Raw genomic sequence first — 70,961 nt, 5'->3', positions numbered from 1 at the left:
TATCCTTCCCCTAATCGTTGGCTATGAATCATACTATTATCGGCTTGTATAAATTACCAGTATTGGAACTAGTTGTTCAGACAGTCTTCTATTCTAGTGGTGAAATACAGTTAACATTTGTTTATCTCCTCGTACACGCATTACGCATATCACCCCTGCCACATCAAATACCAAGTAAATGCTAATTTATTGGTAACCTCTCGCAGTCAAGACGGGAACAAGAATGTGTACAGTTTAGCCGTAACGGGTCACCGGGTCGCGAAGTCTTATGCGTAAACGCATCAGACCGTAGCGTCAGAGAAGTTCGCTCAATAATTGCGTATCTTGTATTGCTAAGTAAGAGAAATACGGAGGACGGTTTCAGAGGTGCAGTCGCGAGGTTCAGATTGCAGAGGGCACAATGCCCTTTGTAATTAGTCAAGTAATCTCAAGCACACGGCGGTTGTTGCAGTGCTTAGGCCTCGCCATATTGCATTTGGGGTACCTCGGTTACCCCCAAACTCACCAAGAACCCAACCCAAACCTTAAGATATTACTGTAATACACATGAAATATTGAGACGCTATATCGCGCACTTTGCTATTGAAACTTCACACAGTGGTGTATCATAAGTATTTGACCTCCGGTACTTGACCTAAGACCCACCTTTTTATACTGCCGTGGAGAAACCTCAGAAACTTCAGTTTCAGTCTAATAGTTAGTAGAGTATCCTTCATAATTAATAACATCAGCCACTGCCCCTTTTCCCGTGTATCAAAGACATGTTTAAACAGAAGAATGCCAGAGTTGTATTAGAACGTGTTGGTATATAGGATGGATGTTCATGACCTAATACAAGTAGGCGGTATGAAAGGCGGTCAAGGCCCGAAGTACCAGAGGTCAAATACTTATGATACACCACTGTAATTTGATCGTGCGTGTAACCATTAAAAGTCACTTATAATCATTCACGCTAGTTATAACTAGCTAGCTTGCTGTGACAAATCCGAAACTGCTAACTTAAGCGGCACGGAACACCCGGAACCGACTTCTGCGTAGCGAAATTTGTAAATACATATATATATGCTCTATGCTGGAAGGTGCTCACCTTACGACCACACTTCTAAGTCAGTCCATTCATGAAAAGGCAACAAAAGAACTGTCGCTAGTTCCTTACTTATTCTCTTCCGACACCTTCTATGACGGCTAAGCGTGACGATGAAAACATTCCTTGTGGCTACATTTACTTTCCTCGCTGCTATAGGGGAGGTCTCAGCTCGTAGAGTTAGAGGTGGCAATGGTAGCCATAGAGGTAGTGCTGGCGCCCGTGGCGTGGTGGTGGTGGTTGCTGGCCATCCGGGGGGCAGTAGCACACCTAATCATGCGACGGAAACTGCTAAAGTGACGCGCTTCTTAACGTCGTGCAATGGGCCTAACATCCAATATTGCAAGGCACTTGGTCAAGGCTGGGACTGTGCTCTGGTGTAAGTGGATCTCCATACAGTGCTATACTTACTCGTATTCAAAGTTTTTCCCGTCTGTACTATACCAGCACTCTTTCCGATCCGCTACCTAAAATAAATGAATGCTAAGTTGCTAATATTTTACGTTTTCCCTCATTAGCCAAAAAGGCCCTGGCCAAGATGCTATACCTATCTGCCATACATATGATACTCAGTTCACTAATGACGCTGAAGATGTGATCAACTGCGGCCAAGCTTGCAGTCTCAACAATCTGCCAAATACTGGCTACTATGTCCCTGAGTAAGTTATATACTCTATCCTGGCCTGCTTTTTCTTGGTTATGTGGTAGGAACTAATACGAGACTTGTAGCCTTAATTGGGTTGACTGCCTATGCCAGTGAGGATGATTACATTATGATCCTTGGCCATCAAAGAAGGACTGTGGGGACCAATCCTTGGGGTTAGGGTGGATAAAAGCAGGCTGCCGAAGCAAATATTTGTCGAGGAAAGTGGAGTAGTTAGTTACAGCTGCCTCCTATTGGCTTTCTTCGTTCCCCACCTTTCTTTCTGTTTTGTGCCCTGAAACGAACGAAGTGAGAGAAAGGGTTGTTGATCACGCTGACAATGTGGTGCGTGAGACGTGGAAAGAAGAACTTAATAGATTGTTCTGCCACGCACTTCTTTGATTTGTTCCCGTCCGCTCCTGCCCTGAAACGAGGAACGAGTGAAGGGGTTACTACCCTGCGCGAGCTGCCCGCAAAGTTTGGCTGCGTTGTCACTGTAAAATCGTCCCAAATTCTCGCCGCTGATTCGTCAACTTCCGCCGCCAAGACCCGCTCTATCCGTCGTAGCTGTTACTGGAAGACGCGCGCTGCGCACGCTGTGGCCCTGAAACGAAAAGGGTTGACGAAGTGAACTGGATTTGAAGAGATAGTATGACAATGAACGCTTGCTTTTGATAGGGCGCGGATAATAATTATGCACGGATAAAAGTATGAGTCAAATATATGTATGCCAAGCCACGCAGTACGATGTGGCAAAAGGGGTGATTGGTTGAGCATGTGAGTAGAAATATATCCGTAAAGTTAAATTGAATTATTTATCACGGGATGGGGCCCCTAAGTATATATTGCTACTAGTGTTCGTCTACCAAAAGTTTGAGGTCTAAAACGAGTACCTTTACGTTGATTCATCGCAAGGACTATTCTGTTATGGTGGAGCACGGTCTCATTTATTTGAAGCTTCACGCCAAGCAGCAATCGTCTCCTTCTCGAGGTCCTGAAGTCTTTGCATTTCAGTTAGTAGTCGGGGATCAGGTCTGAATCGAAGATCTTGCATGTCGAGTTTCTGCAGGAGATGAAGACCTTTAGAGGAACGCAGTCGAGATAGCTGCACATACATCGAGCAATACTTCCGGTGACGATCCTGTCCTCGGATCGTGGGGTCATCTTTAAGGTCGAGGATCGCAGCCACAAGGGTCGAGCCTTGCACTTTATAGTCGGTAAGGCTGAAAGCGGGGCACATGGGAACTTGCGTTCTACGGACCGAATAGCCTTTCAGGGTGATAGATCGCTCTAAAGGAAAGACTGGCAGGACTGAAGGTTCAAGGTCTTGAAACGCAGTGGGTTTGGGTCTGTCCGGTTTAAACAATATGCAGGCGGGTGGTTTGGTGCACATGATATAGAGGTCGTTGATTTGGAAGAATTCGGCTAACAGAGAGGTGTCAGGCAACGTTCATGACTATTTATGGATGACAAACGGACCAGTCTGATCTATCACGATGCCTACAGCAGTCCCCGCAGCACCATTGACCAGGCCGAGCAGGGTACAGATGTTAGTCAGTACGACTGCAGGCATATTTGGGGTGTACAGAAAGAGTCCCGGGAAGGGGATCTTAGTGCCTTGGTCCGGCTGCTGGAGCAAGTCGTCTGCATGGAGCCGCAAATTGATTGGGCCAGTAGACTTGGTTCGCGTATGAAGCGCAGGAAATATATAGACATTTTGGCATCGCGTGTGTGCGAATTGCTCTATCCGAACGCGATTTACCTGGTGTCGCAGAGAGTTCAACTTGACTATGGTGGTGGCATCTTGCAGTTGAGGGCTAGCCAGGGATGTGATGGTTTTGCTGTTGAGGACCGTTCGATCGGCTTCAGTTAAAGTCCCTGCCCTCGCTCGCGATAGGAGGTCACGAAACGGAGCATCTTCTGACTGTCTCATTTGCTCGTCTAAGATGATCACCTGTTTGAATTGATGCCAGAGAAGCCGACCGTTCTCATCCTCACCCACTCCCCTTCGTGGTTCCTTCCATAGTGCCGGGCCGCGAACAGGTGGAAACTGAAAAAAGTCGCCGATAAAGATTACGATGGGAAGACCACCGAAAAGATCAGTAGAGGATCTATCGAGAGATTTGGCGATCTTGCAGTGATTATCAACCACGCTAATCATGGTCAAATCCATCATGCTTACTTCGTCCACGAACATGACGGTTTTACGAGACCAGAGTCGCCTCACTCGGGAACTCATTGCAGTTCCTCGTGAGCGGTCGATGGAAATCCCGAGAGATGTGTGGTACGTATTGCCGCCGATATTATCGGCCGCGGCACCCGTTGGGGCCATGAGGATCACCTCGTGTTTCCGCCCGATCAGGCTCATACCGGCTTCAATTGCCTTGACGATCTGGCTCTTCCCCGTGCCGCCTTCACCTCCAACGTAGAGGAGAGTCTGCTCGCGCTGCGCTGAGTCATAAGGGTGGTCCGCCCAGACCAACGCCTCAGATAGCACCCTCTCCACGATCATCCGTTGTTTCTGATTTAGGGGGATCACTTCGATGACTAGGGATGTAAGAGAGGCACCAGTGGGATGCTGGCCAACCCGGAACTGGCGATCATCTATATCAGTGAACATATCGGAACTAGCCAGCACGAGCTGCAAGATGTTATCTTCAACCTGGACGTCGAAATCGTCAAGTGGAAGGCTGGATGTGGCAACCTCACGCTCTGTGGTTTCCTCATGATCAAGGTTGGCGAAACGTTTCAGTCGAGATTCCCATTCCTGCAAAGTAGACGATGGGACAAATTTTAGGCCGGATGTTTCGTACGCAAGAGTGCGTGAGATATCAAGTGGCTGAAGGTTTTGTAGATCTACGTTTCGAGTTTGGGTTGTCGCGCGGAGCAAAGGAGGGATCCGCCGCCCGGCTACTAGAGACTCTCGATGCCATGCTTTGCTGATGGAGTGGTAGGCTGCGATCAATGTCTCTGCATTAGTGTGTGCTGAACAGGGTCAACAATGCAGCAGATAAGAAGGACGGACCACTCCCAGTACCTGGTACGATGCTACCGTCCTCCGTGTAGCTGCCTGGCGGCAGCGATTACACGTCCTATGATACAACGACCGGCAGGGGCGTGCACATGTAGAGCACGAAAAATGTAGCGTCGAAAAGGCAGGAACAGTAGGGGAAGTTAGAGGCGGAGGTGGCCCAGTTAAAATATTACTCGTGCCTACAGTAGCTGAAAGCTGTCGGGCTCTGACCGCCCGTTGAGAAACCCTCCTGCGGCAATTGTCGCAGGACCGAAACTGTGTAGAGCGCCATGGTCTGGCGCAACCAGAGCAGAAAGAACGTTGCGCAGGAAGAGATGTCATTAGAGAAGAGATGACTTGAAACCAGCAAACGGCATCCGTTCCGAGGCGCACTGGGAGAGGAGCGACAGGAAAAAGTTGGGACCAGCGAGAAAGATCCGTGTTGATCATTCATATAGTAGAAGTCGAACACGTCACCGTGCGCATGAGTGCATAATAGTACTATCTGCAGGATGCTCAGGACAAATAAGGGTGGAATCATAATAGAAAGGCGAGAAGGCCGGAACCCCACCGACTCCAAGACTAGCGGGAACACCGGGATCCCTAGACACGGAGAAAAAGCAACAGAGGCCGAATACGAATTCGGGAAGCACAAAGCCTAAAGAGGAAGGAAAGGAAAGTAGGTGAGCAGCAATCAGAAGCGAGCGCGGAGAGACAGAGCAGCAATCGGAGGAGAGCCTGGAGAGTCGCAGCAGCAAACGAGAAGAGCGTATTGGCAGTCAATAGGAGCATTCCTTGGCACGAGAAAGCACCAATTAGCAACGAAAAAAACGAAGAGTTTGGCAGTGAGAGGCCAGCAAAGGTTGGCGGGCAGCTCGCGCAGGGTTGTAAACCCTTTCACTACGTTCCTTCGTTTCAGGGCATGGTTCTAGGGTTCTAGGGCTTCATTCTACGCTTCTCTTTACGTTTCCCTTCTATGACTGGCTCGTCTTGGTTGTAAAACCCTCTTCTTAGCTTAAGTTTAGCATTGCTGTTCACTTTCACGCTTACCGTCGCCGATTCGCTGACTTGTGGAATCCTCACTGGGCTTGGCTATCGCTGGTCCACGAGGCTCTGAAGCCAACCACCTCCGCCACGATATGCAGATTCTTGAGTCGAAAAACGAGATGCTGCGTGATAAGCTGATAGAGACGAGAAGGGGCATCGCAGGAGCAATGCAGACACTGAGTTCGTTGCAATCAGAGGGAATGGAAACCACACTTGATGACACGAACGACAGCCAATCATCAGCCATTGACAGCCATGCAGTATTAAGCAAGATCTAAAATTAGCAGAAAGCACAAGGTTGAAGCAGCTGAAGTACGCTGAGAGCCCACCGAATATTCAAGTTCTCATGTTGCGGATCGCAAAGGGTGTATACGGCCCGTGATATGCGCCAATAATTGATAGCCAGATTTCCAGATTGAAGCTGGCGCAAAACTTCTAGCAATGCACATGTATGAAAAGGTTCGGAGCTAGAGATACTAGCAAAGTGGGTACAAAGAGCTTGAGCAGGGTGGTTGAGAAACATAGTGTATCAAAATACTACTAAGAATTCCTGCAAATAATATTTCTGGAGGGTGAATTTGCTGCGTTGCAACTTCAAAGTGACTCTTTCTTCTGCACTAGATGGGCTGGGTCCCATACATGGATACACGCACTAAAAGCGAAGCATAACAGTCCAAAGAAGGCGCGACCCACGTAAACTAGGAATTATGGTTATGATAGCATTTAAAATACACAGGCGTATTAGGAATCGGCCTATACCAGTTGAAAACCTGAGTTGTTTCGTCCTGAATCTAAGTCTTGTTCCAAAAATCACTGGAATGTATCAATCGTAGTGATTACTCCAGGCGTAAAACATCGACTTCACAGCCTATCGTCCGAACCCTCATTAAACCATATAAACTGGTCTGGTGATCACACAATTTGGACGACACATTGCTTATTCATTGTTGAGGTTCCGTGTACTCTTGGTTCTTGTTGAGCCTGTCGCTTGAACTGAGAACTTTTACTAGAGTACGACGTAACTCATGCGTGATATTACTTGTAATAATATGAGGCTGGCCAGTTCATGCTGTGGAAAGGTAGTGTGCATCCACATGTATCTTTGTGTGCGCTAATTGCTCGCATCCCCGACAGTACAATCGAAGGGCAGATATTTAGTGCGTCGTGCTAACGCTCCACGAACTACAGCATTTAAAGTAGTCCTCAATCTTTTGAGTTCGTGATTCTCGTCCCGACGCACTTGCTTGGCAGGAGCCCTGCTCTGTTTCCGATCTTACGCTTAGGCCTCTCCCTATTCCTATATAATGCTCGATTCTCGGCAGGTCACTGCTGATACTGTTCTCATCCCTTCTGTGCCTGGTTGATTCACTGTTGATTGAGAAAAACAAAAGTTCGAACATGGCAAAGAATCCCAAGCATCCTCAGGATGACGCAGACCTCAGGTCTGACGGCGTACGGCGGCGTGCTGCACCGTCTTATTCCCTTCGTTCTACTGGTCCTGAGACCAAGGATAGACGAAAGTCACGCAAACCAGAGACGAAATCACACAGAGATTCGGTACGCCAATGCTCACCTGTTTGGATCGCACTACGCTATGGCCAGAACAGCCCCGGCGGCATCCCTTTTATTTCAATGTACTATTTACTGACCATGCTAGACATCCTCCATTACGAAGAAGCCCAAAAGGGAAAACGACAAAGCGATGCATAGAAAGTGTCTCAGGGTGATGAGCAATATTGAGGAGGAATTTCAAGAGGTGCTTGAGGAGAGAGATGGAGAGAACCACGATCTTTCTCAGTTGCTGGACCAGCTCAAGGCTGAGAAAGCGCAAAACAGTTCGGAATTGCAAATCGCAGTTACGGCGAGGGATACCGCATTAGCCGAGCAGCAGAAGCTCCAGCGTGAGATTTGCCAATTGCAGCAGCAGGTGGAATCCACGAACACCGCTTTGCAAGATCAGGTCCCGTGGAATGATATACAGCTGGTGTTGGATCAGGCACACGCAGAGCTGGTTTCCGCGACTACTCGATTCTGGAGCACGATCGACGCCTTTCAGAACAGACGATTGGCATCCTATTTGCCAAGCTCCGGAATGATCCAGGCAGAATGGCCTGATCAGGGCGGCGCGGGTACGCTTGGCCACGATATGCTCCCCAGCATCTCCCAATCGAACAATGACAATGTCCCGCTTGGTACTCAACATGAACTGCCTACCACCAACTGAGATGAGCCCTTCGTCTCACAATTGGGGTGTGTTGATTGGGCAAGGTCCTACTGATGGAGTGAGCTAGCTTCTATGTATGGAAAGGACCGAAACTCTTACGAGTCATGTCTTTCCTGTAGACGACTGGCTTTTTAATGTAGCCGACGCGCAGATAGTTCATGAAGAAGCATTTCGCCACATTCTTACTATACATGTACCATGCCAAACTGCGTGTATTCTCAATTCTGTTAATTGCCTGAAAGGGAGGGTTATGTGCTTTCGTCTAATAGATCCGAACACGGGCAGCTCGAGGCAGTATTCGGTGCAGGTTAGCGGCAGAGTCCACCGCAATCTCCATGGTCGATTTACTATGCCATAGATAAATGTAAGGGTAGATTGGACTCATACTTATGGCGAGAGAGCGGTAGAGTATTCGACATCACACCGCTCCAGGCCGAGACACCCGGATACGCTCTGGATCAGAGAAAAGGCCCTGCCACGCTGGCCTGTGGATTCGTTACACACGTGGGCTCCCATGCCGTAAAGGAAACGCATTTTCAATGGTCCGATCCGAATGTTGCTAATATCTGTGCTATGGGTTTCGTGGAGAAGCCCGCGCTTCTCTTGCGCATTATGATCATTATTTCTTCTCAGCATTCAGACAAACCTTGCCGTAGTATTCTGGTCCAATACAATCACAAATAGCAGTTTCTCGTTGGGTGAGATATCGCAAGTCAATAAATGTGGCACTACTGTGCGTATCAACCGCTAAGGATCGTACTTCAATAGCCGCAAGCAATCTTTGACCATTTGTTACATGGTGTGCGATTCTTGAGCACTACTGTAGTTTAGCTTTCTTGGGAGTTTCCTCACTTATACAGACCGAGTATGAGCTTAGTGGGGCAGGCAATACAAATCAGCTGCAATGATGGAAATAATCAAATCTTTAATCTACTCGGTAAAATGTGGTGGCTCGCGACAATAGCCCGAGGGTTCAAAAAAGCCATCTCGGTACAGTCCATATACCAGTCAAACTTTTCTGTCTGCACAGCTTAGAAGATCACTGGTAAAATACAAACACCCCATGCAACGACAAACGGTCCATCGCTCGCCATGGCATTAGCTTGGCACTGAGTCAATTGAGGCTTATCCAGTGACCGTCCAATCCGGCGTCAATGATGAGCGTGTTCATATTCTGTTGGTTGAACTGGTGGTCATACCTCAAGACCAGTACAGACTGATCTTGCTCTGATATACATGATGTGATACCCAAGTAAACCTCCAGTCGCATCACTGCTGCCGACGCAGGGATCGTCCGATCTTCTGGCCCTCTGTAGCTTTGTTTGAACCCTGCCGTGTCCCCTTTTGGATCTCACTTTCGACGATTGCCAATCGACCAAAAATGTCGGCCAGGTCATTGCGTATCGTTTCATTCCAGGTGGCTTGGTCCTGCGATGAGCGCTCAATAGACCTGCGGAGACAGTTAGCGCTTTACATTGTCACTCAAGATGGACCACAACTGACCGCATCCGGTTATCTAGCCTGGATGTTGTTAGCAGGCCAATCATGATTATGTGCTTGATAGGATTGTACTTACTCCGTCAGGCATTCCAGAGCGACCGAATTGCCATCTCCGGAAAGCTGAGTCTGCCCACGTGGTTCCAAGTCCCTTTGGTGTCCAAACACGGTCATCCGCTGTTGTACAGCTTCTTGTTCACTCTCATCGGCCGAGGTGCTATTGTCCTGGTCGACAGAGTCGTGTTCCTCCTGAAAGGATGAATCGTCCTCTGTGGTATCGCCTGTAGCGGATCTGGATGGACTACCAGTATGCTCAGACTCAGAAGACGATAAGGACAATGCACGTTGCAATCGGCTTCGAAAGTTGTGTCGTCGAGGAGTGTGCGAGACTTTCCGAATTCCGCCCATACTTGGGTCTGAGTTACGCTGGGGTGAGGAGTTTTCCTAGTTCTGGTTTTCTGTGATAGGAGGCGCTCGGGTTTTATAGCATGTTGTATCGCGGGATCAGGATTGACTGTTTGCTTGCTCGCAATTGAGGAGAGGACCGCAAGTGCACGCATTTTTCATTCCTACATTCTGCCCGTAGATATCTATTTCTGAATCTGCACATTTTTAACAATGACTCACTAAGAGGCGGATCAGACAATAGAATTCAACAATGGGTGAAACAACGGGAAATTGTCAACAAGAACGGACTCTTGTGGCCGCGTTCAACGTTGTTGATTCTCAACGATGTACGTTGCATCAAAAATGAGGGCTCGTTTGGGTCTCATAAACACATAGAAGTCGGTTCTATCTGCCACACTTCAATCATTTAAACTCAACAATCTACATCTTCAAGTTCACTTTCTGCAGTTTTCTTCACCTGTTCTGACCACTTCTGCCAACTACCCAAGCATAACCATGTCCCCACGTAACGCATGCGGCTGGCCAGAATGGGAGGAGAAAAACCTTCTTCCATGGTTGGATGCTCATCCGGAGCTGTCGTGGAAAGCTCTCTCCGACGCATATTATGAAGAATACCAGGTGCATCGCAGCGTTGAGTCTTTACGAGGAAAAAGTACCATATCCTGCGGAAGCAGAGTGGCACTGGTGCCAAATCTCCCCCAAATCCAAGCAAACAAAAGCAAGCAGGCGCCGTACGGCGCTCCGTGGTCGGTAGCGCTTCACGGTCGAGTCTTTCGGCCAAGACCCCTACGCAAAGGAACATTGACAAATGGTTCCAAACAATTCTAGCGGCCGACCCTAACCAGCCTGATGACAGCAAAAGGCCAACTCAAACGAACTTAATTTCAGGTACGAAACCCTTAGTCGTCTCATACTACATGCTGACCCTTTGTCACAGACCGCTTGACGCCAGCACCGCTTCCGTGCCGGCCTAAAAGAACACGGTCGTCATCCTGGAGGTTGGACTATGTGCATCGTGTCTGTGCTGCTAGGAAGCTGAGATACCGGCGAACAGAGCGTGCACTTTAGCAGCATTCATCGGCTGGATCGCTACATAGCGATGTCCAAGGAACAGTGGCCAACTACCACGATACACTAGTCCAAGTAAATGTTACTATAATAAAGGCGGTAATCAGCAATGAAGCCTCAGCATGAGGAATATAAGCGTAGTTGTATATCGTTCCATGTATTCCGTAGAGGTAGTAGCAATCGCCCTTCGTTGGAATGACAATAATATAGACGATGTCCCAAAGTCAAAGGACTCGAGCACGATGGTGGTGCCCTTGGAACAGGCCCGCCTACACATTTTCATCCTTGTCATGCAAAACCAGGAGGATTTCATCGGAGTGTTATGTGGCCCGGTAAATACTGCGGACAGCATATAAGGATTTACGATACTATGAGTGTTCCCATGGGGAGACAGGACATGGTAGCAAGGGGGCTCTAGGAAAATGGAAATATGGCATTCTTGTTGGCTCAAGATAATACGACTGCTTGGATTTGATAGGGTCGATGGTCGAAAGCAGGGTAATCTTTGGGGTGAAGCGTACGATTTGTTTTGAACTACACCCAAGTCAGGAGGAAATTAGTTAGACAGAGACCGTGGAATCACGAGGGCAGCTGACGATCATCAGCGGAACCGCAAATCATTCGACTGCTTAGTTTGGATGACCCATGGAATCGCCTGCTCGGTGAGAGAATGCGGTCGTCATGAAGGATTCAGGCCCGGGCTACTGCCCCACTTGCTTTCTAGGTTGCTCGTGATTAAGCCCTACAGCCCAAAAGAGAAGCCCAGAGAATTGGGGCAGATTCACCACAGTCTCGACCTGCTCATGTACCGGGAATTGAACAGACCAGCAGTGTACTAGAAAGATTCTCTCTCGCTACAGTCGTAATCAAGATGTGGAGGGTAATTGAGATAAAGTTTAGGGGCCGCCGGCCCACAACCTCAACCCATTTCCGGCAGCCAATCGGTTCCTCGGTTTTAGTGCAAAAACCGGAGATATTTTTACATAAGCTCATGAGATCTGTCCATGATCGGATAGGTTTCCACAAGCTATCCGCTAGGGATATGGGACTGACGATTGAGGGGATTGTGTCGGATTCAGAGAGTACAATCTCTACGGGAAAGCTTTATGCAGCACAGAAGACAGAGCTTCTAGAACATTCGACAGACCTGATAGACAAGGAGCAACTTGCCACTTGACAGGAGAATTATTCTCCTGTGACAGGAACAAGGAAAGCATAACCACGGATCGGGATTTAGGCTACCATTCTGTTGCCAGAATTCCGCGTGATATTCCAAATACCTCACCTGCCTGGACCGTACCTCGGCCGTACCTCCTAAGCAACAGTCCTTTTCCATCAGACACTGACGGCCGTCAAGTTTGGGCTTGTGGATCGGTCTGGACCTTTGCAAATCCTTCACTTCTTCTCCGGGCCATAAATAGAACCTCCTTGATCTAGTGTCCCATGGGTCGTCGCTGGGATCTGCATCGCAGAACCGTACCTGCGTCTGTCTAAATTCGCGCATTGTGTTTGATTGGTCCGTCGGGCGCTATTCGTTTCCAGGGCCACATCAGTGTGATAGTAGCGTTGCAATCTTGCGAGGGGGTGGCAATCACGCGAACCTAGCTCGTGGGCCTGGTTGCACATTTCACATGGTTGTCCTAGGCTCGGTTTCCTATGGAAACTTTCCAATAAGCTCTGGGCTTTTGTTTATGCCCTCCCGAAGAAGCACAATCCTCATCCTGAGCTTGACAGTATGTCAATATCTGTGCGGTAAGGGAGTAGATATTCTGGTAAAAGCAACATTAGCTGGCTGCGAGTAGACAGGGAAGAAACAACGTTCAGCGGCGCGGGGCCAAGGATGAACAGGATTGATTCGAGCGAGACCAAAGGATCCTCCGGCCAACCGCAGGTACAGTCCAGCGTTTCTGTCAACCAGAAATTTTCCAACCTATTATTTTGGCATCTGTTGAAGCACATCAACCCTCATGAAAGAGACGGTGACCGTGGCTAAACGGGCAGATGTAGGGTGCCACCGCTTGAGCGATTTAATTGCAAACTCAACAATATGTAGGAATCACATTTTTGCGGCGTTGCTTTCTTTCAACAGTCAATGAAAGCGGTTCACCATACTCAACGCAAGATTTGAGAGAAATGGTCCCAGGTCGAAACATGAATCTGCGGGCCACACGGTGTCCAGACACCGTTTCAACGTCGTTCGACTTGCTTCAACGCCAACCAAAGGACAGTGATCTCTCTACCCTCGGCGCAATGGTTCCATGGTAGAGACTTGACCGAAAAGTTATAAAAGGGGCCGGATTCCCAGCCCAAAAACTCAGGACTTCGGTCCTCACACTTTGATCCTCACACTTTGATGCATCGTAGTGTTCCTCTCTTGCCTGCGGGCTCGAGAGTTTCCGTGACCACGGCTGTCGCTGCCACGAGCCCAGCGATGTAAGACTGTGCTCCCTCGCTGCCCTGAGCCCCGCGAGCGTAAAAAGGTGCTTCGCAGGATAGGTCTGCGTGAACAACAATTCTCGCAGGGGGGTGCTGCGTCAACAAGACTACCTCGCAGGGGGCGCTGTGATGACAAGTGAGACCCGCAGGAGACCGCTGCGTTAACAAGTTCTCTGCAGGAGACCGCTGCATTACCAAGTTCTCCGCAGCCTAGGTCCTGCGTCAACAAAGCGCCTCGCAGGGACATCTGCGACACCAAGAGTCTCCGCAGGATGGGCTCTGCGTCAACAAGTGTGCCTCGCAGGATGGGCTCTGCGTCAACAAGTGTGCCTCGCAGGATGGGCTCTGCGAAACCAAGTACTCCAGAACTTCCGTGACCACGGCTGTCGCTGCCACGAGCCCAGCGATGTAAGATTTGCGCTCCCTCACAGCCAATGAGCCCTGTGACTGTAAAAATGTGCTCCCTCACAGCCAATGAGCCCTGTGACTGTAAAAATGTGCTCCCTCACAGCCAATGAGCCCTGTGTATGTAAAAATGTGCTCCCTCACAGCCAATGAGCCCTGTGACTGTAAAAATGTGCTCCCTCGCTGCCCTGAGCCCCGCGAGTGTAAGAGTGTGCTCCCTCGTTGCCCTGAGCCCCGCGAGTGTAAGAGTGTGCTCCCTCGCTGCCCTGAGCCCCGCGAGTGTAAAAATGTGCTCCCTCGCTGCCCTGAGCCCCGCGAGTGTAAAAATGTGCTCCCTCGCTGCCCTGAGCCCCGCGAGTGTAAGAGTGTGCTCCCTCGCTGCCCTGAGCCCCGCGAGTGCAAGAGTGTGCTCCCTCGTTGCCCTGAGCCCCGCGAGTGTAAGAGTGTGCTCCCTCGCTGCCCTGAGCCCCGCGAGTGTAAGAGTGTCTCCCTCGCTGCCCTGAGCCCCGCGAGTGTAAGAGTGTGCTCCCTCGCTGCCCTGAGCCCCGCGAGTGTAAGAGTGTGCTCCCTCGCTGCCCTGAGCCCCGCGAGCGTAAAAAGGTGCTTCGCAGGATAGGTCTGCGTGAACAACAATTCTCGCAGGGGGGTGCTGCGTCAACAAGACTACCTCGCAGGGGGGCGCTGTGATGACAAGTGAGACCCGCAGGAGACCGCTGCGTTAACAAGTTCTCTGCAGGAGACCGCTGCATTACCAAGTTCTCCGCAGCCTAGGTCCTGCGACACCAAGAGTCTCCGCAGGGACATCTGCGACACCAAGAGTCTCCGCAGGGGCATCTGCGACAACAAGTTCCTCTAGCCCGTGCAGGGTCCAATGCCTTATTGGTGGCAAGTCGGCCACTTGCTGACCCGGCACCCCGTATACGGCCTAGCAGGGTCTGGTAACTGACGCCGAATTCCCTTGCCAATGGCTTGATCTTCGGCTCATTACGGTCATGGTAAGCGGTCAATGCATTAGCGATTTTGAGCTCATTTTCATCGGACATGGTAGCGAGAAATGGTCGAAAAATGAGCTATTTCATGGAGATATTAGCGGGAAAACGTCATGCTAAGGCCAATATTAGATGCATTGCGTTCTGATTTGCTTACATTAAATAGCTCAGGCAATGCTCTTTTGAATGCAGTATTTATGGCAGTAATTTGCTATACAAAAATGCTACGAAGATTGGCATTTTACTAGGTGGGTGAAAAGTATGGTTAGGCACCAAAATCGGGCCCGAAAGTATGCTCTAAAACCGGAGCCCCAACACCAGAGGTGTTTGGGGCGACTAGCTTAGCTAAGCATTAAAAGGGCCCGAGTAGTCTATTATAACTCATAAAGATTTCAGATTGATCGGAGTTCATTTGACCTCTGAATCCTGGCGAGGAAATTAACCTGAACTCAGGCGGGGCCCACTTTTTATGTCCCATAGTTAAGACAAAGCCCTAACCTGAACTCTGGCAGAGTTCACCCACCCCCGTGGGATAGCCCTACCCCCTCTATCATTGAAAATCCTCACCCCTCTCACTCTTAAAACCCTACCCCCTCTCACTAATACTAACCCTCACCCTCTCACTCTTAAAACGCTACTCCCTCTCACTCTTAAACCCTACCCCCTCTCACTCTTAAAACTAGGCCTCGCCCGTACCCGTGGGTAGACGGGTTTTACCCGACCCATACCCATTTCTTGGCGGGTTTTGGGTCCAAAGTTCACACCCGGGTCGGGTATGGGTTTTGACAATAGACCCGTGGGTAACCCGCAGGTTACCCACGGGTTAATAAACAGTGCAAACATAGGAATTCTTGCGATTTGCATAAATTATGTATTGTTAAGCTGTATTTATATGTATTTAGCTTACAGGCGGTTTACGTTTAGAGATACTAAATAGTAAAATAAGCGTGAATAGCTTCAATTTTATAAACACTCAATACAATATAAACTGATCATCATGATGCCGTGGACGCTTTCTAGATCTTCCAGAGACACGCTGTTGGGTCTTAGGTAGAGGTATATCTTCCTCGTCATCCATACGGCCATCAGTATCCGATTCAGATGCAACACTCTTTCTCCGTTTTCCAAGAGAACGTTCAGAAGGACCTTGCCTTACAAGTTCGGCTGGAGTAAGAGCAACAACCGCTTGTGTATCATCCTCATTACCGCCCTCATTATCACTAATTGGCTCGATTATATCTTCTAGCTGTTGGCCATCTTTCTCCTCATAATCCGTTTCTATTTCCCCTTCAGGGAAATATTCATTCCGAACAGCGATTGCGTCTTTTTGGACCTCAAATTCTGTTGTACAACGATACAACATGATTTCCTGGATTGTTGTAGCATTTAGTGAGCCGCGACGATAGTGACAGATATCCCGGGCCGTATTAAAAAGCCGCTCAACGCCCGCACCAGTTGCAGGAATTGAGAGAATATCGCGTGCGAGCTTTGCAAGTATAGGAAATGTGGCCTGGTTCTCCTTCCAGAACGCGCGAATTGGCATAGTAGAGGTAGTTGCTAACAAATATTGATTAGCCAAGTTTAGTAATCTATAGACTGGGTCTACTTACCACTATCAAGATATGTTGTAAGCTCATCCTGTTGATAAGCTTGGGAAACCTGACTAAGGCTAACCATTTGGTCAAGATCTAGGCTTAAGCTTAACGTAAAAGGCTCTTGATCACTGCTAGTCTGTTCTTTCGATCGACGTTGCTTATAAGGCTCAAAGTAGTCTTTAAAGCTTTGCCGATATCGAGTAACCAACTCAGGCCCGCCACCCCATTCTCTACTCCGGAAAAACCGAAGCTTGTGCTGTGGAGCGAGCATTGTACCGATAGCAAAGATATCGCCATGGACGTCCTCTGTCTTACTATAGTACTGCCTAAGCTTTTCCTCAGCTGCGCGGAGAGCGGTAAGCATGAGCTTCTTCCAGGCTACCTTCTTCCTTCTAAGCTGCCTGATCAACTTCTCAAGATGATCAAAGAGCTTATTATAGATAGCAAAGATAAGGTGGACGGTAACATCCTTCGTCTTTGATAGTGCAGTCGTGAACCGGAAAAATGGCTCTGTGGTCAAGAGTAGATAATCAATCTGACGCCATTGCTCTTGATCAAGCTGAAGGTGAGGATGGCCATATTTTGAACAAAACTCATCTAACCAAGATTGTAGTCGTTTAGCTCGGCGAAGCATTAGAAATGTTGAGTTCCATCTCGTACGGACGTCCTGTATTGGAACAAGAGCTTTCGAAGCCGTCTGAAGATTTAGAAAAGCTTCACGGCGCTGTGGGCTCGCGTTAATGAAAATAGCTAGGCTTCGAAGCTAAAGCGAGGTTAAAACCAGACTTTTTCTAGATTAACTAGAGGCGAACCTTATTAAGAGTGTCAACAATCTCCCTGTTTTGATGCCTTGCACGAACTGATTGTTCCTGGGATTCAGTCCATTCGGCCTGAGCAGTATTGTTTTTCGGGTCTGCCTTCATCTGACCGAGAAGTTGCTTCAAACTTAATTGAATAACATGGGCCATACATGGAACTCGAATAATTGCTGTATTATCACCGAGATCGAGGGACTGAACCGATTCTTGGATGCTCGCTACCAATGTGTTGTTATTTGATGCATTGTCGGTAGTGATTGTAAGCACCCGATCAGCCAAAGCATACTTCTGTAGAAGCTGTAGTAGAACAGCACTAAGGCTAACACCAGAATGTGCTCCACTAAGCGGCTCAAACCCAAGAAGTAACTCCCGATAGTTCCAGTCTTCATCGATGAAATATCCAGTGACTGCCATAAATGCCTGGGCGAAAGGAGATGTCCAACAGTCTAGGGCAACTGAAATTTTCCCATCTTCAGGTAAGCTCTCTAGTATTTTCCGATGGCGTTCGATAACTGTGCTATGTAGTCGACTCCGTGCTACCTTTGCAGACGGAATATCAAGCTTCTTAGGGGCTTTTTGGGCCATAGCTATGATATCCTGGAACCCTACGTGCTCTAGGAGCTGGAATGGTATTCTTGACTCGGTAATAAACCGAAGAAGACATGATTCCCATCTTTCTTGGCTAAATGGGGTATCAGTAGAAGGAGTTGGTGCCTATAGAAATAGTTAGAACTAATGTATATCTTTATATATAAGAAAAGATTGGGTATTATACCGCTTGCATGAATTGCCTGATATTTTGGCCCCTTGTCTTTGCTCCGCAGCTTGTAATATGTTTCTTCATAGTTGAAGTTCCATCTCCAAGCCCCGGGTGGTTAAGAAGAGCTTTGCAATGCTTACACATTACCTTCGGTTCCCCATTAGTAGCCTTAGCCACTTGGTCAAAATGATCCCAAACATTAGAGAAGTGTCGTGAGTCCCAACGTAAGCGCTTCTTTCTTCCAAAGTCTGATTGGAGCCACCATTGTACGAACTCGATAGTCATTTCTTTAGCGTATACCACATACGGAGTGACACGGTCGGGTCGAACAATGACGAGGCAAGGCGGAATCGGAGACAAAGAGAACCCCTGTTGCGTAAAATCGGAATTGATGACTGAGCTTGCAACGGGGGAAATGCTCGTTGGCTAGTCGATAGATCAGGGGTAAGGTCGTCTGATAGGAGGATTGGAAGGTTATCTGGTCGTGGGAGGTCTATATCATACGAAGATGATACGTAGTCGTTAGTGAATTGAGACATTAGGTAATATACCGATTTAAGAGCTCTTCGCTGAGGGTTGTTAGAAGACTTACAAAAATCCTGGCTTGTAGATGTGGACTCTGGGGGTCTCGCGATACCCTGTTCTTCTAAGATGAAAAAAATGATGTATCAATAAAGGCCCACATAGATTAAAAGAGCCATGCTTATTGGCTTATACCCTACATGTCTCATGGGTAACCCGCGGATTACCCGCCAAGAACCCGTAAACCCGTGGTACGGAGGTTAATAGGGATCACGAGTGCAATAACCCAGAATCCAATATAATTGGGCAATCTGTATACCGCCTCCTTTTCCGCCCGTATTTTATATCCTGTTCGCCCTACCTTAATTAGGTTAGCCACTATGGCGAGGAACAGACTTACAGTGACTGGACATAAGTTTCTACACTGTCTGGCCCCATCCCCTGATTATATAATATACTGCCAGTCAAAAACCTCCATGAATTCATACTATGGAATCTAATACGGTGTATACCGCCTCTGGCTCCCAATAATAGCTTCCATCCGCTGCGGAATCGTCTCAAGGAAATGCTCCCATCCTAGGTTTGCGTCGCTTACTATTTTTAGCATGGTTCTATACTACGCGCTTTAGGTAGGCGGTATAAATCAATAGAGACGGTGAGCTGGCCGGGGTGTAGAAACTTATGTCCAGTCACTGTAGTTCTAGGTCGGAATAACGTAATCCACGGGCGAGTGAAACACACGGGCGTGTGAAATACCCCAAAACTCCATACTAAATGCGATAAATAACAACTTCATATCTCCAAAAATATAGCTCTTTCGGATAGCATATAAAGCTCGTATAACCTAAATAGCATTTGTGACCTAGTGGTGCAGCATAGAAAGTTTAAGAAATAGGAGATATATATATATTGATGTCTCAATATCAAAACTACGCTGTATTTTATGGTAAAGTGTCGAAATAATGGTCTGACTAGCTCAAAATCTAGATATATTATTGCTCTTGCTTGGAAAACTGTTGTTTCAAATTTTAACAAGAATAAAAACCGCTAGTGGTTGAGATATAGAGGAATCAAAATATGGCATTCAATATGGTATTTTGCGGTGTTTCACTCGCCCGTAGATTACGTTACTAAATCTCCGACTCAGTAGTTACGCTAGTGTAGTGTGTATATAAGACCGTATGACCAGGTAGCCGGCAATCCTTTCTATTGATTTTAACACAGTATAATTCCTACTATTTTGGGCTCGTATGAATAACCTCTATTTTTACCATGCCACGCCCTCCAATTAACCTAGAGTCTTATAGGGAGGAGATTACTCTCTTATATTCTCAGAATACACCTATTGCCAATATCCAGACCATCATACAAAGCTACGGCGTCAATATCTCACTTCGCACGCTCAAAACTCGCCTTTCTTCCTGGGGCCTGCGACGCGAACTACCCAGCCAAAATGAAGCTTTGCACGCTCGCCTTCTCACGCTAGTTACCGAAGCCGGTTTATCTCCTAAAGAGACACTCGAAGTGCTACAAAAGGAGGGATTCCAGGTCTCTGAACCTACACTTAAAAGGTTACGAAAACAGCTTGGAATTCAGCTTCGTACAGACTGCCCGCTTCAGAGGCAGCAGCAGCGGCTCGAAATCGAGGTTATCTTGACCGAGGAGCTTGGGATTGGCGATGCCGAAGGTTATGGGCGTCGCGTTCTCTATCACCACCTTCGCCGTCATGGTTTTCTTTTCCCACAGCACCGAGTATTCGAAGTCTACCGCTCCCTTCGCCCTGACTCACTCCTCCGCCGATCATACGATCTCCAGCGCTCCCGCGGCGAGTATTGGTGCCCTGGGCCGAATTTCGTGTGGCATGTGATGGTTATATGAAGCTAGCGCAGTTCGGAGTTGAGGTTTATGCCGCTATTGATGGGTACTCTCGGTATATTCTCTGGATATACGTGGGAATTAGTTCTCGTACAGCAGTGAGCGTTCTCTCTCAGTTTCTTGACACCATCGCCGACCTCTGCTACCAACCGGAGATTATTCGGTCTGACCTCGGCTCGGAGACATCCCTAATTGGGGATGCACAATGGGCGCTGCGGCAGGTTTTCGATCCAGAGGCTGCCCATGGAGACTGTTTCTGGCTAGGACGAAGTACAGATAACCAGAGGCGCAGTTATCTAAGTCATGTACTTTCCTCTATTACCAGTATTTCCGGGAGCTCCAGGAACAAGGTAAGTTATCCTGCCCACTATCCGCTGCTGCCGCTAATCCTCTATAGGTCTCTTCTCCGGCTCTATCCCTGAGCAAGTCGCCCTTCTTGCGGTCTATATGCCTACACTCCGCCGGGTTATTAGCGAGTACGCTAAGACCTGGAATATTCATAATATCCGAAAGCAAAAGTCACGGCCGAACGCTGTTACCGGGAAGCCCTTTATGAATTATTTTAATGCATCTAAGCCCGATTACCAGCGTGCAGTTGATCCTATGCTGCTTCGCGAGCTACAGGAGGACGTCCGGGACTGGGATAAAGATGAATATTTACCCCTTGACGTCCTGGCTTGGTGCCACCAGCAGCTTCAGGAGATTGGAGCCGAGCTTTATGGGCCTGGGAATGACTTCAATCCTGAGGACCCCCGTCTCGTGCGCCAGTGGAAGTTAGTCATCCTTAACCGTGCAGAATATCTCGAACTCCGCCGCCGTGCCCTTCTCCATGACCAATTGGATGAGTATCCAGTGCTCCGCCTCACTACAAAACCCCTCGGCGCGTGGGATTGGGAGCCTGGAGAGGCACAGGAAAGCTAATTTTCAGCGCCGCTATACAGCATCTCGGCCCAATATCCAAACACAGGCCGATCAGCGAGTGCCATAGCGCTCTTAGGATTTTAGGATAGCCAATTAGTATCTAGGAAGAAGGGGATCGACGGAGGTAATTCGATATATAAACTTTCTTACGTATATATGTCTCAACGCCAAAACACGAGGTTATCACGGCGCTATACTTCCGGCTCTATCCGGATTACCATACGAAACTAATAGGGGAAGGCGCCGACGCTAAATAAGCCTATCCGTGGATTCGTTGTGGTAAGATATCCATGCCTCAGTTCGTCATAAAGTCTTAACTGAGTACTAATTTTACTAGGGGATTTCGTTCTGTTCCAAGCTGACTCGGCTCCCTCCTATGTTCACATTATTTTTGTACCTGATATTCTTCCTCGAAAAACATCCTATTTGTGTTTTTATGGCGCACTACCGCGATACTCAGTCCCACGATACTGGGGAAGATGTTTTTACTTATCCTCCTGTCTCCACTGCCCAGATTACTTCCCCTACGTATAGCACGAGAACTCCTATACAGAATTTATCCTCTTCGGCTAGGGCGACCCTTTACGAGAGAAGCCTAATTACCCCTGAACCACGCTTCCAGGCCTTATCGGGGACGACAAATGAGATCCGGCAGCGCCAGATCCAACAGCGATCGATTCAGCGCCAATTTATTGGTGGGAGAAGCTCCGGAGGTGGCCGCCTCGGCCGAGGGCGACTTCAAGTCCCTACAGCGCCAGCGACAGTCTCATTAATCGTCCACTGCTATCTCTATTGGTGCTTAGCATCGGGAAAGCCAGATAGGCTTGAAAAGCTAAGTATGGAGAGATCCCGCAGCTAAGAGAGATATACTAACTTGTCTCGTTATGAGTAGCTACAGTTACTCCAATCCTTACGCCGGGTACTATTAGTAGCTTCGTCGATTTCATCGAAAACGAGCTTCTAGTAGAGCTCGACCCTGAGGATTACACACGTGAGGAGGGAGATACATTTCGATTTGCAACTGCAGTTAAAAATAAAAAGGAGCCTTGGTTCCTAGGCATGCGGGAAGATCATGAACAGCTTCCTCACAGACTTCTGTACGAAATTTACCAAGATCAAGGATAGTTATGAGGTCTTCCTGATTATCAAGAGGAAAAGACCGGAACCGGTGACGATAAAGCTTGAAGCTGAAGCTCCTGTGGCAGCAGGAGCTCCAGCGCCATCTCCTCCGCCGTCAGAGGCATCTATCCCATCATCTCTCCCATCACTAGGAGCAATTATCAGGTCATTATCACCGCAGAGAGCTGTGGAGGCCACTCCGCCACCAGCACCACCGGCACCGCTGCCGCAGCGGCGAAAGCGAGCTCGTGTGCCGCCAGGGATCTCTCCGCCACGTACCCGGCGGAGATACCAGCTGCGAGAGTCGGATATGGAGAGAATGACTGAGTCAGGGCCTGTTTCGGAGATCTGGAGGGCAAGCAGGGGGTAATTAGCATAAGACAGAGATGGCGGAGTGGAAGGACTTGGAGAGTATATGTCATTTCGCGTTATTTTTCGATTTTGAGACTCAATCAACTTCAATTTGCGTGTCTTGACTAGTCAGAAAGAGGAGACAGGTGCTTGTTTAGCGAAAACATGTTATTTGGAAGAATTCAGCTTGTTTTAGTGCCTTATAGGCAGGGAAGGGTAGGAAGACGAGTTGGCCGACGTTAGGTCTATTTGTGAGCGCTGGATAGACTAAAGCCTAATTGGGCATAGACGACGTTACTTCGTATTACGCTAGGTTTAATAAGGCTAGACTGGTACCAGCATAACTATTCTCACTACCTCTAAGTCGGCCAAGCGGGAATTCTGCCCGACAAAAGCCACCATTTGTCATTCTTGCACTCGTGATCCCTATTAACCTCCGTACCCCGTCTATTTAAATGTCCATCGCTAGTCCTGCCATAAGCTTTGACCACCGCGATACTCAACAACATCAACACATCAACACATCAACACATCAACATCAAACATCAACATCAAACACCAACATCAAACACCAACATCAAACATCAACATCAACATCAACATCAACATCAACATCAACATCAAACATCAACACATCAACACATCAACACATCAACACATCAACACATCAACACATCAACACATCAACACATCAACACATCAACACATCAACACATCAACGCGCATCAACACATCAACTCTCAACTCTCAACACATCAAAACACCAACACTCTCACCAATTCTCACCAACATGTTTGCCCTACGCCTGAATGAAGGGTGTCAATTTCACTACGCGAAAGGGCTATCGGACCGCAAACCATCAGTGCAGAACATTTGGGAACCTCCCCTTTGATAAAAATGACACTTTCGTTGTTATATAATGTTGGCCATTGAATTTGGGACTATCTATCTAGGGCTCATTCTATCTGTCCAATGATGATCCTTCGGAAAAAGAAACAGACTATGAGGAGGTTGGGCAGGTCTTTGCTTCTTCGAATACTGTTGAATATCGAATACTGGTCTCTAACACCACGAAGAGGTGCCTGCACATTGCTAGAGGGCTTGTTAACGCAGCAATCCCCTGCAAAGCACGTTTGTTGACGCAGAGCTCGTCCTGCGAAGCACATTTTTACACTCGCGGGGCTCAGGGCAGCGAGGGAGCACATTTTTACATACACAGGGCTCATTGGCTGTGAGGGAGCACATTTTTACAGTCACAGGGCTCATTGGCTGTGAGGGAGCGCAAATCTTACATCGCTGGGCTCGTGGCAGCGACAGCCGTGGTCACGGAAGTTCTGGAGTACTTGGTTTCGCAGAGCCCATCCTGCGAGGCACACTTGTTGACGCAGAGCCCATCCTGCGAGGCACACTTGTTGACGCAGAGCCCATCCTGCGGAGACTCTTGGTGTCGCAGATGTCCCTGCGAGGCGCTTTGTTGACGCAGGACCTAGGCTGCGGAGAACTTGGTAATGCAGCGGTCTCCTGCAGAGAACTTGTTAACGCAGCGGTCTCCTGCGGGTCTCACTTGTCATCACAGCGCCCCCCTGCGAGGTAGTCTTGTTGACGCAGCACCCCCCTGCGAGAATTGTTGTTCACGCAGACCTATCCTGCGAAGCACCTTTTTACGCTCGCGGGGCTCAGGGCAGCGAGGGAGCACAGTCTTACATCGCTGGGCTCGTGGCAGCGACAGCCGTGGTCACGGAAACTCTCGAGCCCGCAGGCAAGAGAGGAACACTACGATGCATCAAAGTGTGAGGATCAAAGTGTGAGGACCGAAGTCCTGAGTTTTTGGGCTGGGAATCCGGCCCCTTTTATAACTTTTCGGTCAAGTCTCTACCATGGAACCATTGCGCCGAGGGTAGAGAGATCACTGTCCTTTGGTTGGCGTTGAAGCAAGTCGAACGACGTTGAAACGGTGTCTGGACACCGTGTGGCCCGCAGATTCATGTTTCGACCTGGGACCATTTCTCTCAAATCTTGCGTTGAGTATGGTGAACCGCTTTCATTGACTGTTGAAAGAAAGCAACGCCGCAAAAATGTGATTCCTACATATTGTTGAGTTTGCAATTAAATCGCTCAAGCGGTGGCACCCTACATCTGCCCGTTTAGCCACGGTCACCGTCTCTTTCATGAGGGTTGATGTGCTTCAACAGATGCCAAAATAATAGGTTGGAAAATTTCTGGTTGACAGAAACGCTGGACTGTACCTGCGGTTGGCCGGAGGATCCTTTGGTCTCGCTCGAATCAATCCTGTTCATCCTTGGCCCCGCGCCGCTGAACGTTGTTTCTTCCCTGTCTACTCGCAGCCAGCTAATGTTGCTTTTACCAGAATATCTACTCCCTTACCGCACAGATATTGACATACTGTCAAGCTCAGGATGAGGATTGTGCTTCTTCGGGAGGGCATAAACAAAAGCCCAGAGCTTATTGGAAAGTTTCCATAGGAAACCGAGCCTAGGACAACCATGTGAAATGTGCAACCAGGCCCACGAGCTAGGTTCGCGTGATTGCCACCCCCTCGCAAGATTGCAACGCTACTATCACACTGATGTGGCCCTGGAAACGAATAGCGCCCGACGGACCAATCAAACACAATGCGCGAATTTAGACAGACGCAGGTACGGTTCTGCGATGCAGATCCCAGCGACGACCCATGGGACACTAGATCAAGGAGGTTCTATTTATGGCCCGGAGAAGAAGTGAAGGATTTGCAAAGGTCCAGACCGATCCACAAGCCCAAACTTGACGGCCGTCAGTGTCTGATGGAAAAGGACTGTTGCTTAGGAGGTACGGCCGAGGTACGGTCCAGGCAGGTGAGGTATTTGGAATATCACGCGGAATTCTGGCAACAGAATGGTAGCCTAAATCCCGATCCGTGGTTATGCTTTCCTTGTTCCTGTCACAGGAGAATAATTCTCCTGTCAAGTGGCAAGTTGCTCCTTGTCTATCAGGTCTGTCGAATGTTCTAGAAGCTCTGTCTTCTGTGCTGCATAAAGCTTTCCCGTAGAGATTGTACTCTCTGAATCCGACACAACCCCCTCAATCGTCAGTCCCATATCCCTAGCGGATAGCTTGTGGAAACTTATCCGATCATGGACAGATCTCATGAGCTTATGTAAAAATATCTCCGGTTTTTGCACTAAAACCGAGGAACCGATTGGCTGCCGGAAATGGGTTGAGGTTGTGGGCCGGCGGCCCCTAAACTTTATCTCAATTACCCTCCACATCTTGATTACGACTGTAGCGAGAGAGAATCTTTCTAGTACACTGCTGGTCTGTTCCAATACCCCATACATGAACAGGTCGAAACTCTCGTGATTCTGCCCCAATTCTCTGGGCTTCTCTTTTGGGCTGTAGGGCTTAATCACGAGCAACCTAGAAAGCAAGTGAGGCAGTAGCCCGGGCCTGAATCCTTCATGACCACCGCATTCTCTCACCGAGCAGGCGATTCCATGGGTCGTCCAGACTAAGTGGTGGAAATGATTTGCGGTTCCGCTGATGATCGTCAGCTGCGCTCGTGATTCCACGGTCTCTAACTAATTTCCTCCTGACTTGGGTGTAGTTCAAAACAAATCGTACGCTTCACCCCAAAGATTACCCTGCTTTCGATCATCGACCCTATCAAATCCAAGCAGTCGTATTACCTTGAGCCAACAAGAATGCCGTATTTCCATTTTGCTAGAGCACCCTTGCTACCATGTCCTGTCTCCCCATGGGAACACTCATAGTATCGTAAATCCTTATATGCTGTCCGCAGTATTTACCGGGCCACATAACACTCCGATGAAATCCTCCTGGTTTTGCATGACAAGGATGAAAACGTGTAGGCGGGCCTGATCCAAGGGCACCACCATCGTGCTCGAGTCCTTTGACTTTGGGACATCCTCTATATTGTTGTCATTCCTAAGAAGGGCGATTGCTACTTCCTCTACGGAATACATGGAAAGATATATAACTACGCTTATATTCCTCATGCTGAGGCTTCATTGCTGATCACCGCCTTTGACGTAGGAACATGCACCAGGACTAGTTTATCAAGATAGTTGGCCGCTGTTCCTTCGACATCGCAATGTAGCACCCGAACCGATGAAATGCTGCCAAAGTGGATGTTCTGCTCGCCTGTATCTCAGATTTCTGGCGGTACAGACACGATGCACATAGTCCCACCTCCAGGATGACGATCGTGTACTTTTAGACCGGTACGGAAGCGGTGCTGGCGTCAAGCGGTCTATGCGGGACACTAACAGATGATTGTGATTTCTCCTCTGGGCCAATAATTTAACCTCCTTGATATACTGTCCCTTGGACCGACGATGAGATTCCAATCGTCGGTCCGCATTCAAGCGCAGTATTTTCGACCACTTAACGAATCATTTCACCGTCTATCCCTAGATACACGTCAACAGAGCGTCGTATTCTAACATCAGGAATTTGAACCAGTGAGTAGATGTCATCTGAATTCACATTGCAGGAACCGTTCCACTTCCAAATTGTACATAGCCTCAATCCTGTGAAGAACTCTCTGTGTGTGTTTCGGCAGCGACAGAAATCGGTCTTTGAGACCTTCGAGGCGCATTCTTGACGAAGAAGCTTGGTTTTTGAAATTTCGTCTTGGCTGCGCTCGACGGCGCTCTGACTTTGGGAGTCTATCTTCCAGGAACTTCAAGAGACGGCGAAGCTTCTCCGCACTTGGAAGTCCGCCGATACAGAGAGAGAATTCAATGGCGACGCGGTTCATTTGGAGGAGAGATTCGCGATCCTGTGAAAGACGGTGGACAGCAGCGTGGCGGATGCCAGAAACCAATCTTTGCCATTTTTGTATGGTGTTAGCGGCTTGACGGCAAGAGCTACACTGTATCTTGTCTCGATGTTTGACCAAGAATTTGAAAAGACCGTGTAGCTCCAGTTCCTCTGGGCATGTCCACCCAACCATGAGAGACTCCTCTAAAAGCCATTTGTGAACGAATTGAAATGCATCGAATTCAAGATGTCGCTGTATGGCTTGGAGAATAAGATTTTGTGCACGGAAAGGGATGCTTGTTATTGGAACTCCAAGAAGTGAGTATAGACCTTGTAGGACTGTTGTTCGAGCCCATAGATTAGTTGGCGCGCTCCTAAATTTGTAACTTGAACTTACTGAAGATGGTATCGATCTTCCCTCGGCACCATTCAATCAATCGTTTTACCAATCTGAGAGCAGTGCGTTAGTAACAACTTCCAAATTGGGAAGACTTGTCGTGAGTTCTTACCGCTTACTCACAGGATGAGATAGCCAAGAAGATCTGGTCGAAGTGCCTCCGGCCACATACCGACTTACTGTGAAAGAAACAGTGCTAGTCTCGGACTGGCCTTGTTTGTTGGTCGCTGTATCATTCTGATTCCACTGCATAGAGGCACTTGGATGCGATCGCACTTCATACGATTGGCCGCCGCGCGGAACATCCTTGGCTGTCAAAGCCTGGTTTTCCGGCAGATTTGGCACCTGTACATGGAACGTTCCTTGTCGCTGGTGCTGACTTTGACGCCTTGGGCGTGCCATCCTGGAAAAATTGAGAAGACGATTGGTCTCCTTGGTGGGAGAGCAACTGGAATATTAATCGGACTGAGTTTTACAAACAAATTGCCCTGTGCCTGAGTGAATTTAAGGGTTATTAATTACGGGATCCACGGAATCATTGTCTGCGTTCGACCAGGGTGCCAGCAGAATGTGGTGGTAGCGTTGCAGTCTCGCGAGGTGGGTGGCGATCGACGAGGAACCAGATCCTAGCCCTTGGTAGCTCAACTGGTTCACATGGTTGTCCTGAGAACTGGGCTGGGGTTCCTATCGTTGGCTTTGCAACAAGGTGCAAACTTTAGTCCACTTTCTGTCTAAGGAAGACAATCATAATCTGGGATTTGGGGCTATTTTCGTCGTATCTGTGCCGCCAGGTAACATAAATCCCGTGGATGGCAAAATGAGTTGGCTGCAAGCAGGCATAGGAGATAAATTTCCCTCATAAAGTGCGGTGCTGTAGCATGGAAATAGCTGATTCAAGTGGTGCTCTGAAAAAGAAGCCAACCACGGGTATAATTGAGAGTGACTGCCGGCCTCAAAATCTCCCAAACTGTAACTTGAGCTTCTGTTGAAGCACTTCAACCTCCATTATCGAGAAGGTGGGACTTTCTGTGGCCGCAGTTAAATACAATCTCTGGCCAGCCCAGCAGAAAGAAGAAGCTTGAATTAAAGCAGCCTAGGCAGATCTTGACTTCTTCACTCGTCGATATATTAGAAGTTTGAACACAGCCGAAATCTGCCTCTGATCAACGTTGACCTTATTAACAGTTCAACGCCGCCACCTAAGAAGCACAGCAGTTACTCACATCAAAGGTCATCATATCGATTTAAAAAATCGTTATTCTTTGTCTTCGGGCAGCCTCGCTATTCGGAAAAGCTGTCACTTTTGCCTGTAAATACTCCCAGAAAAATTCGAATGTATCTCGGCATTGTATAAGAAAGCAAGATGCTAACGGGCTTCATAACACTAAGGTGTCATAGAACATCGAATCTTGACTTTGATGGAAAGGGTTATTAGAAGCGTTCAATTTGGATAATGATTATTATGGCCACCTTTTCAACACCTCAACACCTCAACACTTCAACACCACCTAGTTCGACCAGATGCTGCGACCTAGTTGCTCTTGCTCCATATATATCATGCATAGACTAAATTCTTGTCTGATTTTTGTTCTGCTTCAGGTTGTCTATCGCCTGATACATAACGACCAACAGCTTTTGGTCCGTTTAGCCCAAGCAAATTGGAGAAATCCCTTCATTCATTCTATTGAGTGACAGGTCAGCCATCTATCCAAGCATCTCGCGATGTCTCTTCTCTCTCTCCCACCGGAAATTATTTTGCTCATTTCAAGCAATTTGGATTCGCCAAAAGACCTTCTCGGCTTCCTCCGAACGAGTCAAAAGCTCTACCATCTCTTGATCAATGAGCTCTACCAACATAATATACGCTTGGACGGTGGATCGGCCCTTTTATGGTACGCAAGTCGTGGGGACGAACTTGGAGTCCGGAATATGCTTCGTGCGGGTGCGGATGTTAACATCCGATCACCAACTCGCGCACAGTCGACAGCTCTTCTGGAAGCGGTTTCTACCAAGCATACCAATGTTGTACAAGCCCTTCTAGAGAATGGGGCTTTGCCAGATGTGGCCGATGCCCGATCTAGACGACCCTTGGTTTTGGCGACAAATGGTCGTAGCGACGTGGCGATCACCAAGTTGCTCCTAGATCACGGCGCCATAGCCAGTTCCGTTGCGTTTGACAAACATGCTCCATTAAGGGAGGCTGTCCGTTCAAACCAGGAGTCCAAAGTGGCATTGCTTTTGAAGCATGGGGCTGATACACATATCTTGGACCGCCGAACTGGGATGAGCCTCGTGCACCTCGCGGCTTCCAAGAACGCTACCCCCGGAATTATCAACATCCTCATCGGCTCCGGTGTTCAATTGGAGTCTCAAGACAACATGGGCAGAACGCCACTTCAAGTAGCAGTTGACCATTCATGCACCCGCGCTGTGCGCCTGCTATTAAAGCTTGGCGCCAATCCAAACTTCAAAAACAATAATCAGTACTGGAAAGGGTGGAGCGCACTTTTCTACGCTGCAAGAAATCCAAGCATTCCAGGGAATGGCAGAAAAAGCATCATTCGAGCGTTATTTCTACATGGGGCTGAGCTCGATGCTAGAAATCACGCTCAGAAGACGCCTCTACTCCATGCAATCTCTAAGAGCGCCATAAAACAGGCGCAAGCTCTTGTCGAATGTGGTGCCAGTATTATGGCTACAGACGCCAATGGAGAAACGGTCCTCCATGTGGCTGCTTCCTCATCGAGCTGGTGTCCCAGTATGGTGGGCTGGCTTGTTGAAAACGGCGCTGATGTAAATTGGGTCGGGGGTACACATATTGAAACCCCAATTTTCTACGCTATCCGGAACGCTTTTAACCGACAAGGCATGGAATGTGTTCGGACGCTTCTGTTGCTTGGAGCTGATGTTCAATTTCAAAACAACAATGGGCTGACGCCTCTTTCCCTTGCTGTGCGCATGGGATCTATTGAGTCAACAAAGATTCTGCTCCAACATGGAAGCTGTGCTAATTCGAGAGACAAATATGGCAAATTCCCCCTGCATTATGCTGCCGAAGCACGGAATGTTCACAAGATTGTTAAACTTCTCATTCAATACGGGGCTCATGTGAACTCTCGGGATATGCTTGGATTCACGCCATTGCATCGAATTGTCGCCAAAGAAGAGACGTGGGAAGCAGCGGGGGAGTTGTTGAAGGCCGGGGCTGATCGATACGCCATAGCTGATGATGGAAAGTTTCCTCATGACATGGTTCCTGATGGCCCCTGGGCAGAAACGAAACGTTCTTTGATTCGTTTTTACATGTCGTGATTGGCGTCACCGCGCTCAGTCACCTCCGATATAATTCTTAAGTACTATTCATGTACCCCTTGCAGGAGGGCTGTTGAAATTGAGAATACTTAAAAAATTAAAACTGTAATAGAAATACGCTATCGCTAGTCATGGCAAAGATGCGCTTGTTGCCTGAAAAATAAATTTCGGGGACCGCACATGCTCGGGAATTACATGATTTGTTGGAGCCCAGATGCTGAAAGATGAATCCAATAAGGTAATCACAGCCTACCTTTAGTTCAAGGCCAGGTGCGAAAGTTGCCCTCCTCATCCAAATGACCTTCAAGGTAGAGCGCAATTCTACAGTTGGAAGCTGCTCCAATGGCCCTTTTCACATCACTAGCGCATTTTGCACGAGTATCCCTGTAGAGACGCTTGACAACCTGTTCGTGTCCATTCCGAGCTGCTTTGCATAACGCCGTGTCCCCGAATTTGTCAGTAGCGGTAACATCCAGCCCATTTCTTTCCAGCAAAAGATTTATAATAGCCAAATTACCATCGTAAGCGGCCAACGAAAGTGCAGTGTCTCCCATATAAGTTTTGAGATTGATGTCGGGGGGTGTTGTGTGTTCAAGGAGTAACCTTATAACTTCCGGGTGGCCCATCTCGGAGGCAACACAGAGAGGCGAGCTGTTCCAAAATTGCTGATTGACGTCGATGGTATCAAATTGAAGTAATCGGCGTACAACTTCCACATGACCCTTTTTGGCGGCATGGAACAGTGGAGGGGCCTGTTGCACGTTCACTTGTATGTCTTCCCTTGCAAGGAAGAGTTCCACCATGCGTAAGTTACCATTGAAAGCGGCGTAGGTCAGGGGGGCCATCCCTGGTCGTCGCGAACGTTGGGATCTAGATCCCCCTTGGCGAGAAGGACACATGTGATCGGTATGTTTCCCGTGCTCGCCGCATGGTGAAGAGCTGTCCTGCCAGTTTGACCGGCCACGTTGACGTCTACATGGTCTTCTGCGAGAATCTGTAGGGCTATAGCTGTGTGTTTTGCATCTGCAGCTAAGCAGAGTGCTGTTGCCCCATTAACATCTCGGGCATTGATATCCACAGCACCATATGCTAAAAGAAGCCTTGTGATCGACTTATTGCCATACTCTGCTGCGATGTGGAATGCGGTGCGACCGTAACTGTCTCTTGCGTTGGAATCTATACCGCATTTGGCTAGCAGACACTTGGCTACCGACGTGCATCCATACTCTGCTGCGACGTGGAGAGCAGTGCAGGACTGTCTGTCCGTTGCATTGATGGAAACCTCTTCGTAGGCGAGCAATTGTTGGACTACCTCCCTGTCACCCTTTTTCGTGGCTTGATGCAACAATCTCTGACCATCTCTATTTCTAGAATTGGGATCTGCGCCATGGGCAAGGAGTAGGGCGATGACATCATAAAGGCTTGCCTGTACAGCCTGACGGAGCAGACGGTTTCTGATAGTGACATCCCCCAATAGGGTCTTTCTTGAATTGGAATCTGAATGAAGGAGTAACAGCCGGGCAATTCTCGGGTTCTTCCGGGCAATGGCAAGGCTGAATGGTGAAAATTGTTTGTAATCTGGCGTTCGTATATCGCTGCCCCGTTCCAGAAGGACTTGCACCAGATTCTCATCGCAGGACGCGACAGCGTACCAAATAGAAGACCGGTTCTTGACGTCCGTTATATTCAGACATGGATTAAAATCCAGTAAAAGTGATGCAGTAGACAGAAGATTCCTTTCAATGGCATATACCAGTGGGCTCTGCCTGCGCTGATCTTGCCAATTGATATCCACTCTCTTGTCGACAAGAAGCGTGCGAATAATTGTCTCGTTCTTAGTGCGCATTGCATGAAAAATTGGTGTGCGAGATTTATCGTCCGTAGTGTTGGCGTCCGCTCCGTAGTCGTCCAACATCATTTTTACAAATTTCGATTTGCCTCGGCGAACTCCCCAAAATAAGGCAGAGCTGCGTTGGTGTCGGACGTTGAACGTGTACAGATAGTCGAGGAAAAGGTCATCGCTGCATGATTGAGACAAGCCAGCGCAAACAAATCTCTGGCTTGATCCAGGCTCTCCGCTATGCAAAGAAGCATTTCAACGGGAAGATCGAGGAGAAACATCTATCCGTTACGTTAGTGTTAACTCATACACCAAGTCGTGTAGTAAATAGTGGAGGCGGGCATACTCACATTGAAATGTTGGGTTGAGAGGAGCTTATTACGGCTTGGTTCGTGTGGAATTGGCCTGGTGGGTGACTTGAATAGAAAGCTGAGAGATGGAAGGGAATGCTTGACTGTCTTATATGTGTGTCATAAGATATATTCTGTGGCAATCTGTCTGAGCTCAGGGTTCAGGATGACTCCTTGTACGATAGGAAATTAATAAGAAAAATTCAAGAACGAATTAGGCTCCCGGGAAGCAGTATTAGCTATCATGACCCCTACAATGTGAGTACACACGGTTCGAGCGGTGGGTCCCGGGTTGAAAAAAAGATTCTGAGTCGCCAATAGATGGCAAGGCCCTAGATTTCCCGGCGTACGTCAGGCCCTCCCTGATATATACCTCGTCATTAATGCGAGGAGTTGCTACTTCCTGGAGCAGCCAATCGGGCTCCCGGGAGCAATGGTTTGTATGTGATGATCATGCGGATGCAGAGGTTGATAAGGTCTCGGATCAGCAATCGACATCAAGGAAAACTATAGCTGACACTGGACAAGTTGTAGTGCGAGGAAGCAATAGAGAGAAGCTTCCTCGCGTTTAGGGAGACCCATATGTGGAACAAAAATGGGGGTGCCCCGAGCCATAGACACGGTTAAACAGCGATATGATTATTCAGGTGCTCACACACCGCATGCACATTGCGGGTCCCGTGCAGATCATATCTCCATCCGTATGCTTCATGTATAGGCGCTGGTTGCTCAGCATCCATCGACCATCTCTCAGCGTCCGGTGAACCAAAGACGATTTCGCAATTTTATCCTTGACTGGGGCAAAAAATGGAACTTCTGCTTTATCCACTCCATATCCGGCAATCAAATCTTGGCCACGCTCAGACTTTAGATAGTTGATAAACATGGAAACATGTTCGTTGCCACAGGCTGAGGACTGGGGTGTATAGAGCACGTAGCATGAATTCATGAGCGGATGGAAAGGGTCTGTTGGTTCAAAAAACACAGTCGAACCTCGAACCCTACCACGGCTCGCTTGATCCAATAACGTTGATCGATCATTGAGGGTGTAGGCCCCAGCAGCAGAAGCGAAGCTTATAGCATCGGCCGGGTTATGCTTAGCCTTGATGTACCACGATGATGAGCCCGGTGCGTCATTCCATGGTGTCCGATGACACCGGCGCCAGATATCGTGCTCTTTGCACATAGTGGCGGATCCATCGTCTCTGCTGTGAAATATAGAACGGGTCTTCGCAATTCGGTCGAAGGCCTCCTCAATGGACATCGCATCTTTGACATTGGCCGGGTCATGCTCAGGGCCGACCAGACAGAATTGATCGTGGAATATGCAACCCCCGTTTTTAGCCCAGCCCTCTGACACAGCGATTTCCTCTTGTTCACGTTCGTATGTGAGGGCAATATCAACGTATCCGCTCAGAAGTGCCAACTGGGTGTTTCGTGAATGGTTGCAAATCCATTCAATCCTCCCCTGATTCTTCTGAAGCAATAGATAATCCTTTGCAAGGGCTTCGACCAACCCTACTCCACCTGCGCCACCATTCCTACACGTATCCAAATGTGACGTTAGTCGAGGGCATAATCCACAGGACTTTGCTCTTACCCAATTCTCAGAATTAAGTTGCCTTTGCCGAATACTTGCGATGGGGTCGAGTCAATATCTCCATGCTGTTGAATTATGGTATTGGCGAAATGTGTCATAGTGAAAAGCACTGCGAGAAGATACGTGCAATGCCCCAGTGTCAGCCCGTTACAAGATATTTATTTAACGGGCACACTGCTAGCTGAAAAAATCATGACAAAGCCATGGCTAGACGTCATTTGCCGATTGTCGGTTGTGCCAGCAATGAACGGCAATAGCAGGGAAATTGGGCGTAGGCCGCCGAAGGGCACGAGTAGTGCCAAAGTTATTATCTCGGTTGCCGAAGTGGACCGAGTATCATTATGTCAGCGATTGACGGATCTGGGTCGTAGGGACATAGACTAGCCTTATTTTAATGTGTGGGCTCCGTGAGTTCGAAATAGAGGTTGATACATTGCGGGGTGCGAAGGTACTGAATTTTACCTAGTCAAGGGTTACCCCACTCGACCCCAGGACGCGAATTATCAGGTAATAAATCATCATTTGCCTGCTATACCCGTGCCTTGCCAGGAGTAGGTGGTACCACGCCGCTGTTCTATCAGATTTTGGCTTGTGAAGCTTGGAACATCTTCCCCATGGGGAAGAGAAACTATCGGTTATTGTTCAGCAGCATGTGACTCTGAAATGGTCGGTTTCGGATTCTTCAACTAGTTGATAAATAACTTTTCGACCCCCAGAGAAGCAGCATTTCCGAACCAACCGTGTTACCAGCTTGGTTGCCACCTCACCAGGAAGCCACAATGTCTTCACCTACATTTGTCGGCCTCAAAGGCCAACCCCTCGTGTATGCTGTTACCCTTTGCTGCGGTCTTGGCTTTCTCCTCTTTGGTTACGACCTTGGCTTCATGGGAGGCCTCACCACATCAAGTGAATTCCTTAACCAATTCGGCAATCCTGGTGCATCTCTACTGGGATTCCTCATCTCCTCTTATGAGCTTGGAGCCATGATTGGTGCACTTTACATCTTTCTTTTTGGCGACAAATTTGGTCGAAAGCCAAATGTCATGAGCGGCGCTGGAATCATCTCGATTGGGGCTATCATTCAAACCACCTCCTTTGGTGCGGTGCAATTCCTGATCGGGAGAGTTGTATCTGGATTCGGCTTGGGAATGATGACTAGCGTTATTCCCGTCTGGCTCGCAGAATGTGCCAACCCTAAGTCCCGAGGTCGGATGGCGGCTATGCAGCTGTCTAATCTTATCCTTGGATTGATTATCGCCAACTGGTTGGATTACGGCATGGCTTCCTATTCTGGTTCTGTGCAATGGAGATTTCCCTGCGCCTTCCAGATTGTTTTTTGCATCATCATTGGATGCTACATACCATTCCTCCCCGAATCACCGCGATTCCTAGTCAGAGAAGGCAGGTTCCATGATGCCTCAAGAAGCCTTGCTGCTCTCAGAGGGGTTGAAGATGTTGCTGAAGAGATCGGACAAATTAAATTCGCGATTGAGATCGAAGCTAAACATGGCAACTGGTCAGATATCTTCAAAAACGGTGGTGTCTCTGGACGAACAAGAGTCATAATCGCCTTTTGGGTCAATGCTATGCAACAGTTGACTGGTTCCAACGTCATTTCCAGCCTTGGACCATATGTGTTTCAACATTCTATCGGATTAAGTCGCCATGATGCACTCCTGGTCTCTGGTGGAAATCAAATCTATTTCTTCCTCTCAAGTCTGATTGCTTGGTGGGCTGTTGATAGATTTGGTCGTCGCCAACTTTTCATGTTTGGATCTGCTGGTATGTCATTGTGCATGGCCCTTTCTGCGGTGTTTGTTGGAATAGGCACCAAGAGTCTAGGTTACGGTGCAGTTGCTGTGCTTTATGTCTTCTATACCTTCTTCACCGTTGGGTGGCAAGCAAATATGTGGATTTACCCATCTGAGATCCTTCCACTGAAGCTTCGTGTGAGAGGTGGTGCTATTGGTGTTGTCTCTCAGTGGGCGTTCACATTTTTGGTTGTGGAGATCACGCCTGTGCTGATTACGAACATCGGGTACAAGTCATACATTGTTTTTGCTGTGCTCAACTTTGCTGCAATTCCGGTCGTATACTTCTTTTTCCCAGAGACAAACCAATTGCCTCTGGAGGCAGTGGATTTGCTGTTCAGCAGAGATGGGCAGACACCGAATCTCCTCAAGGTTGTGAGGGAAAGTACTGACAAGAACGTTCAAGAAGCTGTTCAGGCAAGTCTGTATAGCGGCGTGGAAGAGTTGGTGGCGACGGAAACGAAGGCGAACGTGGTTCACAGGGAGAATGTGGTGGATGCAGCATGATCGATTGTTGAGCTGGAAGTATTGGTGGGCATGGATATCGGTCGACATGTAGTGTCAGGGGGGAGGCCTCGATCGAGATGGTGACGGTGCGTGTATGGTGGTCGAGAAGGAACGTGGTTTTACACCAAATTTGATCACCAAAGTCCTCGATTTTGATCAAGTCCGATCCCATAGTTAACTGCCGATGATTGTCTGTCTTTTCTGTCTTGCCGTACCGTTGCCTGTCAGACCTTATACGGGCTAAGTCCAATTGAGGGTATAGAGTAACGATGCCAGGTAGAGTGCCGAATAGATCTATACCGGAGTATCGGTCTTGTTGATTATAAGTGATGCTTCAGTGTTCATGTTATTGAGGGGAGTTGATTGTGTGTTGTGTTGCATGTTGTCTAAGATACAACTAGGCTGGTGAACAGGTATATATGTATGCACGTGATCCCAGCCTCATTATTATCTCAGCAACTGGGATATTTCAACAGGTCTGTTCGTTGAGTGTCATCTATTATAATCAAGTAAAGAGTCGCCAAAGTTCTGAGTTGTAAACACAAGTAATTACCAAATGTACGGTTGAACACGAAGAACCAAACTAAATACATAAATGAGTGTCCTTATATATCCTGAGTTCATCAATGGAAGAACAGTAGAAAGTAGAACAATAGGACTGTCCTACTTGTCGACTGTCAACCCATCTTATAACCTGCACAATTACGTGGTTTTCGTTTCATTCGTATGCGTGGGATAACTCCAATGGCAATGCTCTTTTTGCGTCAAAGAGTTTCGTTCGCAACCGCGGTGCATACACTCCCTAAGAACGCACCGACCGGGGGGCACACATTTAGATTCCTTTCGCGGCCCCGCTCGAAGACGTACCTTTCGGTCTGTAGATTATTTTCAGGACGTCCTTTCCAAGCTTAATTCTTTGTTGCGAGACGGCCGGTTAATCGGCATTTTACCTTCTGACATATCATGATAAGCGACGTTCAGGTACTCGATACTTATCTCCGTTAGATTCTGGAAGGTTTTTGATTAAAAGCAAGCATCACTCTCGATTTGAGCTTTTGCCGACTCCGTCCTGCGTTTGAGCGTGTCATAGGATCGAGGCCAACGATTCAATTGTCTGTCAAAAACACTTTATATCCCTTCGCGCACGAAGCTGGCGTGTTTATCCCAGGCAACGACCAAATTTTCATCACGAGCAACCGCATTCATATCGACAAGAATTCCCAGAGAATTCGAATTTCGAAAATTAGTCACGTACCACAGCCCACGCAAATCGTCAGGTTGGAAGCATTTTCAGCAATTCATACCTTTAATCTATTATATTGTGTCAACAAAAGAGGGTCGAAATGTTACTAGTGCGCCCGAGGAATATTCAGCAACCCCTCTGCCTGATGATCGTTAAGGCTCTCAACGACCTTACTAAGCTCATCCCCTATTTATTCTGCACTTTCTATAGTATATAAAAAACACTCTCAAGTACTCAATTGGCTATGCCCGTACTAGTCCGTACTGTAACGACCACGTTCCGACATATTGGTGCGCCCGTATGACCCCACTTTCCTGATTTCACCAAGAGTTCAAATTCACGTGATGAATAGCCGATTCAGTTTCAAATGCCGCTCGCCACTTTTGAACTTCAATACTTTCAGCACACCTCAAAAATGATACAATCGCACTGGTATATTTATATTTGAGAATTCACTACATTTATAGAAGTCATGAAGCGGATTTCACGTGCTTGCATTCGCTGCAGGAGACACAAAGCCAAATGTGTATTGTAAGACAGTCAGCCCGAACAGCCGAAGCTCTGTTATTTTGAGTGTCTGTACGTATTATTCCGATCTAACATGAAAGCACTACAGAGCGAGTTCGGGTCATGTGCTTGAGCCGCCATGCCATAGATGTGTCCACGCCGGTGTTGAATGCGTCCTCGCAACTTCAAACCGCGGCGGATATCGGCGACGCAAAACTGATAATTCTCTGGTTGACAGTGCGTCGACGGAATGGCAATACTCAATCCCAGAAAATCGGCAGGAGGCGCAGGAAGCGACGCCCACTTCAATTTGTGCCACTCATCAGAACACTCGTGAACAGTTCGAAATTCGTGACTCAGCTCAGTCTGCTGGTATTATTGATGATACCTTCGCCTCGACAGACTTACACAATACCTCAGATGCTCTAAAAATATTGAGTAAAATTGCTGGCAGTGCCTCAACAAACATCGTGGCCTATACTGAATCTTCGCGTCTTGCTCAATGTAGCGGAAGCCAGGCCACGGTCCCCGAGACTGGCCTGCTTGAGTACCATCTTGTCAAAGCTGGTGCCTTGACACCATCCCAGGTACTCAATCTTGTTGAACGGTAATCAGAAACCACTACTTTCTGCAGTTCATATCGCTAACAGGCGTTTATCCACCAGCTTTGCCACCATATATCATCCATTCTACCCCATTGTGCCGGAGAAATCCTTGAATCGCGCATTTATTTCCGGAACAGCGCGAAGCGAGCCATATCTCCTAACTGCAATATGCGTGATTGGTTCCAAGGATATGGCCAACGGAGAGCATATTCTGGGGGCTTGTGCTCAATACATGAGTTGTTTAATAACAGAGATTATAGCTGGCAAGAAATGTGGGGTGGACGCAATTGAAGCTTTGTTGTTGCTGGCAGAGTGGGAACCTCAATGCTCATTGCCCGAATCTGCCAACTTGGGTTATGGACAAGAAGACATGGCAGCGTGGATGCACATCGGTCTTGCTGTCCGGCTAGCGTATTCCAGGAGGCTAGATCGAACTCAGTTCTATGACGTTTCGAGGAATGGAGGAGCGAATGCCTCTCGGGAGCGCCTAGCGTGGGCAGGTAAGCAGGCCTTTAGTACCTTGGCACGTTGCAGTTATGGCTGTTAACTGAATAGCCTGTTACTTATCGGATCGCCAAATTTCTGTCAGAATAGGCCGGCCGTTTGCGTGTCGTGGCTTGGAGCCTAGTATTGTTTATGGCCGTTATGGCTTTCCAACTGTGGGGTCCCAACAGTTGGTAGAGGAGACTTTCTCCAGTGTCTTCCGTGCGAGGTTGGAATTAACACAGATCTTTACTAATGTACACGAAGTACTTTACTGTAACATGGGCGCCGGAGCACAGATGATGCTGGTGGGGAGCTATGCCGCCTACTTGGATGACTTCCGAGGAGCAATTGCAGCATGGAACTGTGTCTGGGGTTCTTTGACATGTGAGCCGAGTCTATAAATCCTGGCTTTCTGTGTACTAACTGGAACACCCCAGGTCCCCAACACATAAAGATATTGCTCCAATTGTCATATGAGTATTTGAGATTATACGCCAACGCATTCGCCTTCCAAGCAGCTGCCCTTCGCACAATATCACACCGTCTTCCCGGGGTCGAAAATGGGTCCGCCCACACCGAAGGCCGCGGATCTCTCCCCGAAGCCCGCTTCATGTTTGAGTCTATAGATGCTGCGAAGTCACTATTGACTATTGTCAACAACTATATTCCGTCGGCTGAAAACTTGAACCAGTTTCCCATCCGTTTTCCTTTGTATGTTTGGCTAGATTTCAAGGCCTCATTACATTGCTGACCATGAGGCAGGTATTGCGTCAATGCTGCTGTCTTCTTATATAAGGTAGAGTGCTAAATCAAGATAATTATTTAGCTAAGTATAACACTGTACAGATATGGACTCTGAATGCTATCTCTCATCCCGAGCGTGCCAGTGTTCGACGGCTTATTGGTGATGCAATAAGTTCTTTGCGCAAGGGGACAACAGGATCATCAGAACTCGGGGCAAGATATGCTAATCTGCTCGAAATCTTATGGAAGCGAGTGGATCGACTGTCTGTCATGGATGACGGAAATCCAACATTTGATGACCGAGCACGACCGTTTCCTCAGTCTCAAGTCCGTCCTTCGTATCTCCAGGACGGCTTTTCCTGGCTCGATTTGGAAGCCATCGGTGAATTTGTCTTGGGCGGTGCCGTTTCCAATGATATTGACTTGACTAATACGCAACGCTCGATGGACACCTCGTTTTGTGAAGGAACTGATTGGGGTGAAGCTCAATATCTTGCCAGCAATGAGTTTTTTCGGATCTTCTAATATGAAATTTCTATATACGTCTATTCTCTTGATACTTTTCGATAAATTCATATCTGACGTTGATTCTCCTTCGATACAGTCACCAAAACCCAGGTGCTAGTGAATTGAAGGTTCATAATTCTGCCCAGTGAACATCCGCGCGAGCTGGGCCGTCGTATATCTCACAGCGCAGTGCGCATAAAATGATAAGATCTGAATTTGCCTGGGTTGTACGGATCGTAGTAAGTGGTTGGGTTCAAGGTGAGAGACCTACAACCGGGTAAAATCAGCAAGCAGGCCATAATTAATTCCATTTTGGAGCATAATGAGATCTGTGGACATTGTGACCCGCACCTCATGGGAATAGCACTCAAGATGCTCCTTCCCCATTTGTTCGCCCACTTTCGGTACGTTCTACCATTTTTTGGCCCTTTTGAATCTCCTTCTTTCAGATAGGAATCACCAACTCTTTTCGCCCCCTCGTCCGTTGCCTTTTCCATCTAGTGTTCGCTTGTTTCCCGTAGGTCACCCGACCTCTCTGGAATTGGACCCTGCAGACCTCCCCGATAGATCTTAGCTTTTTCCACAATTGAAATGATTGTTTTCCGTTCCTTTCTTTTCCTCGTTCCCCTCCAACATCTATATATCGCTTTTCTGGGGCCAGTCAGTATGTCATTGGAGCTTATGCTGTTGTGCGTGCAGTTACTGACAGGGACAACCGGTGAATTACTCTGCAGTGGAACAGGCAAATAGCCAATAATCATCTTTAATCCGTCATGATGTGCTGGGTTGTATTTGTCAGTATCATGGATCCTTCGATCCCGCATCGGTGGTTCCATCCTATGTAATATGCCATCTTTCACTCTTTTCTACCCGTTTTCTTGGGTGTGATCAACTCCGACTAATTGAGTTGGTGAAACATTTGGTCTGATCCGATTTGCGCCGTTCGGCGTTGAAGGCATACCCGGAGAAGCTCTAGGAGGCCGCATGCGCTTGGCATCGCCTTCTTCAATGTCGGAGCGGGAGGGCAAATCTCCCGTTATGATAAGACTTGGATGATAGGTCCTTGGCCTTTGTCTAGTTTCCCCGGGCCATCCCCGTGGATCTAAATTGTCAGGCCGCCGTTGCTGCATGGGAGTGAGCGGGATTGCATTATAGATTTCCTCACTCCCTATGCAATCGGTAAAGCTCATACCGCATGGTAGAGCTCCGTATTCAACATTCACCACGAAAGACGAACCGACTACCATGACATGCTTCCGTCAAATTCACGCACATAAAAACATATACCTACAGATGTCAACGCTGACCATGCGATACCTGTGGTACCAAAACCCAACCACCATATCGGATAATGCTGTTTTAAACTGCATAGAAGGCAAACTAGCTGCAACACTATCATTCCGGCACGATCTCTGCTGGGATTCCGCAACAAAATGCGGACAATCGACTAGCTCCGTTCTGATACGCAACTACATGGCACCGACATCTTGCGCTGTGAGCGACTGGTCGAAATTCGTGTTAATATTTTGGCAGGGGCACTTGCCCCTGCGAAGATAATATAGCATAGGTAGGTTAGCCACGAGGGCTGCGACAAATTGCTCGACAGAACCCGAGGTATACCGGCGAACTTGTAAGGTGCCATTACTGTATATGGGGAGACGCAAGATAGCGACAACAAGCAGGAGAATTCCAAGGGAGAAGAGAGCGAATAACTGAAGTCGGCTGTTGGCGTTAGGATTGACGACTCCTACTTCTCAAGTCAAGGTGAGGGGAAATATACCGCCCCAAGGAACAGGTCTTAAGGAAGAAGATTGCAGGCATCGGGAAGATCAAAAGCATTATTTCTGTGGTCATGCTGGGAGCTACAAAGGTGGATAGTTGGATAGTAGCGCTTGAACAATGTCCTATACTTACATCCGTTAGATGCTGATATGTGCTGTTTATTGGAGATATAACACTGGATCTACTTACCTCGGTCCGGTACACGACTTGCCAGTAGAGCCGGATAGGACGGCAATGGACAAATCTAGCTCCCTACACGGCGAAGTAGGTAGCTAGAATGGTAGCCCAGGAGGTCTTGATAACGAGAGCTGCGAAAGGCAGACAGGAAAATATCTGGTTGTACAAAAGCAGGACAACCGACTTCTGCATCCATAGACTGTACAATCGGTCAACATGGCCCCGGTGAATAGCAAATGAGTGTGTTCTTACTACGTGTTGTATACCATTCTATCCACAAGGGTTAGCTTGGTCCCCACTTCACGTTGATAAATTTCTGTCGCTGTGAAATGATGGGCGAGTTTCAGATTGGTGTTATTGCCCCATACGTTCACAACGGTAGCAAATACTGATCGAGCCACCACGCATAGGATAGCCGTCACTGTAAAATAGTAGCTTAGACCCAGCCGTTGCTTCCTCAGTTTGTGCGATCATTCCGCTGGCGGGAAGTTCACCCATTCTGAAAAGTCTATACCGCCGGGGCTATGCATCTGCATCTGCTGTTCGACGGGGAACAAACTCCCATCAAAACCAGGGTCGCTAAACAACTGTTCGGAGAACGGCATGAAATTCTGCTGTTGTTGCTGGGGCATCATTTGGTAAGGGGGCTTCTGGTCCTCGAGCTGCTGTGCTCCCTCTGGGAATATACCCTGAGCAGAGAGTGCCGACCGGCCGATCAGTCGGTTGAGTACTTCGTAGCAGCGGGTTGCGAAGCGGTTTGTGCCGAGGGAGGGGTGGGTTAGGAGGGCCTTTGTTGTTTCGATATCTTGGACCCAGGCTGCGGCTTCTGGATTTGAGGGGTCTGCCATTAGGAGGACGACCGGGATTAGGCCGGCTTGGAAGAGGAAGTAGCTGGTTTGGATGTTAGATGAGTCTGGGGTAGTTATCAGCGTGGGTGGGGTGCATACAGCATGTACCATGCTCCTAGTCTGGTGCAGATGTAAGTTTCCATGTATTCTGAGATGGAGGAGATGGTTAACCGGGCATTCTGGAGACAGTACATTCGGCATTCTGTCTCGCAGGGATCTTCGCCTCCTATTTCTGGGGTGCCTGGGCTACTGCTGGTGTATGGGGCCCAACGTCTGGCGGCCCAGCGGAGGAGAATTGGTCTGTATATCAGAATGGTGAGGTTCCAGTTTCTCCATAACAGGCGGTTCCGGACGAGTGCGAGGGAGTCGGGGTCTGGGTTGGCGGGCTGCACGAAGAGAGGTAGCCGTGGGTGTTGGAGGTAAGATGGAAGACCATTATACCACTCTTCGATTGGCTCTGGCAGATTGAGAGTATCTTCGGGCGTAAGACTAGGGCTCGAGATGAGACGCTGGTAGACGCTATTAGTGAGGAGATGGAAGCGGGATTGAGCGATCAACCCGGAGTAGATAGTTGGACCGGAGGATTCGGCAGGGAGAGTGGTGGTTGTAGGGGTCAAGGCCTCGTCGTGAATATTGAGAACCTGCTTTGCATCCATCACACTGCCCTCTGGTAGAAGAATAGGTCGCCCAAAGGTTTTGGCGGCACCACTGTCAAAGATGAACACTCCCCACCACAGTCTTCTTCGAATCTCTCTTTGCAGCAAACTGATCCTCCAGCCAGGAAACTCCTTGTGGAGGCCCAGACTCATGGCCATTCGAACAGCCAGACCAAGATAGTTCCATCCGGTGTTGGGCTTGTTCCGTTTCTGGGCATAGTTGCTCAGTAACAATAGTCCCTGTACCAATGTTAGGTTACCAGTCTCGAAGACGGATGCCTGCTGAAGGTATCCTCTGGCTTCTTGGTAGAATGTGATATCGAGGTCTGAGCTGTCATCGCCAATACTCCAAGCTCCCAGAGCCAAGATGGTGTTGAGGAGGATGTGCCAAGCCGTCCCAGGTGGACGCAACGATGGCTCATTGAATTGCGCCCGGAATGTAGGCTCGTGAACGAATGGATAGCTAGTGTGATATTCGAAGAAATACGCGTCGATGAACGCTTGTTCGATAAGCCCAGACTGCGCACTTCCGAGCAGCTGTGCTTTGAGGGGCACACCGCCTGATCTTGTCGAGTGAACAGGCATATTGAGATCGAATCCATGGTCAAAGAGCGCTCGCAATGGTACAACACTTGAAGAAGCACCGAAGTAGCCAGCTCCTTCAGGCTTGATAGACAATGCAGCCATGCCGTCAGTCAAATCACCAAGGGTGATTTCCTTCTCGGCCCAGTCAAAGCCATCGGCTTGCTGGGGGAGGGATTCCGGTGCAGGTTCAGCCCGTTCTGGTTCATGCTTAGCCGGGGTTGAGTGTCTTGAAGAGGACTTGGATGAGGAAGCCCTCGGGGGCTCCAGGTTCTGAAGAAGAGATCGAAGGGTAGCATCCAAATCTCCATCTGGAAACAGCCTTCCTAATGCTGTTTCAAATAAGTGAAGGCGATCTTCAGCATAGGTCAAACGTCTGACGTTGTTAGTATACTTTCTTATGTACAATTTCGCAATACTTACTGCCGAGTCAGAGGGCTTCTTCTGACTTTAGGGCTGTAAATGCATTCCTTATTCAACTGTCTGCACTGCAGACAGACTGGACGCTGTTTGGAGCACTATAAAAGCCAGGTTAGAAGGCCGTGGCCTAGAAGGGCTTGCTGAAAGAGCCACTTACTCTTGACTTGTGCAAGCGGCATTCATCGCACTATTTCAACGGTCAGACAAAGTCTTTCTCTGTTTGCATGACGACTAGGTCAATACATACCGCAAATGAATGGGAATCACGGGTGCTTGCCATCTTTATCGGAAAGATTGGTTTTCTCGTATTATGTACCCAATGCGCTTTGGTCATGACATAAAACGGCACACATCTGCATAGGTGGCTAGCGAAATCATGTATTTGATATGTTGGTGAACGCAAGTGCCGCGAACACCTTAGGATCGCGACGGGTATCAATGTATAGCACAAGGTTACTGTAGGACATGCATGCGCGAGATTCTCAAGTAGTCTCGAAAAATGGGGACAGACTCGCGGCCGGCGCTAAAGTAGTCATTCATCTACCTTAGCCTCTTGCAATGCGATGGATAAGCATCTATCGAGGGGATGGTGGGGAAGAGGTCAGGTGATGCGTAAAAAAACTCTCATGTGCGCTTCAGGCAGATATTCTTGGATTTTTGATCGCTGTACTTTCTAGCGGTTCAAACTTGATTGAAATGGCTCAAATGACTTAAATTTTGCTTCAGAGTCTGATGAAAACCCTGAATATGCCTTTGGTGGGGGCGTTAGCAGAGAAGTCTTGAGAACGACTTGGCGCCACGAAACCTTGGTAGGTGTTGGACGGACAATTGCCGGATGTTTCGCCGTAGCCGTCCAACCACGGCATAGAAATCCCATGCAGTTCTAGGCCGTCGGCCGTCCAAACCTTCGGACCAGCCGTTGCCAAAAAGTCTCCTGGCATGATGTTGGTGCAACATGCACTAGCTTCCGATTGTCTCTATTTCCTCGTCTGGAACCTCTACCACATTCAAATCACTGGACACCTTTATCTGCTATTTGCGCTACCATGACATTATCCCTGGATCCAAAGCTTTTTGTGCAGAATATATTGGGTAATTACAAGAGATAGGTCCAGAACATGCGGGAATGTTCGCCAACACTTTCCAATGAACATGTTAAAATTGAACCTGAAGCTATTCCATGGCCTCCCAGTAAATACTCCGAGTCAAAAAGTGGAACGTAGTTTTCATGCAGTAGTTTAACTTGATTTGTGACATGATTATAGTATTTCTATGTTGCCAAGATAGGACAGGGCGATCCTGAAAAGACAATTCTTCACCCTTCTCTTGCAATGTCCGGCAGCCCTGTCAGATTGAGCCTGGAAGGGTGGATCCAATCATCTAGTACACTATCCAGTCGTTCTCGATATGATTCCAATGCCTGCTCGAAAAAGCGCAGCCGAGACAGCTGCTCGTCGTGGCGAAGCTGAAGACCGTCTCCCTCTTTGCTCAGGTGTGTGCCAGCCTTCTTCAAGATCTAATTGCTCTACTCTAGCTTCTGGCCATCGATATGCTTGTACACGCACGACTCCCATAGACATCGATAGAGTCCAACAAGTCGAACTGCTGGAAAGGCGAACTCGCGATCGTCGCAATCGAGATCTGCTAGCACCTTCAAGATGGGTTGCAAGGGCTCGGTCACCAAAGTATGTCTTGTTTCTGCTTCCAATTGCGAAGGGCATAGCTGCGGTGGTCAGAAAGGGCATTTGAAGCTGAGCTGTTCCGCTTACCAATGGAGGAGAATGATCAGAAGGCTCCTGTGATTTGACTTTCACTAAGGATCAACAATTCACTGGGCTGCCGGTCTCCTTTTTCCTCATCTCCTTTTCCCTGGACTTGCGACCTGTTTGGAGCATCCATGTTGTTCGTAAGAGAAAGTCCAGGGTCAGGGCAATACCACCTCCATCAATCCTTGGTGTCTTTATAGACTAATATACAAACGCAGATGGTTATGTACTCAGTTTCACTGTCACCATGAAAGTCAATCAACGCAGTCAGATTTTTGACCAAAATCTGAAGGTTTTTCAGCGGGCTATTGGTAGTCCATTTGATGATGCTAATGGTGAACTCGCGGTGTTGAAAGTTATTGAGTGTATCTCATGTTCAGTGGATCACTGGTGATGATAGCTCCTTCAGGAACTACATATTTTATCACAAGTCTCTTTCCACATTCGTTGGAAGCGTCAGAAATCCCTGCATAAAAGTTTGTAGGATTTACAGTGATCAAAAGGAAAATAGGAGATAAAGTATATGGTACTTATTCAACGATAGTCGCAAGTTTAAACAACGTGGCCAAGCTTCAACGGGTGGACTGGCTGAGTACCTGCATACGCGACCGTGACCCGACGCTTTCCATAGTCTAGACGGACAGACCCACACAACTCAGACAACCAACACTAAAGCAAGAAAAAAATCTCATGATTCTTAGTGATGAAAGTGTAAGCGCTCTTTGGTGATTCAACTTCGGGTCATTCACGCATTAAATGATCAAAACACGAATAAAAGATTGAATAGCTCCCTGTGCCTCAATATAGAAGACCGTAGTTTTGACAGTGAGCCAACGTTTCTTAACCGACTCAACCTCGCTCATTCTAAACATGATTCTAGCACGTCTCTCGGTGGGCATCTAAATTGGCATCAAGGATGTCGCTGCAAAAGTTGCGGTAAAAATGAAGACATGGGATCTAGGCCTCGTTTAGGATAGGCACCCGTAGCAGAGCACGTACGCGACAGGAGCCGAGAAGCCTAAGAATACGTCCTCTACCCCCAGCCATTTGTCCTATAATTATATCACTTGGCTACGCAAAGTCAAGCAGGCCTTGCGCTTGAGGTAACGGATAAGTTTCTTCCCTTTGACCCCTACTGGAATTTCAACTGTACTCACATTTACCGGATACATCCTGGACCTGAAACAGGACCGTGAGAGATGTGATTCCCAGCAAATTTATTGTGCTTTCTATGCCCGATTAAAGACACGAGATTTGGGCTAGCTGGTCAAAGCGTATGTTCTATGCGAACATCTCTCTCCACCACAACAGTTGACTCACTGTAAAACCAAGATGCTATCGGAGCTAGGCCTCCTAGAACTGACCATTAATCTCTAGTGTCGATCGTGTTAAGATGACTGGCCTGTCAAACCAGTGGCATTTATTGATATGGCAACTGCCTTGAGGTGGATTATGCTCGTAATGCGGACAGTGTCTTTGTTTCTGGGACCAGGTTAAATTGCAGGCACGAGATCAACATACAAGTTGCCAACAGGGAAAAGGAGCATGAGGCTAATCTTCCGTTTCCAGGGGAGTTGCACGTGAGACAAAACGGGATACAGGCATTACCAGAATACCTAGGTCTGTGACGATGTTTATAGCTACGTTAAAATGAACCACAGAAATGTCTTTGGCATGAAGCTACCTTGGATGGAGGTATCTCAGAAAAATTTTACTGGAGTACAATTTAGAACAGAGCTAAATACACACAAAAATCCGGATATACTTATCACGCCGACGGCAATACGGAAGATAGGAATAAATCGACGACCCGGAAAAATCCGCATATGCAGCAGTAAAATCGAGGCTTTGGTAAATGTTAAGGATAGGTTGTATGAAGATATACATAGTAATTATACGGCAATGGTGTGACTTAACTTTCTATCCCTCAATCGCACAGGCGACACCAATGATAGGTCTGACAATGTACCATTAAATTTTGTGTTCAAATGTACCAAAATTGTCTCTCGATCTCTTTTGCATGAATTGTCTCTTGTGACTTTCCAAGGCCATAATGAACCTCTGATATTGTTATCGGTCATTGCATTGTGCGCAAAGGAAACTTACTCTGCGCTTACCAAATATGAGCATTAATAATGACGCAATAGCAAACCCCTACATCGGGTTTAGATAATTAGTTCTTAAATGAACTCAGCCGTTGAGGATAGACAGACCAGAGATAAAATAACCATACAGTCATCAAAGCCAACATTGCGGATCAGGATTAGACCTGGCAGCAACTCTAGTTGAGTGTGTGGAGACGGAAGCCAGCATTCCCGACAACCGAATATAATGACATATTGCGATTGCGCCATACTAAATCAATATCTTGCCAATACTAAGCAAGGAATAGGAGTAAGAGTCGCCACCAGATGCCTCTTGGCACTGGAAATCTCCCTAGTGAAGGATGATGCGATAACCGATCGAGTCACGGATGGCTAAAATCCACGACAACAGCCCCCTACCAACAAGCAAAGCGGTTATCCAACCGGACGATTGAGCCACCAACTCCACCAACTTCCGGGCATATAAAATCTCGCCGTAGGCAAACTGCGGCACTTAAGCCAGCGAATGGCCACTTCACGAATAGAGTAGTTTGCACATCGGTCACTATCTTGCTAATAAGAGAGATTATGAAAATTCTTCAGTCAAATCAACCTCTTCCCTTCAACCACGCAGCGAGATCTGCCAGGAGAATAAACTTCCCTGGTAATCAAATTACGTCCTACAAGAAATGACTCGTTGCTGGGCGGTCTAGCCTCAAGCCGACAATGCCAACCTCCCGAAACAAAAGAAAGAAAGCATCTTCAGCTACGAATGTCTAAACTTTCAGGTTGACCGAATATGGATGCGTTAGATGAACGCCGGCAAGTGATTCGTTGCGCCAGTCTCCCCTTATTTTGAACAATATTGCTCTCTTTTCGCGCAGCTGAGTTTTCGTTTAGAGCACTATAAGTATACGAACCTCAACTCGGAGGATTCGGAGGTCCACAATTGGCAAGGGAGCAGAATTAGCAAGAAGCTAGTAGTATATGGAAAAGCTAAACGTAGTTTTTACGGCTTTATAATGTGTTTAAAAGAAATGCAAGCATACCAAAGCCTTCAGTAAAGCTGACTAACATTGTGTTCAATAATATCGGATCCGAGAGATGCAGTATGCGCTAGTACCAGAACAAGACAATGAGGCCATTGCACAGTCCTTGACATGTGTATTTCTATATAGATCTGCTAGTAAAATAAAGCTCCCCATATGCTGATTCAGCAGTTGATGCCTCGGGAACCAGGAAGCAGTGGGTGTTCCATGAAACAAATAACGCTAGTAAGAACCCTCTCCACTTTACTGACAGATAACGACCATAAGTGGAACCAATCATCCTCGTAGCAGGTATAAGCTTTGTTGGGTCTCAGATGTGCCATGAGTAAAAGAGAAAAGAGAAGTCCAAACTAGCCACATTGTACGGCTGTAAGCTATACATCATTTCAACCCGCCAGCAAGCAGAATACTTTGTCCAGTCATATAACCAGTCTTGCAGAGCATCGTTATCACATTAGCACATTCCTGCGGTGTACCTAACCGACCCACTGGAATGTTGGACACATCTCCAGGTGACCCTTTTAGGGATTTGGCGTCTGGGATCATTCCGGTATCACCAATCATCGCCGGTGCCACATCATTAACCGTGACCCCATCGTGAGCCAGTTTAGTCGCTAAGTTCTTCATCATGCCAGTGAGACCAGCCTTGCTAGCAGCGTAATGACAACCATTTATTCCGCCCCCGATTCCCGCAATCGATGACATAAAGATGATTCTCCCCCACTGTTGAGAGACCATGTATGGGACAGCGAGCTTAGACAGCAGGAAGGAGGACACAAGATTCACTTGTATCATCTTTTGAAATTCGTCGATCGGAATGTCGACAATGTTTGAAATTCGTTTGCCGTAGCCTGCGTTTGAAATCAGGATATCCGGTCCAGACTGCTCGTGGAGCGATTGAATTTGTTCATAAAGGGTTGCAATATCATCCGCATTGCTGACATCCACTCTATGAGACGTGACCCGACGGGATGAGTCTTGTGTTTTCAGCTCGTCAATGAGGGCATCGACAGCTGATTTATTTGTGGAATATGTCAATGCTAGATGTGCCCCATGAGCGAACAGGTCACGGGCGCAAGCTGCTCCAATGCTTTTGGCAAATTGTCAGCAACGAGCATCATATGAATGAAAAATAAAATTACCCTCCTGAAGCACCCGTAATCAAGGCAAGTCTCCCGTCAAGGTCGTTGTCGAGAACCATGTCTGCTTTACTTGTCTCAAATGTGGAACGAAGACAAGGAAGAAAACTGAATAAGTATAGTTTTGTATCGCCTGCTTCTGCAGCTTGGGGAAATGGCCACTCTATGAAGGCTTTTCCTAAACCTTTCCTAAGCTATCCACCATTCATTGCCGTTGTCAGCATGGGATTTGCGGTCTATCCATATCCCGCCACCGGTGTCCCTCCCCCACAAAAAAAAAAAAGCTAAATTGCGTGTGACGGCTAATGCGATGACCAATCGGCATTTGATGGAGTGACTCCTCGCTGGCTCGACTAATATCATACACCTACCGCCATAATTCAACCGCCGTGTGCGCGGAAACATGGTTCTAATGCCAGCAAACTTTAGAAGACCCGCCCCACCCCACACAACACCCCTCTCCTCAAACAAGGAAATCCTCCATTTACACCAGTTCTAAGTGTCAAAGCGTCAAAGCGATGGTTCATGCAGAAACACGATTTGTCGAAGATCCAAAATAATTCTGTTTGTGCAGTCCAATCAGCTTCTACTAAAAGTTCTGAATTTTAGCCCCATGATTCTCCATCTTAACGGAAGCATAACCCGTAAGACCCTAGCCGTGTTAGTAAAGATGTGTCGTCTATACAAAGCCACCACCTCCTCTCAATAGTAGTCTTATGGTGTTCCGGCACCCACGTCCGGTGTCGGATTCATTGAAAGAATATTCTAGAGGTGGTTATTGACTTAGAACACGAAGCTGTGCGCAGGAAAGACTAAATCGTATACCATGTCTCCTTGGACAGAATCAGGGTTATAGTCTTCCTCCTTGAACAACAAGCGTTAGGCATGAATGCACTGTTTGGCACCAGTTGCCCTAGACACGCATTTTGATTTTGCTTAGTATACATAACACGTCTGGAGTCTCCTTTTTCCATTTAACTCCCCACAGTTGAACTCTATTGCGCCAATAACGTTAACGTTTATTGAATGAACGGGTAGAAGAAGGAGTGGAGACTTTTCAAATATCAACTCTGGAGATACCAAGAGCCAGTAGCAAAAAAGGACTGACTTAGATGGTCTGCTTGTTGAATATTGAACGGGAAATTTAACCCAAGCTGTGTACATTTCCAATTTACGCCCTCAGTTAAAAACCTTAACCCCGCCTAGGAACAACATTATTCTCGCCACTGAGACAATTTTGTTGTGCTAGATTTTTTTAATTACAGTACCCTCATTCTGTTTTGTCTGGGCTGCAAGCCTTGTGCGACACGATGAGCACTTTACTCCTGACGTCATTCTCCGCGTCACTGTAAGTCAATTCCACTTGCTTGTATGAGTCGTTTTACAGTAGTCCTCAATAAAACCACGCCAGGGCCTTTGATAGTCCTTCGTGAAGAGGAGGTGACCTGGGTTATGGTTTACAACTACAGTTCAGGACAAAAGCTTACTTGGTAGTTTACCCAATTAACGATATTCTATCCACACTAAGTTTGACGTTTATATCATTGGCATGGATTAGGCCAGTCAACTTCTCATTTTCCAGATGGTTCTCCTATGGAAAGCCAGTGGCCGATACCTCCAGGATACCTTTCTGACTATGAAGTGCGGCCCCAATACGGTGAAGCTGGGACATACTTTTACCGCTCCCATGTCAGCTTCCAAGCTGTGTTGGCAGCAGAGTGTCTGATAGTGCGCGATTCCCGAGATTCTCCCTATTTGTACGATGAACGCATTATTCTTCTAACAGACTATTTAAACAAGTCTGATGCGCAAGTGGGGCAAGGACTAACCTCCGATCCATTTACCCAGTGTGGTGAGACTGAAGCTATTCCTGTGAGTGGCCGGGGTACAATTAACAACTCCACTTCAGGATGGCTGTCGTGCTGTCTTGCTTCATTCGATGTCAAACCAAGCAAGACATAACGATTTCGTATTATTGGCGGCACGGCTCCTTGCTTCTTTCAATGGCATTCGAGGGCCATGAAATGGTAAATACTGAAGCGGATGGATTATACACTCGCCGCCGCGAATAAGACACCTCCAAGTAGGCACGGGCCAACGCTACAGTGTCTTACTCCGGACCAGAAGTGAAATAGAGCTTTATACAGAAGGTCGCAAGAAGTATTTTCTATAGCTCGAGCCAAGAGAACGACCGACTCTCACACGATAATACGCCGTGCTTGAGTATCCGAGAGAGAAGTACGATAACATTCAGCCGCCAGAGATTCCAGCTATGGAGCTGCCCACTACGACTTTTGACTGAGTTGACAATGACCTTTCCCCCCTCATCCCAAACGACTTCCCTTTGCTCGCTAATGTCACCAGACGAGTGACTGTGAAGGTCGAGCAGATCATAAATGGCTCTACCTCATGGAGGCAAAATGGCGCACCTTGGGCCGAGGCATTCCCGCAAACACCATACCTTGTGGCGCTCTACCAGAAATGAAGCGGCTCTTCCGTCATATGATGTGACCATTGAAAGCTTTCCCGGCCCAAATTGGGGAGGTGTTAGAAATTGTGATCCAAAATTCAGGTTCAACTGCCGGAGCACTCGACGTGCATTTTTTTCATTCACATGGCTTACATTTTTACGATATTGGAAGTGGACCAGGAACCTACAATATCACTGATAATGGATCTTCTCTAAAGTTTCGACAACCAATCCAACGTGACACAACAATGCTTTATCGGTATTCCACAACCGCACCCACAGGACAAGCTGCAGGGTGGGGAGCATGGCGCGTCCGGTTACAGATCCTGAAGTGTGGATGATCCATTGCCATACTCTACAGCATATGATTATGGGTATGTGTTTGGTCTCCCTTTGTGCTTCCTACTGCCAGACATACAGATATATATATACAATATATATATTTGCTTTTTGCGTCTGAATCTCTTCACGTCAATGTTCCTGGTTAACTCTATTTCATCCACTAGGAATGCAAACAGCCTGGGTGTTTGGTAACACAGATGATATACTTAGACTGCCCCGACCGATGGTTCAAGGATACTTGACATACGGAGGAAGTGTATACGGGAACCTTACCCATTGGCCTGAGGTTGTTTATGCAATGAAACCAAGTGACTAGGATGCTGAATAGCTTCCGCTGTCGAAGACTCTTCGTAGCTGCGGATTTTCAGAGAAAATATTTACTGCTTCAGCTGCTGAAATGTTTTACCTCGTACCTAGGAAAGAAATTGGTTTGGCTCAACTCGACATAAAAGTGGCATAAAGGAATTAGTAGTGCGCCACTGTATTCGGTGGAACGTGCTTTTGAATGGGTCATAAATATGGCTTTGTATGTTTTACGGTCCAAAGTGCTTGGGCTTCGCTAGATAATGGATCACCTTCTTAGAATGCAGGTAGTATTTACGATCTTAGGCCATACGCGTTATTTTTGTACGATTGGGAGTCGTCCAAGCGGTATATAAATCTATGAAAATTGTGTCTGCAGACGTGAAGTATGTTTGCTTACCGCATGACGCTTAGCATTACTAACCTCTTCTGGCCCGATATATCTCGACCCGGTTTTGGGCACTGGGGTTAATGCATCATGATACTTTCACTTGAACTCCATTTCCTTTATGTAGGTAAAATGATAAAATGATCCGTCAATTTTTGGGTTGGAATGGGTTTCTGGTTGGCTACCCATCGTGTATGAAGGCCACTCTTATGGCAGCTCTAGACGATCATGATCCGATTCCCTTAGTTGTTCACGTCCTTCGACAGCCGAAGGGTTTGCGCGGACCACCGTGAGAAGACTGTTGAGCACTGTAAACTCCATTTTCAATTTGATGCTGTAAACTACCGGTTTGTACGTTGTCTGGACTTCGAAGTTGTTGGTGTACTCAGTGGCGAGAAGGGTCGCATCCAACAGTACCGTGATGATGTTGACAATGATGAGGTTAATGATAACCGTTTGCCCAACAGAACCTTTCATATCAAGAACAGGTCTCAGATCTGTCATTGCTTCCCAGATATACAGAGCGCTAATGATCGTCTCTTGGATGGCGAACCCAGTCAGTTGGATCCGCTCATAGATATTGAATGGCGTGACGAAGCTCTTGACGCCGAGGTTGCTCCCAAGAAAGAAGATGGTAACAGGGACATGCAAGACGCAAAAATTGAATGCGATCATGTATAGAACCCAGCGACAGTGGCGTGAATGGGTGGTCACCAGATGTAGTCGCGAATATAGCACCACGGACTGACCGGTCACCATGGCGTACCAGCCAATGCAAATCAAAACGCACATAGGGAAATTAGGAGCGAGTGCAAAGTATCGAAGAAATACCGAAATGGCGTGAAGTAAGATCCCCAAAGTAGCGATCAGCATGCTCCAGAAGTAGAGTCCGTGGCGACATTTGAAGGTGGTGAAGATCGAAATCACGATTTCCAGAACATTATAACATGCTAGAGCGAAAAATGCTGCAATCAACATGGCCATCGCCCGGGACACGTTGATGGGCCCTGCTTCGCCAGCCATGATAACAGCCGACCTGGTTGGCGAGCATGGAAGAGAGGGAGTGGCAGATGGTCGAGTTTTGTTATCAGGATGATTATCGCTCAGACCGTTATGGGCGATCTGAGCATACTCATTGTTTCTTATGCTCGCTTCTCTGTGGCGAGGAAGAAAAGCACGTTAGCCTAGGCCCGTTGTTGACTTGAGTCAACAGCATCATCACCCACAGATATGATAATCGCTATAGTTGGGTGGCGCTTTTCTCCACCAATGGGGAATTAGCGACCGTGCCAAGCCCATTCTCTAGGACCTGACAGGTCACAGAAGGGAACAGAAACTATGGAAAACAGTGTCACCCGTCTAATTATTGACAGAGGGGTCTGTGTCAACCTCTGGGCAGTCGCAGTCGGCGATTGTCCATCCTCTCCGTGGCGCTATCCATGTTCCTCTACTATGTAGCTGGAATTGTTCACCCGGTCCCGTTTATTTGCGCTGGCTGGCAGTTTGTATCACCAAATAATATTAGTCTTACGTGTGGGCCATTACGAGTAGTAAGCTGTGTCGGCTTCCCGAGGATGAAGGACAGACTCTCATGCTCCTTTAATTTACATGACCACCTAAAATTAATTTACATGACCACCTAAAAGCATAGTACAACCACCCTACCCCAGCCGTGTTTTCTTGCCCTATAGCCGAAATTTGTTATCGCCGCCTTTTGGCATGGGCGATCTCTTTTGATGGTTCCACTGTCGGGTTTGGAAAATAAAACAGAGGATTTGTTCTTTTCTGAAGTTTATCGAGATTGAAACCATGTTTTCGCGACCGGCTATGGAATAGAGCCGACATGTTCTATGTCAAGCCACAATTGTCAACGTGAAGAGGTGACCCACGGGAAGAGTTGACGTGGCGGTCACCCTTCAAATACCGATTCTCCCTATAGCTGTAACGAGGCAATAGAACCAGTTTTTGGCGTCCTAAGGGGTTCTCGGGTAATTACCCAGAAATCCATTCAGACACAATCAATTTTCGGCAAATAATCTTCTCGCTGCGCACGGAACTAGCCAGGTTTCTTTGGTTGCCCAAAATTAGTGTACAAAGTTTATTAAACGACATCCCTAACTCTTGACCCGTTTCTCAAAACGATATGAATGTGAAGTGCGAAGACCCGAGAATTATCGCAAAGTGGTTTTTTTTCCTTAGTAAAAACGATTGTTCAGAACAGGATCGATCCGGATCATATTTATAACTTTGACGAGACCGGTTTCGTATAGGGTTAATAGCTACCGCAAAGGTCATTATGAGAGCTCAATGCTACGGTGGCAATTGTTTTTACAACCTGGAAATTGCGAGTGGGTGACCGCTACTAACTGTACGAATGCTTCGGTTTTGGCCTTACTTCCGTACGTTGTTTTCGAAGGCAAGGATTATATTGGATCTTGAATCGGTACCCTTCCGAATGATTGGAGATTTGAACGGGCAGCGTCTAATAAAATCGGCCTTTATTGGCTCGAAAAGCTGTTTAATCTGTCGACCATTTCTCGAGCGAAGGGAAGTTCCAACTCGTGATACTCAACAGCCACGGAAGTGAATTGACGGCAAAATTTGGCGAAATTCGCGAACAACTGGTATTATAATTGATACCGGCTGATTTGTAGCTTTAAAGCGTTCGTACGGTCAGATGGTTATAATCAAGATACGAGACGGGAGGGGTCAACCATATTGACAGACTAGATTACTTTACCCCAATCCTTCCGCACGAACTCGGGCCTTTCAATCCCATCTTATTGAAAAATTGCGTTGAGGCAGCCAGTTTAATGCCTCTTTGGCCCGGCCGAGTGATCCCAAACTTTGATATTTAACTTTGAACAGCAAACCCCCTCCCTTCTGAGCCAGGGTAATAAACGAGAGCCAAAATTGCCTTTGAACTATACGAAACTACAAAGATAAGCTTTGTTCATTAAAGCGTTACTTCGTATGAGGTCTCGAACCCCTCCGAGTCCGATTAAAACCTGACTCTAAAAGCGTACAAAAATTCGATGCAATCGGCTGCACTTGACGGGAAAGGAGTAAGCAATTTACAGGTCACAAATGAGAAGCATAAAAAAAGGGGCACTTGATCTAGAAAGTAAATACCATCTACCGAAGGCCTTTGCCGCCTTTACAGCCGGGAAGAAAAGCATTACTGAATGGCGGTTTATTGCAAAATTCAGGGACATAGAAGAGGTGCATGTCCAGTTTGACCTAGATAGGCAGTTTTATTGACTAGGTAGCGTTATGGTCGAGATAAAAGCATCTAAATTTAATAGCTCGGGTTTCGTGGCCTACACGGTGGTCAGTCACGTTAGGCGTCCTTATACGGTTATATGATGCTCGTGCATAACGTGTTCCAAAAAAGTATTCCAGCAGCTACCTTCGTGATCTATTTGCCCATGGAGAACATTTCATCTCGCATTGACTTATTCCACCAATGAATCGACCATCGAAGCCCTCATTACTGAGCTGAAAACGTATGACCCATCCCGTCAGGTCACGTCTCATAGAGTGAATGTTAGCAATGCAGACGACATTGCAAATATGTTTGGGCAAGTTCAGTCACTTTATACGCAGTGTAGGCCGGGTATCCAAGTTTTAACCGTAGGTCACGGCAAACGGACGTCAAGCATTAGGGAGGAATCAGCAGTGGCCTACTCTGCTGCACTGTGCGGCAAGGACCTGTTCATTGACATTATGTAATAACGGTAATTTCAAGGAAATTGTTAAAGTCAGAAACGATAAACGAACTAGGCCAGTAATAGTGAAAGAAGTAGGCTATATAACCCCAATAACAAGACCCTAGTGTATAGGGTTAGAGGGGTGGGTTGGGTGCAGCAAACCAGTATTATTCTCGGCTGCTCTACAGGAATATCCCATGTCTAGGGTTTAATGTTTAAGGATACTGCTTGGTTCTGCGTACCTGCTGACCGCTGAAAATCGAATCAGTAGTACTGCTCGCTCATGTTAAACCAGGAAGTTCCATTTGAGTCGAAGGTATGAAAGGAGAGTGACATAGGATCTTGGTGGATTCTATAATCTATGGTCTAATGTTCAGCCCGAGATTTGTGATGAAGTCGAATGAGGCAGTTGTGGCGGGATTAGAAGCATCAAGAGACGAGCATATCGGGATCCTACATCATAGGGCCCGGAGCTTGACCTCTCAAAGCATAGCTTTGTTCGACGTAGCAGCTCTCCAACTGCAACCTTCTCTTCCATCATCATAAATCTCATGGAAAGCATCTGGCACTTACGTTAGAAATTGGCCATTTGAAATAATCTTGACGGTTACCTTGCAGAGGAATGAAGCCACATGTATACCATGGCTGCAAATAAATTAGCAGAAGACTCAATAGCAGGGGGCTGGCTCACAAGTAATATCTTAACGGCATGAACTTCAAGTGTTCTTCAGGATCAACACAATTTGCAAGAATATTCAAGTACATTTTCGCGGCATCAATAGCATCATGCATGAAAGGAAAGTCACGGGTGCCGTTTGAATTGTTGATGGGTATATCCTGATCGTCATGGCAGCCAACGTACAAGTCAGATGACTTTGCTCGGCGCATTTCAGATTTGACAGCTAAGGCATTGACGTCAAAGCGTAAATATTCATAGGCCATCTGAAGTGTTGCTTTTAGGTGTATAGGACCTGTTTTATAATCAGCAGCAAACCGTGGTGTCCAAAAGGTTATCATCACTTCCTCACATGCTAGGATACCCCAAATCCGGTGCCAGTTCGACATGGCCACCAAGAGTTCCTCCACAGATTTCAAATGATCTTGATCCATTGTCGCGTGGTCAGTTGTGCAGATATCCGAGTTTCTAAACATATGGAAATTGCTGTGCATTTGAATGAGCTCAAGATGTGCCTGAAAAGTCTTTCCTTGGGCGTCTTCTTCCGGATTGGTAGGTTGGAGTACGGAAAACTCATGATAAACTGAAGCTACGGTACTACCAGGACTGCTAGGCGAAAATGAGCGCCCGAGGCGGGTTGACAACAATCTATCCGACATATAGCAGCCGATCCAGGTAAGCCTCTGTCGAGAGCCTCTTTTAGAGGGCTCGGCAGACTCACCTGGAACAAATGCGCGCTCTAGTCCTAGAAATTGCGCCGCACGCAAAGCAAGACCAACGTGCATCCACGCAGCTCGATCCTCCTCTCCGTTTCCAATATACCCAACGCGTGCAAGGAGGCCGGGAGGCTCCCATTGAGCTAGAAGAAGCAATGCTTCAACTGCATCGATATCACAATCTGCCCCAAAAGAAATCTCGGAAAGAAGTTCTCGCATGTACTCGGAACAGCTCTCGTGGATGTGTTGCATATTGTCTAGAGATTTCGAAGAAATTGTGAGGACAGCGGTGAAGAGGTACTTTTCAGCTGACGCAAATTCATTTAGAGTGTGTGGGTCGAAGTTGCCTTTCGGGACCACTGGAAAATAGCTGTGGAAGCGGCTTGCATAAAGTTGAACCAGGCATAGCACAGTTTCAGCGTCTAAAGTACCGTTTTGGATGAGTTTATACTTCATAAGACCAGTGTATGCCTCATCAACATCAACAGTGTCCGCCGGGGTGGTATTCGATAATTGTAAATAGGCTGTCCGAGCCCTCGGGGCACTTGCTGGTGTTTCAGGACAATCGTGGGATCCATTGGCTATGTCTCTCAAGTACTGCCACGCGTCGGATGGATTCCACGGTATATTCAAGCACATTTTGCTTCTTTAAACTGTTAGATAATGTCTTTTATTTACGGAAAAAAGAGGTCTTCAATTACCAATAACCATAAACCAGCCTGCACGGTGCTTAAACGTAGCGAATATTGTAATTAGTTCGTCGTAAACAAAAGCAGGGTTAGGAAAAGTGAGCGAAGAGTGCGGCTTTTTGAGCAAGGAGTATCATTTGATTGGGATTTTATAGGGCGGGATAATAAGATAATAGGACTTTTCAAGTGGTGGCGCAAGATATGTTCATTTGCCGATAAAGCGCTGCATCGGCTACTGTATTATGTGTGCGTGAGCCGACTGAGGGAATACCCCAGAACTCTGACAATAAAAGACTGTTGGATATTCTTCGAGAAGGCATGACAGTAAAATTTTGACCACCCTGTAGTCCTTGTGGTAGGGCTGGTTGGATATTCCACAACTAGTACTTCCATGTACTGTACGTTTAGACAACTTTGAGTACTCCAATTGCCTACATATTTTATTGCACCTTACGTCTATATTGCTTGGACCAGAGAGAATATTGCTAATTGACCAATGAAGCAGATCGAGGAGATATTGTTGGCGTTTGCCTCCGTTCTGCTGAGATCGCTACCCGCAGCGCGCTTCGCTCCCAATCACTCTATTTCTTCTATGCTGTATATTTCTAATCAGCTACATCATGTATCTTAATGTACTACAGCTCTCCAGCGAGTTAAAGCTATTGTGCGTTCCATGGCAACTATCCCCGACTTTCCGATGTTGCAGCTATAACGATTCAATGACTTCGGATAAAAACTCTTTTGTAACGTCTGCCCCCTGACCAGACATCCATAGAAGTGAAATGATGATTACACAGAGCTCGACCAGGATGTATCAGACGGTAGGTACTTGCGGAGCAGCGAAAATATGCCATATTTTGGTATTCCCCCTCAGACAGTGTGCAATAACAGATATTTTCAAAGTTTCACCACTTTGGGCGTTGTTGAGGCTCAAGTCTCAATTCGGGCACATTGTTGCCGTAAACGTGTTGGTTATAAAGTGGACTACACACAGCAAAAATCAAAGCTATTTGGTCGGCCTATAGAGGACGAGCTTTATAGGCCCTGGGTGTGAAGCTTAGCAAATTGAATCGATCCCAAACTGCCAGGACCGCCATGTAAACTGGTGGGAGAAAATATCTTGGTTCTGTGACTAACTATCGAAGAAGGAAGAATCCACCTGGAAAAGGGCCCTGGAGCAAACAGAGAGGCTAGCCTTAGGCAGCTAGATTGCTGCCAAGGCAGGTTGATGCATTTTAGCCTGGCCTATTTGTAGGGAACCTTCAATACACATATTGCGCATCTGACATGGAGGGCAAATTTTTAAGACAAACTGACTGCATAGACAAGTAACATAAAACCGTTCCGAACTTTGAACACGAAAAATTGAAGCCTACGGCCAGACACACAAAACGATCGTGAGTACATAAGAACAGAGGTGCCTGTTATCCACATGTGACGGGTACATACCTTGTAAGCTAAGCCACTTCTTTCCCCGCCATTTCAGCGTGCTCTATAGCAGGTTTGGCAGTGAACAATTCCACTGCCACATGTTCGTCATCACCTGCGAAGAGTCGGTCAACATCTTCAAGCTGAAGGCCTAGAGTTTCGTTAACATTGGTTCAGAAATCATGAAACATTTTCTGACCTTTGGTCTCTGGAAAGAAGAGATAGATGATGGGGACCCAGAGAGTATTCAATACAGCGAATATAATGTACGTTTTCCAGCCAATGTTGCTGATTGCTGGTGGCGTTATCTGTACAATAAGATAATTGCAAATCCAATTCGCGGCTGTACTTATTGACGAGCCACGTTGCCGTAGCCGTAGAGGTAGGATTTCTGATGGATAGACCTGGTGGGTCTAGTTAGCCAGAACAGTCACTCCGTTAGATGTAAACTTACCCAAACAGTTGCTTGAAAACCAATAGTGAACGCTCCTTGGAATATAAAAAGCATTGCTGCTGCTGCAATGCCACTCTGGTGAGCGATGGCCGTACTATTCTGAACCTGGTAAATGAGAGCCGTCTGCGCAACCATTACAGCAGCCATGACTGAAACCATTGACAACAATAATGGACGTCGGCCGATGCGATCAATCAGGAACCATGGAATGAAGGAGGCGATAAAGAACCATGTTTGCAGAAAGCCCGACATCAAGCTAGACATATGCGCTGAAAACCCAACAGACTTCTCAAACAATGTCCCAGAGTAGTAAATTATGGCGTTGATTCCGCCTAGTTGCTGGAATATCTGAATGGCACATGCAATAAAGAATCGCTTCTGACTCTGGATCTTATCATTCTTGAGAAGGTCTTTCCAAGAACCAGCTCCGATAGCCTTTTCAACGGCAACAGTGCGAATGATATCTTCATGGAGGGCTAGAATATCAGAGTCGGGTATCTTTCCATGATTTAACCGGCGAAGGACATCCAATGCTTGGTCATGGTGGTCATGGGCTGCAAGCCACCGTGGGGTCTCGTCCACAAGGAGCAGTAGTATAAGCATAGGGAGAAGAAATGCGCACTGGAGGATAACGGGTACACGCCAGGAGTAGCTAGCGGTTTGTGCGGAGAAGCCGTAATCAATCCAATACACCAAGAGGATTCCAAAATTAAGGGTGGATATTTGCATACAGACATCTGTTCCGTGTTAGTATTCAGTATCGCGGCATTTGGCAGACGGTAGCACATACACAATCCTCGGGAAGCCTTCGGAGCAAACTCGGCCTGCATTACTGGGACTGTCGAGTTCACCATGCCAAGACCAATGCCAGAGACAACCCGCCCGACGATGAGGTGCGCTCGATGATAAGCTGTAGCTTGTAGAACTGATCCGACGATCAGGGTGACGACGCCAATAGCAATACTTTTCTTGCGTCCCAAGCTTTCGCCTACGAACGCAGTACATATACTCCCAAAAAATGCACCGACCTCCATGATAGAAACAATAAGGCCAACCATGGTTGGATTAGGCGAATCGAATGTCTCATTGAAGGCACGTTGGTTCACGAGGCCTCCCATGAGGCCATTGTCATACCTGTATCTGGTCAATCACGTCTATTGAAACCTGCAAAGCCAAGCTCTTATCGACTTACCCAATCTGCATGAAACCAAGCGCCGTCAACGCCGTCACGGCAGCAAAGAGGTTATTTCCTTGTAGTTTCATGCTGTAGCTGGGGTGCGAGTTACGCAGTGTATAGCACAAATTGTTAAATACAACTCGGAGAAAGTCACTGAAACTTCGCCGCGGAACGTAGTAGCTTAGTGAACTGCCTTAGGAGCAAAACGCAGAGGAATGTAAACACAAATATTACATGCAGAGAGAGCAAGGTTCATCCTCATATAATGTCCCGTTAAGGGAAATATGTCTTCGGTCACATGGGTTGTTTGGGCCCATTGAGGTCCAAAATTCAAACTGAAGCCCTATACTATACGAGCAGGGCGCAAACCTTCGCCTTCGACACTAACCGCGCAGATAACTGGATTCCCCACAGAGTGGCCATATGTAGGTTTAGAGCCAAATGCTATCATTTCAGTCACCGATAGCGGGTCACTAGACCTCATTATATCGGTAATTAACTGAACTGGGTTGAATAGGAGGTAAGAGTGACCAATAAATCTCCGGTTTCTTTGGATGTTCTAGACTCATTTCGAAGGCCAGCAATATCGGGGGTGGCGTCAAACTTTGCTTAGACCATGGTTCAATGTACTCTTCAGCAATATTGTTTCGGCCGACAAGGTATTGTGGCAGAAAACCAACTTTGCAGACATTCGGATCTGGAGTGTGGCATACGAGCCCCAATGGTGTTAAAAGTCTGGGGCGTCAAGCCATCAATAACTTCGCACCAATGACCCGCAATTGCCGAAACAGCAAAATACCACGGTATTGTTAAGATGAGCAGAGCAACCCCTGAGAATCAGAGCGTTTACCGATAGATTCTAAATCGCTATGCATTTATCCTGCCAACTGCTTTGAAAAGATCACTTATGGGGAGAGACCGAGGAGATCAGGTAGTTCCTCGCACCTAGGGCTATAAGTCAAGCTTTTCAAGCCTATGGATGAATTCAGGAGATAGGCTTCACGCACGAATCACTGCCAGTACTAAGATGCGGGGTAAGTTGAGCACTGCCTATCGGTTACCGATTTGGATGCATAATGTATGTCGGCAATTGAGTTGTTCCAAACAATCGGCTAATGCTTATGGATTTGAGTTTCAGCCCAACTCGAGGGTTTTGGTTTTTTTTTTTTTTTTTTTTTTTACCTAGTGTTGGTATCACCAGCTAGGTACTGTGTACACAGTTAAGTGGACAGTGGTTATGCTTCCAAAGCAAAAGTCAATTTGATTCATGTAAAAATAGATGTGTCTCCTCCTAGGTCAAGGCCCAATACCCCTGAATCCATACGGCGGGAGCCGTTGCTTAGCAAGATTACGTACAACCTGTCTTTGCTTATTCTGACGGGAGTATATGTCCCGACAGTTTGCAATAAAGGTTGTAATGTTCAAGACACCCTAAAGACCATACGGGTCCAACACAGAAGCTATTTTTAATTTGTCATTTACGACTGTACTGGAATACTGCCAAGAAAGGGGTTCAGGCAGAGTAATGGGTATAGCGTGTTTGGGACAGATTCGAGAGAGAATCTCTTTGTGCAAGTGGTGAAACTAATTTCGATCCTTCGTGTATTCCACCTCAGACAGACGAAGAGCTAAAGAATGGTGGCGTTGAAAGGAAATCATTTTTTGATATGATGCATAGAAAGGGGAGCTTTAGAATGGTCCGATTGTGCGCAGTCCAATTACGCCTACGAATCCTCCATGGTCTGGTTTGTGGTCCCCAGGCCTTTAAAACTCCCAGGGTCAAAAATGCTGCATTGTCTCACTATCACACTGATATAAATGAGCAGAAGAACCCTTTTCTTCCAGACCAAACGTACTTCGTGTCAGGATTTTGTGCTTTGACGTGCTCGGTCGTTCGCTATGGATAGGACCAGCAGGTGTTTTTATCTCGATGGTTCGCCCCGTTCGCTCCAATTGGTGCCCAGACGGAGGCCGTCCCATTACTGCTTCCAGAAGTAAGCGGAAAAGTCTACTTATTAGGTCTTATTGCTCTGATATCAATTTGCTTGGGCTTGATTTTTTCCTTGGCTGAAGGCTACAGGGAAAATGAAGTCCAGGAAAAAGTGGAATTTTCCTTGTTTTATGCGCATTTTCTGTCTCCGTCCATATAAAGAGCAAGTAGACGTCCAGAGCAGTATATCCAGATGCGCAGCATACAAATTTCGTCAAATCTGCTGGGGCTTCTAGAGAGGAAAGATTAAGTGTCCCATGTTTCCATGATACTCAGCGACTTGAATACCACGGTTTCCTCCGCCGAATCTCACATGCATGTCGCCAGATGCCGCCGCAGCACCTGGCTCACGAGTGTCCAACAAATTGAGGACAGCCTGAGAATGGTATATCGCTGGGCTCATTCCATCCGCATTTTTGAATCTTTTGTTGCCCACTGCTTCTATGGCCTCCGTGACTTTCTGCTGCTGTGAAGATACTGATCTCTTGTTGTCCTGATTTCTAAAAAGCGTTTTGGTTAGAATTATGACAAGCAGGAGATGGAGAAATCAAGACATACATCAAAACTGCGACATGCACACATTGAAGAGCCAAATTGCAGGCGGTAAGGCCATCGCGTAGCGACGACATTGCTAGCGGAGTAGATTCGAGCTCGTAGCATTCCGCGATGCAGCAATATAAGAGCGAAAAGACATAGGATAGTACATTACCGTCTAGAGAGCCCCATTGCTTAGCGTTGAGGCCTTGTAGGTTCAGAAGCAGGTTGCCAAGGCGTTCCGCAACTCCAACAACTTGGGTATTCTGAGATGCTGTGTCCTGAACCATGTCTAGACATCTTTGGGCTTTGTTCAAAGCATGATCCAGAGCTGTTGCTGTAGTAGCATCGATATGGTTTTCCGAATTTGAAATCAAATTGTCTTGGGGGTGAATGACTGGTCTTGGTTCGGTACATGGATAAAGGTTACCATGGTTGGACGGGAAGCATGTATTTATGTATTTCTTCACCCACAACGTCACGTCCGGGTCAAACGCTCTTCCACAAAGTGCACTAGTATGGTATATACAGCGACCGACCAATCAAAGAGCACCTAACGCCCTTATTAAAAAGATAGCAGACCCTGGGAGCCCAGGGTGATTCCAGGAGCTGGTTTACTCCGAAGACATCGGACACATCTGCGGGCCGACGACCAAAACGGAGACTCAGGAAATACCATAGCCACAGCAAATCGTACGTAGCTTGTAGGACTATCCATCGTCACTATCCAGAATCGGTCACGTTCCTGTCGGCGGTTCTATCTGTGCTAGGAACACACTGTCTTGGCCCTGGGAACTCTCTTGCTCCTGGAGGCCTCTGAAATGTTTCTGGGTGCAAAGGAGTAGGTTCTAGGAGCCACCTAGCACTACAGAAGCTTTAGTTCATTCAGGATACTATACAGAGGCTCCCCTTTCGCCTTATATTACCCGATATTTATTTTTACAATATTTTCCCTTCAAGAGCAGGTATGAGTAAGGCAGGCCCCGAGGCGATGGAGAAGAAATACAAGGCTCCTAGAAGAAGTACCTGGCCTGGGAGTCTTCAATGGCTAAACTCTATAATCTACGCTGCTGTAGCCTACTTGAAAAATTTCTTATCCACCGAAATGAAGAGGTGGGATGTTGTGAAAGTAAAAAATCCACTTGCAGGGTAGATGACCTGTCAGTTAAATAAGGAAGAAAGCAACAAGTCAAATTGGAGGCAAAACGGTTTCTTGAGGAACCCTCAACTACGTCGGACGGAACAGTCCTTTTAAGCACAGGATCCTATCCCTCCTCCTATGGTCCTTCTAGGTCCCTTATCCGGATGGTCCCGAATCAAATTCAAGAAACATGCAAGAGTGATGGATCCAAATAAAAGTTAGATTCACAAAGACTTGAAAATCATGAGCGGGACCTTTGATCAGTGGCTAGAACCCAAATCATCTTCATTTCAACTTACTTTCTAGATTGATGGTGGTCAAGTCCCTACAGCCATAGAGAAATCAAAGGAATAGGGGCAGAATTACCAAGATCCCGGCCTGATGAGGTAAGGAATACTGTAAAAGACCACAACTTTATCCAAAATATTCTCAATCGACAGAGTCATAGTAAAAATCTGCCAGCTGCTTGAAAATAAATATTGGGGACCGCGAATGGGCCAGCCCACAACACCGACTCCTATCATTTCCGAGAGCCAATCGGTTTCTCGGCTTTAATACCAAAACGGGAGACTTTATTTGCATAAGCCCATGTGGTTCTGCCCAAAATCGGCATGTATTTCTAAGCTGTCTGCAAGAGATATCAGACTGGCGATTGAATTGGGGCAGATGGAGAGAGAAGTGTTGGGCTCAAACTGAGTTAATTCATTAGGAGAAGGTTTATTCAGAAGAAGATATGAGAAGATACATAGCTTCTGGAACGTTCTACAGGCCAAATAGACGAAGAGTAGCTTACCACTTGACAGAGGGGGCTTACACTCTTTGAGAGCAACAAGGAGAACACAACCACGGATCGGGCTTCAGCCTACCATCCTGTTGCCCAGAAATCCGCGTGATATTCCAAATACCTCACCTGCCTCAGCCGTACCTCCTAAGCAATAAAGACCTGTTCCATCGGACACTAACGGCCATCATGTTTGGGGTTGCAGCTCGTATCTGGACCTTTGCAATCCTTCCAATTTCTTCCCCGGCCGACAAATAGAACCTTCTTGATCTGCTGTCCCGTGGGTCGTCGCTGGGATCTGCATCGTAGAACCGTACCTGCGTCTGTCTATATTCGCGCATAGTGTTTGATTAGCCCGTCGGGTGCTATTCGTTTCCAGGGCCACATCAGTGTGATAGTAGCGTTGCACTCTTGCGAGATGGTGGCGATCACGAGAACCTAGCTCGTGGGCCTGGTTGCACATTTTACATGGCTGTCCTAGGCTCGGTTTCCTATGGAGGCTTTCCAATAAGCTCTGGTCTTTTGGTTATGCCCTCCCGAAGAAGGACAATCCTCATCCTGAGCTTGAGAGTATGTCAATATCTGTGCGGTCAGGGAGTAGAGATTCTAGTAAAAGCAACATTAGCTGGTTGCGAGTAGATAGGAAAGAAACAACATTCAGCGGCGCGGGGCCAAGGATGAACAGGATTGATTCGAGCGAGACCAAGGATCCTCCAGCCAACCGCAGGTACAGTCCAGCGTTTCTGTCAGCCAGAAATTTTCCAACCTATTATTTTGGCATCTGTTGAAGCACTTCAACCCTCATGAAAGAGACGGTGACCGTGGCTAAAACAGGCAGATGTAGAGTGCCACCGCGTTGAGCGATTTAATTGCATACTCAACAATATGTAGGAATCATATTTTTGCGGCGTTGCTTTGTTTCAACAGTTGATGAAAGTGGTCCACCATACTCAACGCAAGATTTGAGAGAAATGATCCCAGGTCGAAACTTGAGTCTATAGGCCACAAATTCTCCAAACACCGTTTCAACGTCGTTCAACGTGCTTCAACGCCAATCAAAGGACAGTGATTCTCGCTACCCTCGGCGCAACCGGTTCCTTGGTAGAGACTTGACCGAAAAATATAAAAGGGGCCGGATTCCCAGCCCAAAATTGTCAGGACTTCCATCCTCACACTTTGGTCCTCACAATTTGTTGCATCATAGTGTACCTCTCTTGCCTGCGGGCTTGAGAGCTTCCGTGACCACGGCTGTCGCTGCCACGAGCCCAGCGATGTAAGACTGTGCTCCCTCGCTGCCATGAGCCCCGCGAGTGTAGAAAGGTGCTTCGCAGGATAGGCCTGCGTGAACAACAATCCTCGCAGGGAGGTGCTGCGAAAACAAGACTACCTCGCAGGATAGGTCTGCGTCAACAATAATCCTCGCAGGGGGCGCTGTGATGACAAGTGAGACCCGCAGGAGACCGCTGCGTTAACAAGTTCTCTGCAGGAGACCGCTGCATTACCAAGTTCTCCGCAGCCTAGGTCCTGCGTCAACAAAGCGCCTCGCAGGGACATCTGCGACACCAAGAGTCTCCGCAGGGACATCTGCGACAACAAGAGTCTCCGCAGGATGGGCTCTGCGTCAACAAGTGTGCCTCGCAGGATGGGCTCTGCGTCAACAAGTGTGCTTCGCAGGATGGGCTCTGCGTCAACAAGTGTGCCTCGCAGGATGGGCTCTGCGTCAAGAAGTGTGCTTCGCAGGATGGGCTCTGCGTGATCAAGTGTGCCTCGCAGGATGGGCTCTGCGTCAACAAGTGTGCTTCGCAGGATGGGCTCTGCGTCAACAAGTGTGCCTCGCAGGATGGGCTCTGCGTCAACAAGTGTGCCTCGCAGGATGGGCTCTGCGTCAACAAGTGTGCCTCGCAGGATGGGCTCTGCGTCAAGAAGTGTGCTTCGCAGGATGGGCTCTGCGTGATCAAGTGTGCTTCGCAGGATGGGCTCTGCGTCAACAAGTGTGCTTCGCAGGATGGGCTCTGCGAAACCAAGTACTCCAGACCTTCCGTGACCACGGCTGTCGCTGCCACGAGCCCAGCGATGTAAGATTTGCGCTCCCTCACAGCCAATGAGCCCTGTGTATGTAAAAATGTGCTCCCTCACAGCCAATGAGCCCTGTGACTGTAAAAATGTGCTTCGCAGGACGAGCTCTGCGTAAACAGA

General features: G+C 47.5%; 9 protein-coding genes across 9 annotated transcripts; 3 read left to right on the top strand and 6 right to left on the bottom strand.

Moving 5' to 3' along the window:
• Window positions 1–34,313: 34,313 nt before the first annotated feature.
• On the bottom strand, window positions 34,314–35,151 carry N7446_014164 (uncharacterized protein; the record flags this gene model as incomplete). Its single annotated transcript, XM_058522903.1, has 3 exons — window positions 34,314–34,369; window positions 34,459–34,994; window positions 35,054–35,151. The coding sequence occupies 3 exons, from the start codon at window positions 35,149–35,151 to the stop codon at window positions 34,314–34,316; spliced, it is 690 nt and encodes a 229-aa protein (XP_058364779.1).
• A 681-nt stretch (window positions 35,152–35,832) lies between these two features.
• N7446_014163 (sugar porter family MFS transporter) lies at window positions 35,833–37,371 on the top strand (the record flags this gene model as incomplete). Its single annotated transcript, XM_058522902.1, has 1 exon — window positions 35,833–37,371. The coding sequence occupies one exon, from the start codon at window positions 35,833–35,835 to the stop codon at window positions 37,369–37,371; it is 1,539 nt and encodes a 512-aa protein (XP_058364778.1).
• Window positions 37,372–39,029: 1,658 nt separating this feature from the next.
• Window positions 39,030–41,481, top strand: N7446_014162 (fungal specific transcription factor domain-containing protein; the record flags this gene model as incomplete). The annotated part of the gene is made up of 8 exons (XM_058522901.1): window positions 39,030–39,046; window positions 39,085–39,177; window positions 39,231–39,728; window positions 39,772–40,226; window positions 40,282–40,596; window positions 40,650–40,923; window positions 40,975–41,008; window positions 41,059–41,481. The coding sequence occupies 8 exons, from the start codon at window positions 39,030–39,032 to the stop codon at window positions 41,479–41,481; spliced, it is 2,109 nt and encodes a 702-aa protein (XP_058364777.1).
• Window positions 41,482–43,892: 2,411 nt separating this feature from the next.
• Window positions 43,893–46,208, bottom strand: N7446_014161 (Zn(II)2Cys6 transcription factor domain-containing protein; the record flags this gene model as incomplete). Its single annotated transcript, XM_058522900.1, has 5 exons — window positions 43,893–44,313; window positions 44,370–45,884; window positions 45,932–46,026; window positions 46,086–46,115; window positions 46,176–46,208. 5 exons carry the CDS (start codon window positions 46,206–46,208, stop codon window positions 43,893–43,895), a joined length of 2,094 nt encoding a protein of 697 aa, XP_058364776.1.
• A 5,000-nt stretch (window positions 46,209–51,208) lies between these two features.
• Window positions 51,209–52,028, bottom strand: N7446_014160 (SDR family NAD(P)-dependent oxidoreductase; the record flags this gene model as incomplete). The annotated part of the gene is made up of 2 exons (XM_058522899.1): window positions 51,209–51,917; window positions 51,970–52,028. The coding sequence occupies 2 exons, from the start codon at window positions 52,026–52,028 to the stop codon at window positions 51,209–51,211; spliced, it is 768 nt and encodes a 255-aa protein (XP_058364775.1).
• A 2,334-nt stretch (window positions 52,029–54,362) lies between these two features.
• Window positions 54,363–54,777, top strand: N7446_014159 (uncharacterized protein; the record flags this gene model as incomplete). Its single annotated transcript, XM_058522898.1, has 2 exons — window positions 54,363–54,510; window positions 54,539–54,777. 2 exons carry the CDS (start codon window positions 54,363–54,365, stop codon window positions 54,775–54,777), a joined length of 387 nt encoding a protein of 128 aa, XP_058364774.1.
• Window positions 54,778–59,866: 5,089 nt separating this feature from the next.
• N7446_014158 (fungal specific transcription factor domain-containing protein) lies at window positions 59,867–61,210 on the bottom strand (the record flags this gene model as incomplete). Its single annotated transcript, XM_058522897.1, has 1 exon — window positions 59,867–61,210. One exon carries the CDS (start codon window positions 61,208–61,210, stop codon window positions 59,867–59,869), a length of 1,344 nt encoding a protein of 447 aa, XP_058364773.1.
• Window positions 61,211–62,717: 1,507 nt separating this feature from the next.
• N7446_014157 (sugar porter family MFS transporter) lies at window positions 62,718–64,405 on the bottom strand (the record flags this gene model as incomplete). The annotated part of the gene is made up of 5 exons (XM_058522896.1): window positions 62,718–62,839; window positions 62,888–63,092; window positions 63,143–63,879; window positions 63,933–64,276; window positions 64,335–64,405. The coding sequence occupies 5 exons, from the start codon at window positions 64,403–64,405 to the stop codon at window positions 62,718–62,720; spliced, it is 1,479 nt and encodes a 492-aa protein (XP_058364772.1).
• A 2,136-nt stretch (window positions 64,406–66,541) lies between these two features.
• Window positions 66,542–67,133, bottom strand: N7446_014156 (uncharacterized protein; the record flags this gene model as incomplete). Its single annotated transcript, XM_058522895.1, has 2 exons — window positions 66,542–66,809; window positions 66,868–67,133. 2 exons carry the CDS (start codon window positions 67,131–67,133, stop codon window positions 66,542–66,544), a joined length of 534 nt encoding a protein of 177 aa, XP_058364771.1.
• Window positions 67,134–70,961: the final 3,828 nt, after the last annotated feature.

Source organism: Penicillium canescens (assembly GCF_028828765.1).
Source record: "Penicillium canescens strain IBT 15451 chromosome Unknown utg000014l_segment0_segment0, whole genome shotgun sequence".
Lineage (NCBI taxonomy): Eukaryota > Fungi > Ascomycota > Eurotiomycetes > Eurotiales > Aspergillaceae > Penicillium > Penicillium canescens.
Note: the sequence above shows the minus strand (reverse complement) of the source record. Positions and strands in the feature narration are given on the sequence as shown.